The sequence below is a fragment of the Martes martes genome, assembly GCF_963455335.1.
Source record: "Martes martes genome assembly, chromosome: 17".
Taxonomy (NCBI): domain Eukaryota; kingdom Metazoa; phylum Chordata; class Mammalia; order Carnivora; family Mustelidae; genus Martes; species Martes martes.
Window position 1 is genome coordinate 35,850,522 of NC_137905.1, and position 72,089 is coordinate 35,922,610.

The window sequence follows — 72,089 nt, forward strand, 5'->3', positions numbered from 1 at the left end:
AAGAGAGCTATGTTGTCTCCAGGGCTGAGGGAGAAAGGTGAGGAGAAATCCTGCTACCTGTGGTGTTTGTGGGCGGGAAGGTTAAAGGGACAATAATGAGAAAGCTAGCTTCATCTTCAAGGCCTGATGCTTGTCTTGATTTTATTGTTTTGTGTGTTTTCACCTTGTGGAATTCAATAAATATTTGCTCAGTGAAGGAATAAGTTTAAGGTCAGACACCGTACACAAGAGTCAAAGAAATCGTATTTCCTGGAAAAGCTAGTGGAATTAAGTGCAGGTTTCCACAGTTGCCTCCCCTGGCTCCATTTCATTTCAGTCACAAGGGATCTGAGGGACATTAGCCCAAGGTCTTCCTCCTAGCCAGTAAGTGGATACATTTTCCCTATGACAAGATCGTGCAGCCTAACTGTCACAACGAGGCTCTTGTCCTTCTGTGGGACTCAGCCCACATGGTGTTCTGGTAACCTCTTGCCATTACCCGCCCACCTCAGCTCTGATGGGTCATGGTCCTGCTGAAGCATAAAGGGGTGGTTTCTGGAGTTTGGCTGGTTTATAATCTTGGCTGTGCTGGGTTAAATTGGGCAAGTTAGTTTACTTCTTGGTAACTCAGTTTCCTCAAATGTAAAATGAGAATAATAATATTTCCTCTCTCATAGGATTTTTTTGGAAGATTGAATAAAATAATGCAGGTATGTAATATACAACATGATGACTGTAGCTAACAGTGCTGTTTTTTAAACTTTATTTATTTGACAGAGATCACAAGTAGGCAGAGAGGAAGGCAGAGAGAGAGGAAGGGAAGCAGGCTCCTTGCTGAGCAGAGAGCCCAATGCGGGGCTGGATCCCAGGACCCTGAGATCATGACCTGAGCCAAAGGCAGAGGCCTTAACCCACTGAGCCACCCAGGTGCCCCTAACAGTGCTGTTTTATCTGTAGAGAAGTTAAGAGACTAAATCCTCTCATCACAAGGAGAAAAAATTTTTTCCCTTTCTTCTTTCTTTTATTTTTATTATATCTATCTTTGAAGATGGATGTGAGCTGGACCTACTGTGGTAATCATTTTACAATATATGTAAATCAAATTGTCACACTGAATGCCTTAAACTTACAGGGTGATGTAAGTCAATTATTTCTCAGTAAAACTGGAAAAAGGGGCGCCTGGGTGGCTCAGTGGGTTAAAGCCTCTGCCTTTGGCTCAGGTCATGGTCCCAGGGTCCTGGGTCTAGCCCCACATCAGGCTCTCTGCTCAGCAGGGAGCCTGCCTTCTCCTCTCTCTCTGCCTGCCTACTTGTGATCTCTGTCTGTCAAATAAAAAACTGGAAAAAAAGATAGTATAAATAAAGCATGCAGGAGGGTGTCTTGCACACAGTACTCAATACATGTTAGCAGTTATCATTGGAGATTACAGTTGCCTTTGATTAATAATTATGCATAAACCATACTTTTACTAAATTTGATTTGACATTCTTTGAAAATATTGTGTGTGCATAGACAGCAAATGAGAGAGAGGTGGGGGGATGTTGAGAAAGACTGAGTCTTACTTTTAGTGATGAAAAATTCACAGCCCCCTAGGTCAATACACTATTACAACTGAAGATAAGTTTCTGACAGGTGAAGGACTTGATCAAGGTAATACCACTAGTAATGGCGGAAACAAATCTAAATACTATGTTTTTTGATTCCCAGTTCAGTGCCTCTAATGCTAATACCCATTTCCAGGCATGGCTTGGTAGTGTTTCAGAAGTCATCCCAGATTATGTTCCAGTTCAATTTTGTCCTCGTTATTCACAGCAAACAAAAAACCAAGAGCTTGGACGAGAACAGCAGCGGTTCGTCCGGCCAGTAGGTGGCGCAAAGGCGCTGTTACCGGGTGAGAGGCGGCTGGAGAGGGCGGAGCTCGTTCGGAAATGGGGCAACGTACGCTTTCTTTTAATTGGCCTGAGCGCCTCGGCCCACCATCCAGTCAGAAGCGTCTGCGTCACCTTGTTCCCGAGCTAGGCGGCTGCCCGCGGAAATTTGAAATGGCTGACGGATTGCTGGCGGGTGGCGGGCTGGGGTCGCAGGCAATGACACCGCAGCCGGAGCGCACGGGCTGGGCGGTCGAGGAGGAGCCAGCGCCCCTGGAGAAAGGTGAGCACCCGTCTTGTCAGGCCGGAGGAGCCGCCTCCTAGCAGCCGACCGTGTCCGCGGTGGCTTGGGGCAGTCGGGACCCTCCGAGGGCGCCTGGGTCTTATAGGCCTTCCGGAGCGGCTGGCCAGGGTGGCGGCAGTGACTGTGAGAGGCACCGACCCCTTCTCAGAACGTCAAGGTCGGGAGGTACCCTGGGCATCTCCTCTTCTCGCCGCATCGGGCTTCAGCTTCCTTGACACTGAAAGGGGTTGGGCCCTCTCGGGAATTCCCAACTGGGTGGGCTTCCGGGGTTGTGTTTTTTTTTTTTTTTTTTTTTTTGCGCGTTCATCTGTGGAGAGACGTCTCCTCTTTTTCATCTCAATCTCAGAGGAGGTCATGAATCCTTTCCCAAAAGAGAAGATAGTAAACTCTTGGCCTCAGTAGCTGCCCTGAGCACTGACGGTAGCTGACACGCCCAAAGTTAAGGGAGCCAGGGTGGGGCAGAGTCTAAAAATAGAGCCCAAGTGTAATTTTCAGTGCTGTGTACCTCTTTATGGAGATAACGTTATGATTTTCTTTCTTGATATTTTAAGCTGTTCAGACTTTTCCTTTAACATTTTCAGTTGGATTATGTAGTGGAAAGAGTCCTGGCAAAGGGAGAAAACACATGTGATTTAATTCCACTGCTGATCCCTCTTGTGAACCGGCAAAAATCACTTGGCCTCAGTTTTCCTATCTGGAAAACAGAGCCAGTGGTCCTACAGAATGGTGAAGATGAATTGAAATAATGTGTGAAAAGTAGTACTTTCAAAGTGGCTGTAAAGAATTGTGGCAAAGTAAGGTAGTCTTTGCTTTTTTATATTGTGTTAAAATACACATAAAGTTTACCATCTTATACCATCTTAATCATTTTTAACTGTATAGTTCAGTGATGTTTAATATATTCACACTGTTGTGCAGCTATCACCACCATCCATCCGCATAACTCGTCTTCTTGTAAATTGAAACTCTGTACCCATTAGACAATAACTCCCCATCCTCCCCTCTCTCAGCCCCTGGCTACCAGCATTGTACTTTCTGTCTCTATGACTTTGACTACTGTGAGTACCTCATGTCAATGAATTCTAGAGTATTTGTCATACAGACATGTCTTCATGTCCTCAGGGTTCATCCATGGTGTAGCAGGTGTCAGCATTTCCTTCCTTTTTAAGGTTGAAAAATATTCCTTTGTATATAGATATCACCTTTTGCTTATCCATTCAACCATTGATGGACGCTTGGGTTGCTCCCACGTTTTAGCCAGTGCGAATAATGCTGTTATGAACATGGGCGTAGAAATATGTTTTGGAGATCCTGCTTTCAGTTCTTTTGGATATATACTCAGAAGTGGAATTGCTGGGTCTTATGGTAATTCTATTTTTAAATTTTTGAGGGACCACCATACTATTCTCCATAACCCTGTACCATTTTCGTTGCCTACAACAGTGTATAAGAGTCCCTATTTATCCACATCCTCACCAACACTTGTTTCCTTGATAGTTTTTCTTATTGTCTTTTTTAAAAAATTTTATTTATTTATTTGACAGACAGAGATCACAAGTAGGCAGAGAGGCAGGCAGAGAGAGGAGGAAGCAGGCTCCCTGCTGAGCAGAGAGCCCGATGCGGGGCTCCATCCCAGGACCCTGAGATCATGACCCGAGCCGAAGGCAGAGATTTTAATCCACTGAGCCACCCAGGCGCCCCTTCTTATTGTTTTTTGATAAAAGCTATCCTAATGGGTGGGAAGGGAAGGCATTATTTCTTTAATAAACATGTATATATACTATTTGATGGGTAAGTGATTGACAGATAATTTATTGAATTAATGAATTGAAACAGGCATGCTGTCTTCATCTTCACTTTATAGGAGAGGAAGCTGAGGCACAGAGAGATTGCCACACAGCTAGTGAGGTATTGATGTTTTCTGAGGCTCATGTGCTTTGGCATGTGAGCAGTAGACTTGAGTACACTGTGGGTCATTTGTGGGATCAAGTAGTTCTGGTGGCCTGAATAGAGGCAAAGAAGTTGAAGGAAGGAGAAAATATGAGGAGCAGGGGGTAGTGGGGTGGGGTGTGGTGGAGAGAAAGATTGCTGTTAATAACAGTCTCAGATATCCTCCCTGAAACAACCTATGGAAACTATTTTGCCAGCTTAAATGTTACCCTCAGCATTGTTTATTTAGTAGTTGTTGTGTCTATTAAAAACATCATATTATACAGAATTAGATATGCCACTGATCAAATCATGCCTTATGAAACATAGTTACATACTGCCCAAACCTAATGTGATTAGCATTTTCTAATCCTTTCTTTAGACACAGTCACTGAAATTGGTGAGGAGGAACCTTTAGTAAAGTACCTTTAGAGAAGTAAACCTTATGCATTATTAAGCATCTCTCATCCCTGTTTATTGAGGGACCATTGACAGACTGATATTGCAGAAAATAAAGGGCGGCTTCAGCTCATTTGTGAAGGAATATAGGAAACTAGCTCCTAACTTTAATGCAGCTTTATGGAATTGTTTTGGGGAAAAAAATAACTATAAGCTATTTGACCATTGTAAGTTGGTAGCTATAGTAAGAATCATAACTTTATCCTTTGAAGGAGATTTTTAGTGATTGCCAGTGAATCAAAAAACCCTTTTTCTCTGCCTTCCTGAAAAACATCACAAAACAACAAAGACTTAACCTGTGAAAGATTTTAAGTTCTTATTGTTTCAAAGTAGAACTTGGATTTTGAGATATTTTCAAGTTTGGAAAACTGATTTCTTCTGACGATGATAAAGGTAAATAAAGCATCACACCCAAATCCTTATTTGTATTTTGTTTAGAATTTCTAAGCAAGGATATGAAATTAGAAGCAGTCTGTAAGCACTAGAAGTGTCTGGGATAGTTAAGCCTGCTTATTTTTGTTCTTTTAGCTCTGTTCCAAGATGAAGATTCATGCAGTGATTGCAGCAATCATGATAAGCCAGGTTCTAGTTTACCAAGTTTTGTGCCTGAAGGAAAGACTCATTTTCCAGAAATATTCCAGACAAGTCAACTTTTGTTCTATGAGCGATTCAGAGCTTATCAAGATTACATTTTAGGTGAGTAGGTTTTTTTTTTTGGTTGTTGTTGTTTGTTTTTTGTTTTGCTGCTTTTAATCTTTTCAGTTTACAAGTAGATTTCAGTCTCCAGATTGCCAGTTAGTTCTGAGAAAATGGATTTACTAACTTTTCTCTGCTTTATTCAGTCTCAATTCTTATTGTGTTTAATTTGTTTGTAGCTGACTGCAAGGCCTCTGAAGTAAGAGAATTCACAGCTGAGTTCTTGGAGAAGGTCCTTGAACCATCTGGATGGCGGGCAGTCTGGCACACTAATGTGTTTGAGGTGCTGGTTGAGGTAAATTTAATTCTGTTGTTAAGACATTTGTCTCTAGCTAAAAGCACTTTCCTTCAGACTGTTAGAGCCAAAGTGCTTATTTTTAATTAAAGTTTATGAGCTGATTGAAAATAGCATGTTTTTCACATCTAATTGTCATGGTGTATGGAGTGTTCCGCAAATTTTAAAGGCAGCCAAGGAGGAGCTACTCGGGAATTGAGGTGGTTAAAGTTCCAGTGTCCTTTGACAAAGGGGAATGGATTATAAACCTATGAAGTGGAGGAGGTATTTGAGACCATTTAAAAAATAAAGAGGCCTCATTATGAAGTCAACGGAGTTTCAATTAATTTTTTACCTTCTTAGTTGTAGCCCATTAAGTAGCTCAAACCAAACAGGCATTTTAAAACTGGCCTATTTTTTGCCTAACAAATTTGTAGATATGTGGTTAATCTCTTGATAATGTGTCCCATTGTCAAAAGTAAAAACGATCTTATTTTTCAACTGACTGGGCCTTTTACACTAAATTTGCACTCTAATTACAGCTGTGAATTTTTCTCAGTGTTTGTTAACTGGACCACAGAAAACCCTGTTAACCTAAAATGTTAAACCAGGGAGTGAGAATACAAGTTGTTGCTGCAGCTCTTTGAGAAAATAACATCATTTACTGCAGTGATTATGGATGAGGCAGTGGGTTGCAGCTGTTCCTGGTGACTTAAGTTTTGTATTATGTTAATATGTTTGGTGGCAGGAAAGGCCTATTAATTTGGTTATGATAGTGTTGTCATTGGCCGTGTCCTCCATACATGTCCAACCCTCAACCTCCACCCTGATCCACTCTCCCAAAGTTGTCAAAGTCATTTTTTTTAAAATATTTTATTTATTTATTTGACACAGAGAGAGAGATCACAAGTAGGCAGAGAGGCAGGCAGAGAGAGAGGGGGAAGCAGGCTCTCCGCTGAGCAGACAGCCCCATGTGGGACTTGATCCCAGGACCCTGAGATCATGACCTGAGCCGAAGGCAGAGGCTTAACCCACTGAGCCACCCAGCCAACCCCAAAGTCATTGTTTTAAAAGAGAAATGTGTAAAAAAAAAAAAAAGAAAAAGAAAAAGAATGTGTCATTCTTCTGCTTAAAATCACTAATTCATTGCATTTACCAAAGCCATGGTGTTGGCTTTGTGGCTTTTCATTGTCTAGAGAATAAAAAATCCAAGCTCCTTCCAATGCCGTTTCTGTCTTGATCTCTTTGCCCTTTTCTCTGGCTTCATCTCCTGCTGCCCCTCCCCCGCCCATTTCTTTCCTTTGGTTCCAGCAAAAAATGCTGCCTGTCTGCTGCTCCAGCAGCCAAGCTTTTCTCTGCCACAGGGCCTTTTTACCTTCCTGCTCTTCAGATGGCTGCTTTCCTTTAGCCTGTACATCACAGCTAAGAAGTGACTCTGACCATTCCAGCAAAACCAGACCACCATCCCTGTTTGTTATACTTTGTCACATGCTCATCACCATCTTGTTTGTTTGTCTCAATTACAGTGTAAGCTCCATTTGGGTAAGAGCCAGGCCTTTCTTGTTTATTTTCTATATTATGGAGGAAGGTTCCCTCTTCCCATTGCCTGCATAATAAAATCAGGCTATTAGTAGTGTTTTGTATGTATCTTAATTTTGATTTCCATGTAAGTCACATTATTTTAAATTTCAGGTCACAGATGTGGACTTTGCAGCCTTGAAGGCAGTGGTGAGGCTTGCAGACCCATACCTCTGTGAATCTCAAGTGAGCTCTTTTACCTTGGAATGTATGAATGAGCTCCTCGATCTGAAGGAACATCGGTTGCCCCTGCAGGAGCTGTGGGTGGTGTTTGATGATTCTGGAATATTTGACCAGACAGCCCTTGCAATTGAGCATGTCAGGTAGGAAGAGAGGAGAGTTGATAAAAATAACCTTGTCGCCAGAAACTATGGATGAAATACAGTAATTCTAGTCTGTGTTATATACCCAGATTTAAAACTCATACTGTAAATATGGTCATTGCAGTATTTTAAAATATTCAAAGATAGGGGAATCTTTTTTAAATTAAAAAGATTTAAAAAGCATTTAAAATTTTCATTTGAGATAATTTCAGACTTACAGAAAAGTTGAAAAAAAATACAAAGAATTCCTGTATGGCTTTCATTCAGTATCCCCAAATGTTAACAAAAGATAGGAGATTCTTTGTTTGATTTGCATATGTTTAGAAACCCTTAAAAGTTCTGGATGCTAAGGCTTATGGTTGATGCACTTGAATATGAGGAAAGAAGAGAAAGTGAAGGAGGTGGTACACCATGTCTTGTGCACTGATAAGACATATATATATTTTTTTTCCGGGACGCCGGGGTGGCTCAGTTGGTTAAGCCTCTGCCTTCGGCTCAGGTCACGATCCCAGCATCCTGGGATTGAGTCCCGCATCGGGCTCCTTGCTCGGTGGGGAGCCTGCTTCTCCCTCTGCCTCTGCTGCCACTCTGCCTGCCTGTGCTCACACTCTCTCTCTCTCTCTGGCAAATAAAAAAATATATATATTTTTTCTTTTTTTTTAAGATTTTAAAAAAAATTTATTTATTTTACAGACAGAGATCACAAGTAGGCAGAGAGGCTGGCAGAGAGGGAGGAGGAAGCAGGATCCCCACTGAGCAGAGAGCCCGATGTGGGGCTCGATCCCAGGACCCTGAGATCAGGGCCTGAGCTGAAGGCAGAGGCTTTAACCCACAGAGCCACCCAGGCGCCCCTATTTTTCAAGAATGTATCTGGCCAAAGAAGGTTTCTTCTTAGGTCATTTCCAGGATCCTTAGGGGATATGTTCATGCCTTTCAACCTTTTTTGGCATACTTGATTTCCACTTGAACATGTGCTCTTCTTGTCCTTTCAGTGAGGAGGAAAGCTCCTACCTGGATTAAGTGGTATACTTTTTTTTAAAATTTTAATTACAGTATAGGTAATATACAGTGTTATACTAGTTCCAGGTGTACAATATAGTGATTCAGCAGTTCCATACATCACCCTGTGTTCATCAAGGGAGCACTCCTTAGCTCTCATCACCTATTTCACCCATCCCCCCAGTCACCTCCTCTTTGATAACGATCATCAGATAGATCTTTTGTTATGTAGTTCCTGATACCGGTACTTCTTGTGGATCTTCTGTGTTATAAGTATATTCACTAAGGAAGGCTGACTTTTGTCTATTTAAAAATGGACTTCTATTTCTCTAGGAACTGGGAGACTGGATAATATAATGATCATGTTCATAGTGTGGCATAGTGTCTTGTAGTTTTCAGTTTTTGTACCATTAGTGAGTTAACCTGGTTTTGCTGAGCTTAATTTGAATGCTCTACAAAGAAGCAGGTTATCTCAGGCCCTGCTTCCAAGATCTTAAGGAAAATTTCTAATTGTACCCAAGAAATTTTAACCCTATATGTTCAGCATTAGGCCTAGCAATATAAATCTAAAGAACTGGCCTCTGTCCAGAACCAATATAATTAATTCTCTTATGTTTCTCTCACTTGAAAAAAATCTGTCAATTGAAGCATTTGAAAGTAAAGGGATAATTGATGAGTTTAGGAAATTAAGAATCAGGGAGCTAATCTCTAGGGGTACTGAAGTTGGTAGAAGACTAGTATTTAGAATTAGTAATGGTATTATTTGAAGGTGAGCCTGGCACATTTATTCTTCATTTTGAGGGCTCAGATTCTGGTTAATGCCCAGAAAAGTTCAAATTATGCAGGTTCTCATTTGTTTACTCAATGAATATTCACGTGCTGGGTCCTGAGTTTAGGGGTAGATGTGACTGGAGCATGAAGCTGACACAATCACCATCACCAGGAGCTGTCAATCTAGAGGTGGGAGATGAATCCTAATCACACAAAAGTGTATATGTGATTGGAAACTGCAATGAGTGCAGTGAAGAGGTAGAGTGTCCTAAGGCTAGGTTAGGTGGCAATTACATGGTTGTCTCTTGAGGAAATGGCATTTGAACTTGGATCTGAAGTATTGGCTAGGTGAAAGGGGCTGTGGCAGGGGTAGGGAGGGAACAGGTTCAGGAGCTGAGTGAATTTAAGGTGCTGAAAGGCCAGTGTGGCTGGAACAGACAGTAATGGAGGAGGCTTAGGAAACCAGCTTAGAGGTTGTCAAGAGTCAGAAGATGCAGGGCTTTGCCAGCTGGTTAGTCATTTTTGTCTTTAAGAGCACTGGCGAAGCACCAAAAGGTTTTTATTCAAAGGTGAATAGGATCAGCTTTGTATTTTGGAAAACAAATGCAGGGAGATGGACTAGGAAGACCAGGTTAGGGACAAGAGAGTGGACTAGAGTGGGATATGGAGAGGACACATGGAGGCTTCCTGAGAAGGTAGGATGGCTGGGACTTGGTGGTAGGGTAGAGCTGGGGGATGCGGAGATAATGAGTGGATATGGCAGAAGTCAAGGTTTCTGTCTTGAGGGAATAAACACCAGAAGAGGTGCAGATGTGAATGATGTATGAATGTCCAGTACAGTACTGGTGAGTTTACTACTTGAGAGGGTCTTAAAATGTAAGTATAAGATCACCAGGTGGAGAAGGTGGACAGCCTGCCAGCATTTCGCATGGAGGCTTGAAAGAGCTTCTGAAATGGGAGTTTGCATAAAAGAGGTCTGAGGTTAAGAGAGGTGCTCTAGAGCCAGATTGTGAACCCATGGAATACCTCCATGCTCAGGGTTTTGAACTTCATTCTGAGGGTAGGAACCAGCAGTGTTTTTTTATTGAGTAAAGGCATGCCCAGTTTCCTTTTTTTTTTTTTTTCTTTAAGATGACTCTAGAGGGGGCGCCTGGGTGGCTCAGTCTTTTAAGCCTCTGCCTTCGGTCCAAGGCCAGGGTCCTAATATGGACCCCTGCATCAGGCCCTCTGATTGGCTGGGAGTCTGCTCCTCCCTTCCCCTGCTCTCTCTCTCTCTCTCTTCCTCTCAAAAAAAAAAAAAAAAATCTTAAAAAATAAAAACCAAACAATAACAAAAAAAGATGACTCTAGAGGATGAAGAGACTGGCAGTCTAATCTATAAAGATTAAGAGATGGCTTCATTTTCGTTGCTTCTTTTCACAGCAGAACTTCCTGGCAGAGTTCTGTATAGTCTCAGTCTGCACTTCGTGGCATTTCAGTAATGCTTCTGCCCCACAGAACCACTGAAATTGTGCTTGAGGTCATCAAAGTCCTCCTTGTTCTCCTTCCCCATCATCTCTTCTCTGATCTTATCTTGCTTTCCCTCTTGGTCACATTCTAGTTATTTGGTCATTCCCATCTTCTTAACACACTCTCCTCCCATCTTCTTAGTCATCTTGGCTCTTGCTCAAAACTTTAAAATGTTGGAGTTACCCAGGGATCCATCCTAGGCTAGCTACCCTTCCCTGTATTCAATCAGCCTGGGAAGCACATTAGAATCACCTGGGAATTGTTTTTTATAAGAGTATTCCAACTAATACATGAGAAAAGAATGCTAGGATCAGAATATCAATATTTTACAACCTGTAATAAATAAAGTTTCTAGGCAATGATCATGATTGGCTGCTACAACCATTGGTTGAAAATTCATAGGGAACTTTATAGTGGATGGATCAGGCTGACAAAACTGAATCCAATGGTTTCTTAACCTCATCATCAGAAGAGATGACCAGGTGTCATATACTTCCTAATGGAAGTACATTGTGTCTCCTTTTAAGTATCCTTGCCCCCCCCAAAAAAAAATCTTTTCTAAAGCTTATCAAGTCTTTAGATCTTACTATCTGTTTACCAGAAATGAAAGAAACAGAAGAACATGTTAGATGACCCCATGAAGATGCAATCAATAAAATTCAGAGTGTGGAAAACTTAAATAAATTGCAAGGAGGAAAGGAGGGAAGGATAATTTATAGAATAAAAGTGATTTAGTTAAGTGCAGTGGCTGACCCTTGTTTGGATCCTTATTTGAACAAGCCAACGATAAAACAACAGCAACAATAGCAGAAGAGACAAACAGGGAAAATTCAACACTAACTGGATATTTGGATATTAAAGAATTTTAACTTTTTCTTGATATAAAGATTTATTTTAGAGCTACATACTAAAATTTGTGAATGATATTATATGTTTGACATTTGCTTTAAAGTAATCCAGTGTCAGTATGGTGGGGGTGGGGAGCAAAGAAGTGAGTGGGTAAGGTAGAGATGAAATAAGATCGCCTATGCGTTGATCATTGTTGAAGCTGGGTGATGCATACATGGTATTCATGATACTATTTGCTCTTCTATATGTTTGAAATTTTCCATAATAAAAATTTGTTAATTATTTGGATAGGTTTAAAAAAATTAGATTCTTTATCTACCTCCCATCCTCCCCAAATATTCTGATTTATTGGTCTGGAATAGGTTTGGGAACCAATTTTTAAAATCTTCCAAGACGGCTCTAACATGTAGCTGTGTTTGAGAACTGCTGCCTTCTATTATTTTCCTAATGATCTCATCTGTTGCTTTAATACCATCAGTAAGCTGACAACTCCCAGATTTATATCTTTAGCCCTGACCTTTCCCTTGGACTCTGGGTTTGTTATATTCATCTTTACTCTTGACATCATCCACTTGGAGGACAGATAGGCATCTCAATTCAAACATGGAGAAAACAACTCTGTTTTTAACCTAAACCTGTTTCTCTCCAAGTCTTTTCTGTCTTAACAAATGGCACTACCATCCACCCAATTATAGATGGTCAATAAAACTTTTCTCTTTTTTTGATTTTATTTATTTAGAGCATGAGCTGGTGAGGGGAGGGACAGGGAGAGGGAGAAGCAGATGCCCCACTCAGTCGACCTGGGACTCGATCCCAGGACTCCAGGATCATGATCTGAGCTGAAGGCAGACATTCCACCAACTGAGCCACCCAGGCACCCCAATAAATAGTTCTAATTAAAGATCATAATGGAACCAGTATTATAGAAAAATTTCTTTGGCCAATCCATAGAAGTTCTATGACTCATGACTGAAATCTAGCATTTATGCAGCTTTCTCTATTGTAGCTGATATATTTGTTTTGATTTAGTCTTTAGCTTGCACCCCTCCAGAACCCTAACACTGAGCCAGTGATTAAATTTGAATGATTTGAATTTATATTTCAGGTTTTTCTATCAAAACATTTGGAGGAGCTGGGATGAAGAAGAGGAGGATGAGTATGATTATTTTGTCCGATGTGTTGAACCTCGATTGAGATTGTAAGTTAGTGACCTGTATGTGTTGGAAAAATAGCTGCCCTGGTTTAATTTTACCCATCTGGTGTATATATACTTCAGGGGCCCACACACAGAACAGGCCACCATACAAATAGTATAACCCATTAAAAAGTTATTAAATGAAACTTGTGCAAGTGCAGAGAAACCTAAATTTAGTTTATAAAGTGAGTAATAGAGTTCAGGGACACTGAAGTTAAAGAGCTAACTTGTATAAAATAAAACTCAGTTGAGCTGATGTGTTTAAAAAAAACTCCCTGTGTTAAATTCAAAGACAGTTGTTTGAAAAATAGTGAAATTAGTTGAATTATAGAAGACTTCTTTTGTTTTAATTTTTTAAAAGAGAACTTTAAAAAATATTTGGTTTTATTCTAAGTTCCTACAGTAAAACACACTAGGTTAAACTAACAGAATTATTTCAGGGTGTTTTGTCAAGTTCTTGTCCTTGAATCCTATTTGGCAAATGGATGAAAATATGAAACAGTTAATATTGGTGGTGCATAAAAATTTCCTAAATAGTGAAACACATTCTTTTTCTAATTTGTCATATTTTACTAGGGAAAAATGCTTACATTACAAAAAACCCTAGCCTAATGGTGCAACCCAAGTAGTTGTTTTGCACTGATTTTGTTAAATGTGGCATTCACAATTCCACTAGATGGTACTCTAAGACTAAGTAATTTTTCTTGTATTCATAAGTGGTAATTTAAAGGCAGTGCTGCTATAAGAATAAAATTAGAACTGGCACTCAAAAAATTTTTGTAGAAAGTAATTTTTTTTTTCCTGTGTGAAAGATGATTTGGTTACATAAGATAAGGCATAAGTAACCCATTACATTTTTGTGGAACCCAATTAGATTTAGTAAGTTTCTCTTGGTTTATATAGTAAATAAGAAGTAAAAAAAAAAAGCATGTGAAAAGTCTGGTTAATGGTTCTACCTGATTTAGAATTATGTATGATTTCTATTTAGCCTTTCCAATTTTTCCATTGTGCACTGCCTGTTTTCCCATAGTGTATTCAATAAAATGCCAGGATTTCAATAAGCTTGCATATTTTCTAGTTTTGGTATGCTTGGCCTTAGAAGGCAATGATTGGTTTTGATTGAAGTGAAATGTAATGGTAGGTGAATATTGTGTATCTAGCAAATTGATCTTGGAAAGGACTGTATTCTGATTTGACAGCTTTACATGTTCAAACAACAAGAAATGATTTACATACATACCTTGTACATCACAGGCAGATGGGAAAGCATAAGGGAGGAATTGTTTTCAGTTATGGAGAAGAAGCTACGGTGGTGGGGAAACTGAAATGTTATCAAATGTAGGCAGACTCTTTATAAAAGGTCCCTGGGCAAAGATAGGCGTACTATTATCAACAGGCAGGATTTAAAGGGAATCAAACCACATTGTCTTGATTTTGCACTGTGAGGTATATGTTTTTCCTTTTTAATTCAAAACGCTGTGCTTCAAAGCTGTGTCTGAGACACAGGTGTTGGTTCATTGCTTTTAGACACAAAGTATCACTTTAATGAAAAGAAATAAGCTGATTGGCATGGATATTGGAAATGCTAAGAAACTTTTTTAAAAATTTGAATCTTAATCTTCATAACTTAATAGACCTGATCAAGCAGTCAGTGGTTTGGTTCCCAATTTTTTGTTTGCAGAGTAGATTTTTAGAATATCTTTAAATGAGTATGGATTAACCAAAGCAGACAAAATCCATGCTTTTCAAGCTTCACCTAATTCATTTAGTTGAAAAGTGGAAAAAAATGATTTTTTATTCATTTTAAATACTGTTTGAATGTTAACTGTAATTTCATGTAAATTTGTTTAGGATGTAGTTCTGTTTTTTCCCCCCATCTTATTTAGAGCATGACTAAGTTGAAAAAACATCATCTAAGGCAATAGTTTTCAGCCTTGACTGAACATTAGAATTCCCAAGGAACTTTAAAAAAAAACCTCTCTACTTCTAGAGATCAATTTAATTGGTCTGAATGGGGACCTAAGCATTTGTATTTTAAAAGCTCCCCAGTGATTCTAATATGCAGTCAAGGTTGAAAAACTCTGGCCTCAGGCATAGCTAGTCAATAAACTTTTAACTGAGAAATGAAGCAATTATTTAAAACTATAGGTAATGACAAGAATATTGCAGTTTATTTTCAAATTCATTAATTTCACATCTGTTAACGTGATTGTACTACATTCATAAATTATTTTATTGCATCTAGAAATACTTTTTGTTCTATCTATATGTTTGAAAAGGTATATAAACTAATAATAAATTTTAAGTGCCAATAAGGTTGTCCAATACAAGGTTATTTTGTTTTAATCACTCTCTAGTTTAGTATTGGCAGCTTTATATATTTTTTTTCTGCGACTCTCAAAGGCTTACATTTTTGAAACATGCTGTAATAATCTTCCTAAGGGAATATTCAGCATAATTTTGTGTTGTAGTGCTTTAAATGTGAGGAAGGACTAAAGCCAATGCTTGAATCATTTTTAACTTTTGATCCTATAAATATGGTAATCTTCAAAATTATTATGAAACTATTAGGATACTTCCCTCCCCACCCTGCCCCACACTCCCAGATTGTCTGACATCTGCTTATTAAGATTTTGAATCTAATATATGAGAACATAATTTTTTATTAAATAATGATACAAATGGTAAAACATGAACTTTCAGTGTTTCTAAAGCACAAATCTAAGGACAAAACCCAACAACTCCCCAAAGCAAGAAACATTAGTGACTTTAACGAAGTGGTCCTTAAAACTTTAAATAGCTTCCACTTATAATGAGTGCTATTCAGAAAGACTTTACATGTACCTGAGTTATGTACGATAAAACGCTTTTCTTCCTGGTCTTTGAGGACTAAATGGGCTGTTTTAATGATAGGAAAATGTGTCAGAAAGGCAGTGGATTTCAATTTGCTTTTAAACTTTCAGGCATTATGATATCCTTGAAGACCGAGTTCCTTCAGGACTTGTTGTTGATTACCGCAATCTGTTGTCCCAATGTGAGGAGAGTTACAGGACATTTTTAAATCTGAGAAGCAGTTTGTCAAATTGTAACTCTGATTCCGAGCAGGAAAACATCTCCATGGTTGAAGGGTTAAAATTATATTCAGAGATCGAACAGCTGAAACAAAAGCTAAAACTCATTGAGAATCCTTTGTTGAGGTATGTGTGTCTTTGTTATTCCTAGTTAGTTGGCATCTTTTCTAACCAGCTATCTTACTAAGAACTGACAGGTCTGTTGGTTTCTCTAAGATATGTGTTCGGTTATCAGAAGAATTCGAATATCCAAGCAAAGGGCATTCGTCCAAATGGTCAGAAGGTCGTGCATGTGGTCTCCTCTACCATGATGACTGGTCTCCTGCAGTCTCTGCTCAGGGACAGGCTTTGTCAGGAGCCTTGTAACGAGGAAACAGAAATTCAGGTAAAAGGAGTTTTTTGCCTGAGGTGGCTTTTTTTCTTCAAATTCACTCCAGGGTTTTCCTGAATTCTATAAAGCATTTACAGGAGCTTACCAGAACTATTCTTTTGTGAAATGAGTAGTAGCAAGGGCCCTGCCTTTCATCAGCATTAGGAACTTACCAAGCATGTGTTGATCATGAGGAGATCCTTAAGTATGCAGTTTTGGCTCCCTTTATAAAGTGAAGCATGAGGGTACCTAGAGTGATATGTAGGTTGCCATTTTGGGGGTGTACATTCACAATCTGTTTTTGTTTTCTAGTTCCATAGTGATCCGTTGTCTGCTATAAATGCCTGCTATGAAGGTGATACTGTGATTGTTTGTCCTGGCCATTACATGGTACATGGTACATTCTCCATTGCTGATTCCGTTGAGCTGGAAGGTGAGTCTGGAATATCATGCAACCAAACTCTCTTGCATGATATGCTTGAGAAAACAGTAAGTCACTTGGAGCTTGCTGAAGCTCCAAGAATATGATTTAATCCATTTGATTTCAAATGAGTTGCCCTAAAATATTAAGAGTTTTGAAAGTATATGAGGGATTGACTCAATGTTTGAGCAACTTGAGGTATGATTATTTGTATGTGTTGGGAAAATAAGCATATAGAGAAAAAAGACCATTAGGAAGAAGCATATTTTCCAGATTGTAGGTGGTTTATGGAAAGGAAATCTCATTTCTAGAATAAAAATTTTTCCTAGCAATATTTTTTTAAAGTTTAGTGTTTTTATTAACTGCTTACTCTTATTTCTTGTATGTTATGGATATGTTGATGCATGGTTTTTTGTTTTTAAATTTAACATACTTTTGCATAGGTATAGGTCCAACTTGAAAGTGAACCAAAAATCTTTTATCTTATTCTTTTTTTTTTTTTTTAAAGATTTTATTTATTTATTTGACAGACAGAGATCACAAGTAGGCAGGGAGGCAGGCAGAGAGAGAGGAGGAATCAGGCTCTCCATGGAGCAGAGAGCCCGATGCGGGGCTCAATCCCAGGACTCTGGGATCATAACCCGAGCTGAAGGCAGAGGCTTTAACCCACTGAGCCACCCAGGCGCTCCATGATTCTTTATTTTTATTTTAAATCACTTTTAATTTTATTTTTCAAAGATTTATTTATTTGAGAGAGACTGTGAGAGAGAGTGAGCACCATCAGGAGGAGGGGCAGAGGGGGAAGAAGACTCCCTGCCCAGCAGGAACTCCATCCTGGGACTCCATCCTGGGACTCCGGGACAATGACCTGAACTGAAGGCAGATGCCCAACTGAGCCACCCAGGTGCCCTTATTAATTCTTTAAAAGCTTGCTGAGGGACTTTTAAAGGTGGTTTAGTCAGTTGAGCATTTGAATCTTGGTTTTGGCTCAGGTCATGATCTCAGGGTCTTGAAGCTATGGGCTTCACATTCTGCAGGGAGTCTGCTTCTCTCCCTCTCCCTCTGCCCTTCTCCAACTTGTGCTCTTGTGCTCTCTCTCCAGAGGGAAAACAAATTAAAAGCTTGCTGAATGTCAAATTCTACACTTCTGTATCTTGACCAAAGTGTACTTTTGAGAACATTTATGTTGAAAGATTCTATTAAAAATAACTTTTTAGCAGGCATCATTGTATTGTACATTTAGAGTGATTCCTAAATTTAGGTTACTTTACAATTGTTCATCTTGGTCCTGTGTATTTCCATAACGTGTCAAATTTAGATGCACCTGTTCAACTATTTACCAAAAGAGCTTCAAGTTAGCAATAAAGCTTGTAATGCAAAAAATCGTTTATCATTTTGGGACTTGTGCAGCTGTTCACAAACTGCTTAAGCTATGTTCTTTATCTTTATCTTGTCAAAACTTCTTAATGGAAACAAGGCTAGGAGTTTAATTTCCTGCTGTTCACTAGTACATCACCTCACCCCCTTTTTTGTTTTATGTATGTAATTTTTGTTCTTTCTCCTCTACAATATTTGATATATAATAGATGTGTGTGTATAAATAACACATCTGCAGGATAAATCACTGCAATAAAAACACTTTATTTTTTGGCATAGTAAAAATAACATTGATATTATAGATTTTATGGTGGATAAGAGTTCTTCCTAGATTGGTGAGGGTATTAATAATGAAATTGTCGAAGTGTAATAAATAACTATGTAGAATTCTGATAGTTGAGTGTAAAGATTAGTAGATTTACTGACAGAGGGCATTTCTGAGAATTTGGGATTTGAAATCCTATGGTCTCTCTAGTGTGAATTCATGGAGTACTTGTTCATGAGTAAGATTAAAGGTTATCTGATATCTTTTCTGATCTATAGCTAACACTTATCACAGGAGATATATAATTGAGTACCTACTGTGTTCAGGGTGTTACTAGTACTTATAGTAGGGTTTTTCTTTCTTGTTTAGAACATATCTTCACTTAAGTGATGGTTTAATGTTTTAAAACTACTAAGAATAGGGTGCCTGGGTGGCTCAGTCATTAAGCATCTGCCTTCGGCTGGGGTCATGATCCCAGGGTCCTGGGACCCAGCAAAGCATCAGGCTTCCTGCTGAAGCAGGAAGCCTGCTTCTTCCTCTCCCACTCCCCCACTTGTGTTACCATTCTCCCTGTCTCTCTCTCTCTGTCAATTAAATAAATAAATAAAATCTTAAAAACCCTACTAAGAATATGTAGTATGTTTATGCAATAATCTGTGTTTCTCAATATGACAATTCTTTTATTATTTTTTATTTTTTTTGATGATTTAAAAAAACAATGGTTATTATAGAAAATGTTCCAACTACAGACAAAAAGAATCAGGAAAAAAAAATACTCAAAATCCAATCATCCAGTCTACCATTGGCAGCATTCCCAAGTATGGAGTACTCTTGGATTCTTCTCCAGTGTCCCTGAAATCTTGTCTGTGTCTTTTGATGTGGTGACTGCTTTCATTTACTCAAGCAAAGGCTCATCTTAGACAATGAGAGTTATTTCTTACAGCTTTGTTTATGTGCTTTTGTTTTATAAAAGTCAGGCAACTTCTCTAGTTTTCTGATACTTCAGTTTTTTGTAAGCCCATTCAGAGGTCTGGCCTGTATTATTAGTTTGGGATTTGTAGAAATTCAGTGTTTTTTATTGGTCCACAAGGTAGAACTATTTCTTCAATAATTAAAATGGTTTTAAGTTTATTAGATTGGAAGTTAGTCTGTTTAAGAGAATACTAAAATTATTGTGTTCTCTTAGTCACTATACACAATTAAAAAAAGGAAAAAATAAAGGAAAAAAAAGAATAATAAAATTAGAAAAGCTTGAGAAATGCTTAGGTTTTTTTTAACCTAATTTATATTAGAATAATAGAATTTCAGAGTTGGGAAAAAATTTATAAGCGTTAAGTGCTTTAAAGCTTTTTGAACCAGCTGTATTTAGGATTATTTATTTTTATATAGCAGTTTTGTAGGCAAATTTAGTGCTGAGCTGGTCTGATATGGTTGATAGGGTAATCTTCCTGATATGGGGGCAAATTGAGGAATTGTTATTATTAAAAATTACATACCCTAGTTTAAATTAAGCAAGATATGTGGGAAAATAATTAGATTTTATTTAAATGCAATTTGGTTGACTGGTTTCATATTATTTGGAGCCATTTGAAATAGAGAAATCTATTGTAGCAATTTTAGTGTAGACATTTCCCCTCACTCATCTTAAATGCTCTTGTTCTCTTCCTTAGGGTATGGTCTACCAGATGATATTGTGATAGAAAAGAGGGGCAAAGGAGATACTTTTGTGGATTGTACAGGTGTAGATATTAAAATCTCAGGCATAAAATTTATTCAGCATGATGCTGTAGAAGGAATCTTGAGTAAGTATCTGAATATTTACTGTATTATTTTGTTCCAGGTTTTAAAAGAAAACTTTACTTTTCCTAGAAGATGCAGTTTAACAAACCACTTTTGAGTATGTGAAAGGCTGATTAATTATTTATGTATATAACATGATGACTTAGGAAGTTACTCTAAAGTAAAAAATAGTTCAGCCTATTCTTAAAAATTTGTTAGTTTAATATTGATTTCCTTGTGATCTTTTTTTCCCCCCCTTTTAAACATTCCAATATTGTGGTCTGTGTTCTTTGTATTCGATTTAGCCCTAGACTCAGTGCAGGTCTATTCACATTGCACTGGTACTTGTTTTCTAGAATCTTAAATTGGGTCTCCTTTTCTTTTCCCTTCCAAGATACTCATGAAAGTTACTTTCTGATACTTTTTTTGGTAATGAAAAGTGCTTTTTAACTTGATTTTGCATTTCTGAGATCAATTCAATCATTTTTAAGAATGTTGCTTTTAAATTTTAGTCATTATGTTATAAAATATGAGTTCGTAATTCTAGTATCAAAGTTTAAATGGTAGCTAGAGAAATATTTAGACCACCTAATGTCTCCTCTCGACCAATTCTAATATTGGAAAACACACATTACTTAAAGCATTTGATTGCATGTTTTCATCCTAGTCATTCACCGTGGTAAGACCACATTGGAAAATTGTGTGCTGCAGTGTGAAACTACAGGAGTCACAGTGCGAACATCAGCAGAATTTTTAATGAAGAACTCGGATTTATATGGTGCCAAGGTAGGATAATCTCTTATCCTTTGGGGAAATAGTTTAGGTTTAAGTTCTAAATATGTAAACAAAATGTGGGACCAAGATGTAAATGCATACTCCTGTTCTCTTTCTTCAAAGAGGTTCAGACAATTTTAGGTATTAGTCAGCCAGATTCAGTTGTATAAGGAAGAAAAATAAGAAATCTCAGTTGCTCTGTGCTAACTCTGAGAATTTTAGACCCTTCACATTTGTTAACATTATAAATGATTTTATAGCAATTGAAGTTTAGTTGCTTTTGCTTTTTAATTAGACTTTTTATTTTGAGAGAATTGCTGAGATAAAATGTTGTAAGAAGTAATACAGAGAAATCCTGCATTGTATTCTGTTACTACTATCGCTTCTTGGCCTTTTGACTATGATCAGGTATATACTGTTACTAGTTGTAACATCTTGCAAAACTGTAGTACAATAGCACAACAGGATAACGTCCATTCAGTCAAGTGGAGTATTCCCATCACTCTAAGGATCCTGCATATTACCTTTTGGGACTGGCATCCACTTGCTTCTCCTTCAGACTTCTTTAATCATTCTCTTCTCCATTTCTATTATTTCACCATTTCAAGAATGTTATGTAACTGTAAATCATCATGACCTTCTGGGATTGGCTTTTTTCACTCAGTATAATTCTCTGGAACTTGATCCAAGTTGTAGGTACCAAGTGTTTGTTCTTTTTTTATTGCTGAGTAGTATTCCAGCATATGGTTCTTGCAGTTTATTTAACTATTCACCTGTTGAAGGGTATCTGGGTTGTTTCCAGGTTTTGGCTATTGTAAATAAAGCTGCAGTAAACATTCGCACACAGGTTACTATGTGAACACCTTATTTTTCCGGAGTAAATGCCCAGGAGTGCAGTTGTAGGACACATGGTAGCTGGATGTTTACTTTTTTTTTTTTTAAAGATTTTATTTATTTATTTGACAGAAAGATCACAAGCAGGCTGAGAGAGAGAGAGAAGGAAACAGGCTCCCCGCTGAGCAGAGAGCCTGATGCGGGACTCGATCCCAGGACCCTGAGATCATGACCCGAGCCGAAGGCAGAGGCTTATAACCCAGTGAGCCACCCAGGCGCCCTACTTTTTTTTCTTTTTAAAGACATGGCCAGACTTTTCCCGAGTAGTTATATCATTTTACATTCCCATCAGTGATGTTTGAGTGATACAGTTTCTCCATATCCTCACCAGCATTTGGTATTTTTACTGTTTTAATTTCAGCTATTCTGATAGGTGTATGGTTTTTTAAATTTAATTTTATTTATTTTTTAAAGATTTAATTTAGTTGACAGAGAGAATGAATGAGCACAAGTGGGCAGAGCAGCAGGCAGAGGGAGAAGGAGAAGCAGGCTCTCTGCTAAGCAGGGAGCCCAATGTGGGGCTCGATCCCAGCACCTTGGGATTGTGACCTGAGCTGAAGGCAGCTGCTTATAGGTGTATGGTTTTAATTTGCATTTACCTAGTGGTTAGTGATGTGAAACATTTTTTCATATGGTTCATCCTTCTCTTCAGTGAAATGCCCACTTTCTAACTGGATTATTTGTTCTTTTTAACTGTGGAGTTTGAGAGTTCTTTTTTTTAAAAAAGATTTTATTTATTTATTTGACAGACAGAAATCATAAGTAGGCAAAGAGGCAGGCAGAGAGGGGAGGGGGAAGCAGGCTCCCCGATGAGCGGAGAGGCCAACGCGGGGTTTGATCCCCGGACCCTGGAATCACGACCTGAGCCAAAGGCAGAGGCTTTAACCCACTGAGCCACCCAGGTGCCCCGAGAGTTCTTTTTATATTAGATACTAGTACTCTGGTGGGTATTGGGATTGCAGTTTTTTTTTGTTTTTTTTTTTTGAGAGAGAGAGAGAACATGCACACACATCTGTGAATAGGCAGGGTGGGAGGGGCATAGGGAGAGGGAGAGAGAGAATCTCAAGTCCAGCCATGGCACCATGTCCAGCTCAGAACCCTACTTGGGGCTTGATGCCATGACTCTCAGATCATGACCTAAGCCAAAATCAAGGGTTGAATGCTCATCCAACTAAGCCACCCAGGTAGGTACCCTTGCAGATTTTTATGCTAGTCTATAGCTTGTCTTTTCATTTTCTTCACATGGGCTTTTATAGAGCAAAGTTTTAAATTTTGATGAAGTATAAGATATCAGTTTTTCCCTTTATGGGTAGTGCTTTTGGTGTTAAGTGTAAGAACTCTTTGTCCAGCCTTAGATCTCAAAGATTTTCTCATTTTTTTTCCTAAAAATTTTATAGTTTACATTTTACACTTAAGATCATGATCCATTTTTGAGTAAATTTTGGTATAAATGTGAGTTTTAGGTTAAGGTTTATATATTTGCCCATAGATGTCCAATTGTAACCACATCATTTCTTGAAAAGGTTGTCCTTCCTCCAATAAATTGGTTTGCATCTTTGTCAAAAATCATCTGGGAAATTTGTGTGGGCCCATTTTTGTGTTCTCTGTTCTGTTCTGCTGATCTGTGTAGTTGTCCTTCCACCAATACCTGCTATTGTAAAGTCTTAAAATCTGATTGAGTGATTCCTCCCACTTTATTTGTCTTTTCCAAAATTGTTTCAGGTATTCTAGTTTCTTTGGATTTCAATGAAAGTTGTAGAAAAAAAATTTTTTTTAAAAAGATTTTGTTTATTTATTTGACAGACAGAGGTCACAAGTAGGTAGAGAGGCTGACAGAGAGAGAGGAGGAAGCAGGCTCCCCGCTGAGCAGAGAGTCCAATGCAGGGCTCAATCCCAGGACCCTGGAATCATGACCCGAGCCGAAGGCAGAAGCTTTAACCCACTGAGCCACCCAGGCACCCTGAAAGTTTTAGAAAAATATTGTCTCTATCTAAAAAAAAAAATCTAGCTGAGATTGTGATATGAATTCTAGTAAACCTCTATATCAATTTGGGTTGGATGGACATCTTTTTTTATGTTAAAATTTCCAATCTTGTGGACACTCTATGTCTCTCCCATTTATTTACATCTTTGGTTTCTTTCACCAGCATTTCCATAATTTTCAGTATACAAGTCTTGTATGTGTTTTGTTAGATTTATATGTAAATAGTTCATTTTTTTAGGTGATTGTGAGTCATCTCATGTTTTTAATTTCAATTCCATGTGTTCATTTCTATATAGAAATATAATTGACTTATCTTATATCCTGTGACCTTCCTGACTTTTCTTAGTTCTAGGTTTGTTTTTGTAGATTCCTTGGGATTTTCTACGTAGACATCTGCAAATAGAGACAGTTTTATTTCTTCCTTTCTGATATGTATGGTTTTGTTTCCTTTTTTTGCTTTATGGCACTGACTAGAACTTCTAGCACTATGTTGAATAAGAGTGGTCAGGGTGGTGACGCCTGGGTGGCTCAGTTGGTTGGGCGGCTGCCTTCGGCTCAGGTCATGATCCCAGCGTCCTGGGATCGAGTCCCGCATCGGGCTCCTTGCTCAGCGGGGAGCCTGCTTCTCCCTCTGCCTCTGCCTGCCACTCTGTCTGCCTGTGCTCACTCTCTCTGACAAATAAATAAATAAATAAAATCTTAAAAAAAAAAAAAAAGAGTGGTCAGGGTGGATATCCTTACCTTGTTCTTGATATTAGGTAGAATGTATTCAGTATTACACCAGTAAGTACAAGGGTAACAGTAGGCTTTTTGTAGATATTATTATTTTTTTTTTTTTAAGATTTTATTCATTAGAGAGAGAGAGAGACAGACAGAGAGAACACAAGCAATGGGAGAGGCAGAAGGAGAGGGAGAAGCAGACTCCTTGCTGAGCTGGGAGCCAGACATGGGGCTTGATCACAGAACCCTGAGATACTGACCCAAGCCAAAGGCAGACGCTTAACTGACCGAGCCACCCAGGTGCTCTGTAGATATTCTTTATCAAGTTGAAGTTCTCTGTTTCTGTTTTGTAAGAATTTATATAATGAATGTATATTGACATTTGTCAGATGTTTTTTCTGCATCATTTCATATGATTACATGATATTTCTTTTTGGATGAAAGAAAATGGTGGATTACATTGATTTTTCAAATTTTGAGCCAGTTTTGCATCCCTAGGATAAACACAACTTAGTCATAGCAATACATATATTGCTGTATTATATTTGCTAATATTTTGTGAGGAGTTTTTACATCTGTATTCATGAGGGATACTGAAGTTTTCTTTATTTACACTGTCTTCGTCAAGCTTTGGTATCAGGATATTAGCTTCATAAAACAAATTTGGCACTAGCTTGCATTAATTCTTTAAATGTTGGTAGGTTTTTCCAGTGAAACCATCTGGACCTGAAGATTTCTTTATTGAAGTTTTAAAATTATGAATTCAGTTTCCTTAGTAGTTATAGGGCTGTTAAAATGACCTATTTTGTATGAGGCAAATTAACAGATATGTTCATAGGTTACAGAGCCCCTGTGAGTGGGCATCAGGTCAGTGGGTGAAGGGCCTTCCTGTGTGGTGGCAGTGGCGGCAGTGGCTGCTGGTGTAACAGGTGTTATATGTACCACCTCCCACCCAGCCCATTAGGCCTCACACCAGCCTGGGGAGGCAGGTGACAGCTCTTCTGTTAAGTTGTCAAATTAACATATTTCGAGTTATTTGTAGTATTCCTTTAATCTTTTGATTTCTGCAGGGTCAGTGCTGCTATCTCAATTCATTCTTGACATTGGTAGTTTGTTATGGTCCCACAGGTCCCTAAGGCTCTATTCACTTTTCCTTTTCAGTGCATTTTCTCTCTGTTGTTCAGATTGGGTAATTTCTGTTGTTCTATTTTCCCAGTTCACTGATTCTTTGCTCTGTCTTTTCCTTTCTGCCAGTGAACCCATCCATGGAGCTTTTAATTTCAGTTATTTTTGAGTTCTGAAATTTCCATTTGGTCCTTTATATCTTCTGTTTCTTCGCTGAGACTTTCTGTTTCTGTATGTGCCTTTCATTTTTCATTTGTTTTAAATATGTTCATAATTGCTCATTAAGCATTTTTTAGCATGGCTGCTTTAAAATCATTGTCAGCTGATTCTAACATCTCTGGACATCTTGGTTTTGGCATCTGTTGACCACCTTTTTCAGTTTGACATCTTCCTAACTCTTGGTATGGCAAGTGATTCTCAGTTGAAACCTGGACATCTTGTACTGTATTATGAGAACCTGGTCTTCTGTGTTAGCTTTGGACACTACAGGAAGGGGTGGAGTGGAGGTTAGTGCCTTGTGACTGCCAGGTGGAGGAATGTGTAAGTCCAGGTTCTCCATTTAGCCTCCACTGATGCCCAGTTTGAATGCGGGAGCTGATACTGCTGGGAGAGGGTGGAAATTCTGGTTTCTCACATGGTGTCTGCTGACACTGTGCCCCACAGCACTAGCCTTGTTATCACTGGGCAATGGTGGAAGTCCAGACTTTCTACATGGCCTGCTCTGATATCACTCTAGTGGGGAGGGGGCGTGGCACTTTGTTACTGTTGGATGGGAGTGTGTAGTCTCCACTGATGCTGGTAGGGCCTTGTTACTGGCTGGTGGGATGCAAATCCTGGCTTCTTGCTTGGCCTTCTCTGACACCACACCTTTGGGAGAGTTGGGGTGCCACCAGGCACCAGCCTTGAGAAGGTGGAAGTCTATTCTCTCCTCTTGGCATTTGCCAGCATGCATGGGGTTGGGCCACTGTTTTTATCTTTGCTGTTTGGCTGGCGTAGAGCTATAACTGTGAAAATTTTCTGTCTGTCTAGGCTGCCTGGTCCTTTGGGTGGAGAGAGCAAGCTTTTCAGGGGGCTTTTCTAGTCTGTGTCTGGTGTTAATGGATTGCCAACTTCTTCATCCTCAAGTTTTGGGAAGAAAGCCCAATTAGCAGATCTTTTACCTAATAGAGAATTAGACTCGTGTGAAGTGGGCCATGTGGGCATATATGTTCTTGTATCTCCAAAGGGGGAATTAATAATAAATGTTTTCTCATGGCATATATTACTCTTAGAAAAACAACTCAATATACATGCAATAGATGCGTTATAAATGGTTAAAGCAACTCTTCTGATATTGTGTATGAAATTATTCCAAAAAATTATTTCTTAAATAACTATAGAAGAGGTTTGAATAAATGATTTTTACTTCCCAAAGTGCTTAGTATAACTTCAGGAAATAAATTCTTCCTGTTACTATTACTTCTTAATTGGTACCATGTGGTCCCAAGGGACAGTGTGAAAGAGCTGGGCCATGCATGGATCTTTCTGGTTACTTCGTATAAATGAGACTCTTGAATTGGCTGCTGATTTTAATGTGTGTAATAGTGGAGTCCATTAATTGTTTAGCTCATAGAAGTGATTTTTAAGTTACATTGGGATATTTTAAAACTGATGTGTTTTTAAAAATATCGGTTCTTTTTTCTATCCTTATATTACAATATTTTACTAGACTCATGCTGTTCTCCAACTAATTGACTATCTCAGAGAGGATGTTCATGTTAAATAAGTACAAAATTGTTAAATAATTTGTTCTTTTTCTTTGGCAGAATCAGAAAACTGACTTGTCCAGAATGAAAGGGAGTGGGACAGTATCCAGGTGTTGATAATCTTAGCCAGTGTTTTGTGTGTGTTTCTGTGTATGGTTTTTGAAAGTGATAAATGATAGACAACTTACTGGAAATGGAACAAATGGAAATGTTGATTAGAAATATCTAATAAGCTTTCTGTAAAACACTTTATATTTACACCATGTTAAGTTTTAAGAAGTGATTGTCATAAACCTTTTCTTGTAGTCCTGCCTTTAAAAAACTGATTGTGATACCTTAAAATGTAACTTGTAGGGTGCTGGTATAGAAATATATCCTGGAAGTAAGTGCACCTTGAATGACAATGAAATCCATCACTGCAAGGAAGGGATACTCATTAAGGTGAGTGTACCTGCTAAAACACCCTCTTTCTAAAGAGTTGGAATGGTTTCATTTAAGAAATATTGTGTTTCATTAAATTCCCATGTTGAGTTCTACTGTTTTCTGTTTTTGAAAAGCACAAACAGTATATATATCTTAATAATTATCTTGATGTTGATAGTTGGTGATTGAGGGTCTTTTGTGAGAATACTTTGATGTCTATAGATCTGCAGAAATGATAGAGGAATGCTGGGTCACTCAGACCTCACAGACTGTGCTACCACTTATTAATAAGTGTAGCTTTCGCTTTTATTTTTAGAATAGCCCGAAAAAAGTGAGAAGATTTTGAAAATCAGGGTGTGTTGAATATGACAGTTCCTTAAAACATTTGTTTCCAATATCACAGGACTTCTTAGATGAGCATTATGACATTCCCAAAATATCCATGGTGAATAATGTCATACATAATAATGAAGGTTATGGTGTTGTCTTGGTGAAACCTACAATCTTCTCTGACCTGCAGGAAAATGTCCAAGATGAAACTGAAGGTATGCTATACTTAGTGATTTTTTAAAATAAAAACCAGATCTAGTTTATTTTATTTCAGCACTAAACTTTGATTTCGGATCTTAGTCTTCTTCTCCTCCTTAACAAAGATAACTTGCATATGCTTGGACATGGAGATAGAGAAGCTTAGGGGAACTGTTACATTATAGACTCTCAGGGTGAAGAAACTTTCAAGGTCAACTTGTTCACCTGTTCATTCAAAACCTTAGTATGTGGTTTCTTTGGTTGCCCAGTTCCCTTCTTATCATGCTTGGCTTTCTGTACATTTCTAGAATAAAGCTGGGCACATGACAGCAGCAGTAGCTCTCACTGGCATTTGTTAAGGATGGAGGCAGAGAAGTGCGTGTGCCAGCTTGAAGCCTGCATTTCCTGGAGGGGATCATGGAGTTTATCTCTATTTTTTTATTGGCAGAAATAATGCCTCCCTGTCAACTGTTTTTCTTGGCAACAAAGCTGAGCTAATTCAGTAGGAAATTCATGACTTTCAGGCCATGACCCAGATTACTATGAAATCTCAGTCAGAGGGATTAAGCACTGGCATGAGGGGAGGAAAGTAGTCCTTGTCAGCCTTTAGGACCCACTCCAGTTCTCTGCGAGTTCTTTTTCTTCCCACAGTTCTGCGGGTCAGAAGTCCAGGTGGGCTTGGGTGCATTATGTACTTAGGGTCTCACAAGGGTGAAATTGAGGTGAATGGGCTTTTATCTGAGAGCTCTAGGGGGAAGATCTGCTTCTGAGCTCATTCATATTGTTGGCAGAATCCATTTCCTCGAGGTTGTAGGAGTGAGGTCTCCATTTTTTTCTACTGGCCAGGGATTGTTCTCAGCTTCTAAAGAGGCCGCTCTCAGGTGCTTGCCCCATAACCTCTCTGTCTCAGCAAACTTTCTTAAGAGACCCTCCCTCAAGGCAAATTTTGCTCATGCTTCAAATCTCTCTCAGGTTTTGAATTTCTTTATGCTTTCCTCTTCTTCATCTAGTCAGAGAAAACCCTGCTTTTAAAGAGTCCATATGGGGGCGCCTGGTTGGCTCAGTGGGCTAAAGCCTCTGCCTTCAGCTCGGGTCATGATCCCAGGGTCCTTGAGATTGAGCCCCGCATCGGACTCTCTGCTCAGCAGGGAGCTGCTTCCTCCTCTCTCTCTCTCTCTGCTTACCTTTCTGCCTACTTGTGATCTCTATCTTTCAAATAAATAAATAAAATCTTAAAAAAAAAATAAAGAGTCCATATGATTAGGTTAGGGACACCTGAATTACTGTCTTAAAATCAGCTGATTAGTAACCTTAATTACATTTCCAAAACCATTTTGCCATTTAACAATCATGAGAGTAACACCGGGGTTTGGGCATCAGGACCATCTAGAATTCTGCTCCTCAATAAATGCTGATGATGCTGGCATTAGCTGCTAGAGTGGGAGTTCCTTTAGGAAGAGTGGCACTGTCTTATTAGTCTTTGCATTTGGCTCCTAACACCATGCTTTGTGGGTGGTAAATACCCAGACAAGGTCTGTTGAGTGAATGAGAGTCTAGGATATAAAGAGAAAATAATTCAAAATTCGTAGTCCTGTATGAGGGTCAGAAAGCCTTGGTACAAAGGGTAAGACAGCTGTTCATTGAGATACTTATGGCAAAGAGCTTGTAGAATCCAGTTGGATGACAGCAGGAATCCTTGGCAGAAAAAACTTGAAAGCTCTGATAGAATGTAGAAATATATATATATATTTCGTTGGGTTATTTTGTACATTTAACTTTATTTGTTATAATCTGTTTGTTTCTCCAGAAGATAGAGCACTTAAAATTCCGACAAGTGAGGAGGCAGGCACAGCGGAAAGGGTGGATCTAGAAGAGCTGATTCAGTGTGCAACTGGCAAAATGGAGCTTTATGCAAGGTCCAGCCTTTCTGAGCAAGTCGAAGGCAACTGTGAAATTGTAAATGAACTAGTTGCTGCCTCCACACAGAAGGGTCAGATGAAGAAGAAAAGGTTGAGTGAACTGGGGATCACGCAAGCTGATGACAACTTAATGTCACAGGAGATGTTTGTTTCAATTGTGGGGAACCAGTTCAAGTGGAATGGGAAAGGGAGTTTTGGCACATTTCTTTTCTGACCACCATGATGTAAATAGATAGCAAAATACTGGATTTTGTACATGCTGCCCCGAAAATCACTGCTGCTATCGTAGTTCGCTTCGTGTCTATATTTTATATTTGATAAATTTGATTGGGTTTGAGTGAAACGTACATCTATTTCTATCTGCAGGTGTTGCACATGAAACATTCCCTCTGTATAAGGAGGGTCATGAAAACATATAATATAGAAGATACTGAAAGATTTATTATCTAGAAAGTCTTGCTTTCAAACATATCATTCTGTCATATTATTAAGCCTATCAGTAACTTTCTAGTGTAAATACACTTTAACCTAGCACTTCAAAGATGAGGAAGAAAGTCAGGGGATGCAAGATGAGTGCCCAGAAATGCAGTAAGTGTCAAATGTGCAGTGTTCTCACACTTGTCTTTTTCTCCAAATTATAGCAAGTCTGATTTCCATGCTGCATTTGCATAATACTTGTCTTAAAATAAAAGCTTTTATGATTGGGATGTTATCTGCATAATCAGACTTCTTATTGAGAATCTGAGTGGGATGCATTTTGATGTTGAACTGTGTAATCATCAAAACAGTAATAGATAGCATGGCAGGTTTGAAACATATGAGATGTGTTATTCAGAGCCCATGCGTATGTAGAGCTTTTTCACTGTTGCTGAATATGAATGATTAAAAAGAAGGTGTTTTTCTTTCACCATAACAGTATTCTGATCAAATTTCAAATGTCTTACACATAGTGATTACTTTTACAATCTATATCAGCTCTGTGTTCTTGAATTCTGTGTTCTTGAATTTTGTATTATAAAACACAGCTTTTGAAAAATATTTATATTTTTTAAAAAGTATATGGGACATTAATATGATTACTTATTAAAATTAAAATGATGAAATAATAAATTGAATGTTGTTATATTTTTCCAGATGCCTTTTGGTCCATAGTGCTATGTAGCATATGTCGTCCTTTGGAATGCACACAAAATTTTTTTATCTTTTTAGTGTTTCAGAAGGAGTATTAAATATTTTCTTCAGTGTAGTTATTTCTTATATTTATATACATTATTTTTTATTTTTCAGGTGCTACTAAATGTGGAAGAATTTATGTTGGGTATTTTGTTTGATCATTGAAAGGCATTTTTCTTTTACTCTTTTTAAATCCTGTTGCAGAGGTAATGCTAATTATTTCTGCATCAACTTGCTTCAAATACTGATTTAAAAACCACTTACTCAACTTTAAAAAAAAAATCAGATCGGTTTTCCAATCAAATTTCCACTTTATCTTGGAGTTTAGATTTCACATATTGTAACTTGCTGGAGTGTCAAGAGAAAGATAAGTAGCAAGATAAGTAATGTTAATACCTTCTTTATTCCTTTTTATAGCATATATAGTTTTTATAGCATATATAGTTTTTAGATTTCATTTCTATTCTAGTTAAATCTAAACTTACATTATTATTCACGTGGTAAGTTATTAGTGAGTAGGCCTAATACATTCTTATTTAAGTTATGTAGAGTACCTTTTCCTTCAACTGTGAAGAGTTGAACACCTTAGTATAGGAGGTAGAGAGAGAGCTCTGAAAGGATGTGGATTTGACATTTGAGGTGAAAATACTGACATGGAAGGACTGTCTTCAATATTGATTAAATTACCATATGTCCTCTCCTTTTGGTCTGCTCTCAGTGTAACCTTGGATTTATGGCAGGTAGCAAAGTTCTGTACCTTGATCTGAGTATTTGAAATTTTCTAGAAGTATCTCCTTTGGTTTCTGATTCTGTTATTATGCCACAGATATGTCCATGAATGTGTTTTCATTCATTCAGCCAAAGGTCATTTATTCTCCAGTGTGTCCATTCCAATTTTCTAGAACTTCTGCAAATTTTACTTGTAGGAGATTGGAGAAATACCCACTTATCAGACTTGGCTTTTCAAAGGGAGGTTGAGGAAACGTAATAGAACTTTGATGAGCACCTAGAAGTAATCCCACTTATGTTGGTTTGTAATTTGATGTTTTTATTTCTATTACTTTCTAGGAAAAAAATTCCATAGGTTTTATGGAAATTGATGATTAGGCTTTAATGCGAAATTTTTTAAAAAGATTTTATTTATTTATTTGACAGACAGTGATCACAAGTAGGCAGAGAGGCAGGCAGAGAGAGAGGGGGAAGCAGGCTCCCTGTGGAGCAGAAAGCCCGATGTGGGGCTCGATCCCAGGACCCTGAGACCATGACCTGAGCCGAAGGCAGAGGCTTTAACCCACTGAGCCACCCAGGCCCCCAATGTACAAAATTTTAAGTCTTTTTTTAAAAAAAGATTTTATTTATTTATTTGACAGAGAGAGAGGGCAAGAGAGCCAAGAATACCTGGATACCAAAAGGAGTTTTATATAGGGGCACCCGGGTGGCTCAGTGGGTTAAAAGCCTCTGCTTGGCCTCTGCCTTCAGCTCGGGTCATGATTCCAGGGTAGCTGCAGTGGGAGAGGGAGAGGCAGGCTCCCTGCTGAGCAGGGATTTTTTTTTTTTTTTTTAAAGTCTTATAAACAAACAGATGTTTAACCTACTGAGCCACCCAGGTGTCCCTATTTTTAAAGTCTTATATGTGTTAAAGTGAACATTCTCCTCTTTTCCCACTTCTCACTATTAATAGAAAAATATATATCCTTTAAAAACAATAAAAAAGGCATAGTATAGATCCTGGATATCAGCCTTTTGTCTGTACTGTCATTTGCAAATATCTTCTCCCATTCCGTGGGTTGCCTCTTTGTTTTGTTGACTGTTTCCTTTGCTGTGCAGAAGCTTTTGATCTTGATGGAGTCCCAAAAGTTCATTTTCGCTTTTGTTTCCTTTGCCTTTGAGACATATCTTGAAAGAAGTTGCAGTGGCTGATATCGAAGAGGTTACTGCGTATGTTCTCCTCTAGGATTCTGATGGATTCCTGTCTCACGTTGAGGTCTTTTATCCATTTCGAGTTTATCTTTGTGTACGGTGTAAGAGAATGGTCGAGTTTCATTCTTCTACATATAGCTGTCCAATTTTGCTAGCACCATTTATTGAAGAGACTGTCTTTTTCCCACTGTATATTTTTTCCTGCTTTGTCAAAGATTGTTTGACCATAGAGTTGAGGGTCCATATCTGGGCTTTCTACTCTGTTCCACTGGTCTATGTGTCTGTTTTTATGCCAGTACCATGCTGTCTTGGTGATCACAGCTTTGCAGTAAAGCTTGAAATCAGGTAACGTGATGCCCCCAGTTTTGTTTCTCCTTTTCAACAGTTCCTTAGCAATTCGGGGTCTCTTCTGATTCCATACAAATTTTAGGATTATTTGCTCCAGCTCTTTGAAAAATACTGGTGAAATTTTGATCGGAATGGCATTGAAAGTATAGATTGCTCTAGGCAGTATAGGCATTTTAACAATGTTTATTCTTCTGATCCAAGAGCACGAATGGATAAGGAAGATGTGGTCCATATACACTATGGAGTATTATGCCTCCATCAGAAAGGATAAATACCCAACTTTTGTATCAACATGGACGGGATTGGAAGAGATTATGCTGAGTGAAATAAGTCAAGCAGAGAGAGTCAATTATCCTATGGTTTCACTTATTTGTGGAGCATAAGAAATAACATGGAGGACATAGGGAGATGGAGAGGAGAAGGGAATTGAGGGAAATTGGAAGGGGAGATGAACCATGAGAGACTATGGACTCTGAAAAACAATCTGAGGGTTTTGAAGGGGTGGGGGGTTGGGAGGTTGGGGGAGCCAGGGGGTGGGTATTATGGAGGGCAAGTATTGTGTGGAGCACTGGTTGTGGTGCATAAACAATAAATTCTGTTACACTGAAAAGAAATAAAAAAAAGAGGCCTAGTATATAAAGCTCTGAAAAACTTTTGCTATTTTTCTCTTAACATAGAAATCTATGTATGTACAGATCCATCTCATTCTTTTGGTTGATTGTGTTAAACTCCATTGTCAGAATTCTTTCATTTATAAGTGATAGAAACCCAATTCAGACAGGCTGATGAGGGTTGGTTGCTGGAAGTAGTAGGTCTGATTTTGGGCATGGTTGGGTGGTTACATCCTTTAATTCTGCCTTTCCTGGTGTTGGCTTCATCCTCAGGTTGGCTTTTTTCATGTGGTGGAAAAATGGTGCTCTGTAGCCTGTTTTTATGGTCCCAGAAGGGAGAGAGACCTTCTAGAGTATGGATGGTTCTGCCAGTATTGCTTGTCCTTTGACTGGACACTAGAAACCTGATGGATGGTGCCATCTGTTCTCACTGAGTCACATTCTAAGAGGGGTGGAGCTTTGTGATTGACTCATTCTCTAGGTGGTGAAAGAGCAGTTTCTAGAGGAAAAGGGTTCTGTTTCTAGAAGCAGAGGGAAGGGCTGCTTTGGAGGCAAAAACAGATGTTTCACCAGAGACGGATGAGGCATAATTTAATGTAGTCCCCTGTGTTGATGGGCTTTCAGGTTTTCAGTTTTTCTTTATTACAAAAAGACACACCTAGGCAAAGAATGTCATCGAGGAATACTTCAAATGCAAGAAATGAAAAATAAACTTAGTTCTTGTTCCACAAAAAAACCCCACCCCCAAACCAAAAAACAACAAATAGGCACACCTAAAAGGATGCAATGCAACACTTGTGACATCTCTAAGATTTTCTGTGGTTAAATTATTGGATGAAGGGAGGCCTGGGTGGCTCAGTCAGTGAAGCATCTGCCTTCAGCTTGGGTCATGATCCCAGGGTCCTGGGATTAAGTCTTACATCAGGCTCCTTGCTCAGTGGGAAGCCTGCTTCTCTGCTTGTGCTCTCTGACAAATTGTTATGCCCCAATAACGGGTCCGTGATTAAAGGAGCGAGACTGATACCAAGCGAAGGTCAAGCAAAGCTTTATTTCGCGCCAAGCATCAAGAATCTAACCGAACGTTCGGGGCCGCACCTCTTACAAGAGAGGGCGACCCTTGTCTGTTTCACAGTCTAGCTTTTAAGGGCAAAGACCATGCGGTCGGGCCTGGCCACGCACAGGTGGCCAATGAGATTGTAACACACCCAGGAAACTCCACAGTGATGTTAGGTGACCAATTGAATTATAATTTACCCTAGTAGACATTTGAATCAGCCTATTACACCTTGATTAGGATTGGCGCCAAAAGGGTACCCAAAGGGCGGGGGCCCATACTCCTTGGTAGCTAGGGAGACAGTATGCAACCCCCTACTGATCGGATGTCTCCACCTGGCCTGACCCACCTTTGTATCTGGGCATTGTTACCCGGAGCTGGTTTCCGGGACCCGCCTTTAAGTGAATCCCCTGGGGGAAGGGGAGCGAGGACAGTTCAAGGGCTAAACAAGGTTTTGTTTAACCTCAATGAAAGCCTCTTGACAAAATATAAACATAAAATAGGTCCTTACAAAATGAAGAGAATCTTAAAAAAAAAAAACAAAAATTATTGGATGAAGACATTTTGGGTCGTGGGGTGTGGATTTAAATTTTGATAGGTATTGCCAGACTGTTGTCTTAAGAAAACGAGCACTGCCTTGTACTCCTGTCCACAGTATATGGGAGTGACAGTTTGCCATATTCTGATAATATTGTCAATTAAAAAAATATGCTTGGGACACTGGGCTGGCTCAGTTAGTAGAGCATTTAACTCTTGATCTTGGGGCTGTAAGTTCAAGCCCCATTTTGGGTGTAGAGATTACTTAAAAACAAAAATCTTGGGGTGCCTGGGTGGCTCAGTGGGTTAAAGCCTCTGCCTTCAGCTCGGATCATAATTCCAGGGTCCTGGGATCGAGCCCCGCATCGGGCTCTCTGCTCAGTAGGGAGCCTGCTTCCTCCTCCTCTCTCTCTCTCTCTCTGCCTGCCTCTCTGCCTACTTGTGATCTCTATCTGTCAAATAAATAAATAAAATCTTTAAAAAAATCTTAAAAATATTGCTATCTCATGACTGAAAAATCATTTAGACTTGTGTTAATTTGATGACTATTTGATTTAATATTTTATCATTAACTGTATTTTCATAAATCTGTTTTTCAGAAAGTTGCCTGTTATCTTTTGTCTATTGTCCTATTGGATGGCTTGACTTTGTTATTGATTAAAAGGAGTTTTATATAGGTGGCACCTGGGTGGCTCAGTGGGTTAAAGCCTCTGCTTTCAGCTCAGGTCATGATCCCAGGGTCCTGGGATCAAGCCCCGCATTGGGCTCTCTGATTGGTGGGGAGCCTGCTTTCCTTCCTCTCTCTCTGCCTGCCTCTCTGTCTACTTGTGATCTCTGTCTGTCCAAAAAAAAAAAAAAAGATTCTCCTAAAAGGAGTTTTATATAGGGTGTTTTTAATCCTTTATACTGCAAGCATGTATATACATACATGCTTTTATATAGTATACATATTACATATAAGCATACTTATATAAAAGTATATATGCTTATAAATATATGTAGCATACATGTATCTACATAAAATAATCTCTTGAGCTATCTGAGCTTTGTTTATGATATTTTGTTTTACTGAAATTTAAAAATTTTAATTGTAGTCACATCTGCTCTTCGGGGTCTTGTGACTTTTTTTTAAGAGATTTTAATTTATTTATTTGACAGAGAGAGACAGCAAGAGATGGAACACAAGCAGGAAGATTGCGAGAGGGAAAAGTAGGCTTCCCACTGAGCAGGGAGCCCTATGTGGGCTGGATTCCAGGACAGTGGGATCATGACCTGAGCTGAGGTTAGATGCTTAACGACTGAGCCACCCAGGAGTACCTGGGTCTTGTGACTTGTTTACATAAAGCTTACCTATCACCAGATTATAAAAATATTTTATATTTTAGTAGTTTTATAACCTTGTTTAAATTTACATTTCTGTATCTATAATCGTTTTGTGTATGTATGATACAGAACTCTTTTTTGCTAAGTGGTTAGTGAGTTCTCTCCATACTATCTATTGAATGGTTCATCCTTTTCCCATTTACTTGGAATCTTGCTAAGTTCCCCTGTTTGTCTACTTCTGACTCTCTGGCTTCAGTACTACTGACTAATAATCTCCAGCTAAATGTATATTCTATTACCTAGATCCAAATCAATCAAATGTACTCAATCAAATGTGGCTGGAAAAACTGTTTCCTGGTTACCCTCCATATAGCAAGGTGTTTCCTAGTAAGGTGACTTGGGGAAAATGTAGTCTTACTCCCACTCCGTTCTTATTTTTTCAAAACCTTGGCTATTGAGCCTTTTTTTTTTTTTAATCTGCTTTTATCAGTTTTTTGGATACCAAAAAAATCATCAATTTTAAGTGTATAATTCTCTGGGTCTTGACAAATGTATTTGTGTTGTAAAGACCTATTTAGCAAGAGGCTTTCATTAAAGTTAAACTGTTGCTGCTCCCTTTCCCCCAGGGAATTTACTTAAAAACAAGTCCCGGAAACCAGCTCCTGGTAACAAAGCCCAGATACAAGGGTGGGTCAGGCCAGGTGGAGACATCGATCAGTGGGGGGGATGTATACTGTCTCCCTAGCTACCAAGGAGTATGGGCCCCGCCCTTTGGGAGCCTTTTTGGCGCCAATCCTAATCAAGGTATAATAGGCTGATTCAAATGTCTACTAGGGTAAATTGTAATTCAATTGGTTACCTAGCATCACTGTGGAGTTTCCTGTGTGTGTTACAATCTCATTGGTCACCTGTGTGTGGCCAGGCCCAACCTCATGGCCTTTGCCCTTAAAAGCTAGTCTGTGAAACAGAGAAGGGTCGCCCTCTCTTGTAAGAGGTGCGTCCCTGAACATTCAGTTAGATTCATTTTTTTTTTTTAAAGATTTTATTTATTTATTTGACAGAGAGGCAGGCAAAGAGAGAGGAGGGGAAGCAGGTTCCCCGCTGAGCAGAGAGCCCGATGCGGGACTCGATCCCAGGACCCTGCGATCATGACCTGAGCCGAAGGGAGAGGCTTTAACCCACTGAGCCACCCAGGCGCCCCGTTCAGTTAGATTCTTGATGCTTGGTGTGAAATAAAGCTTTGCTTGACCTTTGCTTTATATCAGTCTCGCTCCTTTAATCACGGACCCATTACTGGGGCATAACAGTGTAATCACTACCAAACCACAATGTTGAATGTTTCTATTATTTCTAAAATTTCCCTCATTTTCCTTTGCAGTCAATCCCCTGCCCCAATGCTTGCACCTTAGAAGTTACTGACCTACTTTCTGTCCCCATTGTTGCCTTTTCTAGAGTCACATAATAAAAAGAATGACTCATATGTAATCTTTTGTGTCCATCTTCTCAAGCTTAGCATAATGTGCTTTAAATACATCTGTATTGTTTAATGTGTCACTAGTTTGTTTCTTTTTACTGTTGAGTAGTTTTCCATTGTGTGGATATTGTCTGTATATTCACCAGTTGATGGGCCACATTGAGTGTTTGTAGTGTTTGGTTATTATGGGTGAGTTGCTAAGACTATCTGAGTAAGAGTTTTTGTCTGAACATAGGTTCACGGTATGGGGGTAAACACCTACAAGTGGGATTGCTAGCCTGTATAGTAAGTGCACATTTTACTTTGTTAGAAAATCCTGAATTGGTTTCTAAAGTGGCTATCTCATTTGCTTCTCTACCATCAGTATATGAGAGTTCTAGTTGCTTTACACCCTTTCCGATATTTGATATTTGACATAACCTTTAAAATTTCAAGTATTCTAAAAAAACAAAACAAACCAAAACAAAAAACAAACAAAAAAATTTAAGTATTCTAATGAGTATGCTGTGATAGCTCATTGTGTTTTCAATTTGCATTTCCCTTATGATTAATGATGTTCAGCATCTTTTTAATGTGCTATTGGCCACTTCTTTATCTTTGGTGAAGTGTGTGTTCAAATCTTTTGCCTATTCCTTCCCCCACCCCAATCAGGTTATTTGTCTTATTGAGTAGTAAGTTTTGTTTGTTTTTAATTCTGGATACAAGTTTTTAATCAAATATATGTTTTGCAAATATTTTCTTTCTATCTTGGCTTGGATTTTCATTTTCTTAACAGTAAAACTTGAGTAGCAGAAATTTAAATTTTGATCAAGTCCAGTTTATCCATATTTTCTTTTATGGCTCGTGTTTTTGTCATAAGCACACTATGATGGCACACACATGAATTGTGTCTTTCCACTACATCAGTTTTATTCAATCATAAAGCAAAGTTAGCTCACAATTATAAAGCAGGTTCAGGATTCCAATCTCTATGATAATTCCCCATGTGATTAAACTTGGCTTCTTACATGGCACACCAAGCAGTACAGAAGACAAGCCACACAACAAACAAGAAAACAGAAGGGTGCAGGAAGTGAACGAATCAAATGCAAAGTTGGTCTGCGAGCCTGCTGCTGAGATGAGGCCTTGGTCTGGTCTGGGTCAGCTCTTGGCACTTACTGCTTCTGATGTTCAAGCAGGGAAGGCTTCGGTTCTGTTCAGAGACCCATCTGGCAGTTGCCTTTTTAAGTGGTCAGACATAGTGGGGTCAGGTCTGAAGAGTCTGAGTTTGCTGCCCAAACCCTTCCCTTTTTAAAGGGATTTAACTGGTTTTGGGTCTTTGCAGAAGTCCTCTGGTTCTGTTCATTACCAGTTCTGGGGTGTCAGCTGACATTGGTCCCAGAGATATCTCCTAGCTGCACTACCTTAACTGCTTGTGTCATTGCTTGACATGGGCTCCTGCTTGACATGAGAGACTCTCTCTTCAGTTTTTCATGTCTTTTAGAAAAACATTTATATTATATAAGATATATATATATATGTGTATATATATATATATATTAAACACACACACACACACACACACACACATATATATATATAAGCTTGGGCCCAAGTATACCCGACACAGCGGAGTAGGGACGTGGACCCAAGCTTAAGCTTGTCAAATAAGCCCTCGTGTGATTGCATCGGTGCTTGGCTCCTTGGTGGTCTCTCAGACGTGAAAACTCAGGCACAACATTTGGAGGTCCCACCGAGATCTGGGAGACTCCCAGGACCCCAACCCGGAGGGTCTTATGCCGGCTGGTGAGTGCACTCATTTTTTTATCTGTTTGCACGCATACTTTCAGGGAGCTCCAATCTGCATTTTTACCTGTAGGAATTCCAATCTGTATCCGTATCTGGAGTCGACATTGGCTCAAGCGGACACGTGGCGGGCCGTCGACCGGGGTGTTTTGGGAGACGTCCCTCTGCCCCTGTCTGGAGGCTCGGCTGCTGTTGTAGCCAGGCCCGGAGGACAAGGTCCTCATCTGGAGGCTCAGCTGCTGTTGTGGTTGAGCCCGTATCTGGAGGCTCAGCTGCTGGTACGTTCAGGCCCAAAAGACAAGGTCCTCATCTGTGAAGAGAGCTGGCTGCTGGTTCGGCCGGATTCTCCCTTAACTTCCTTTGTTTTTTGTGGCTGCGCTGGATCATTTGTCCTTGTGAGTGTGTTCTTGTTAGTTGTTGTAAGTGTTTTTGTCTTGTTGTGGACTGAGGACATGATGGGATAGATGCAGACAACTCCTCTGTCACTGATGATTGACCACTTCTCGGACATCAGGGAAAGAGCTCATAACCTGAGCACTGATGTATGAAAGGGAAAGTTTCGGACTTTCTGCATGTCTGAATGGCCATCCCTTAATGTTGGATGGCCCCAGGAAGGAACTTTTCAACTACCTATTATCTTACAGGTTAAGGCCATCATTTTCAGAGAAAAACCACATGGTCACCTGACCAAATACCTTACATTTTGGTCTGGCAAGATATGATAAAAAATCCTCCCTCCTGGATTAAACCTTTTACCTAACACCCCCGTCTGTAGGGGGCCGGGAAACCCCCACCAGCGGCAGACTCTGGGTGAGGGCTGCTGGGTCTGCGGTTGTCTTTGTCTTGTCTTTTTGTTGTCTGTTGTGTTGTTTATTGTGTTTGAAGAAATGGGGCAAGCAGAGAGTAAGGGAACTCTGACTTCCGTCTCTCCATTCCTCCTAATAGATGTGGGGCTTCTCTCACTCATTTCGTGTGTTTAGGGCTATAACTGGAGCCAAATGGGCTTAGTCTAACTCGAGACAGAAACTTAAGGAATATTCCCAAGCAGCAGCCGAAACAACTTTATTTCGGGGACATTCCTTGCCCTCTCTGGCCTGACGTGGACTGCCTAGCCCCTCTCTCCCTTGCTGGTGGGAAAGCATAGCGTCTGCTCCTCTGTTGGAGTTGATAAGCTCTAAAACCAGGAATCCTTTCTCTGCCTCCTGGCAGCACTTTGTTTCTTCTGTCTGACCCTTCTGTTTCTGCACCAACGTGCGTGGGGCCTGCATAACTGGCCTCTAGACCATCCTTGGTGCTTCCTGTACCACGGCTCCTTCTCTCATTGTTAAGGAGCAAGAGCACCCCCTGGACCTAACAACCCCCACTCCAGATCCTCCCACCCGTGTCTCAGGTAAACATTCAAAGTGGAGTGGGCCCAGGTGGAATGTAAATCAGTATTTGAACTAAGTTAAGTTTGTCAGGTTAATTAGGATGGACATGTCTTTTGAGTTATCAGTAGTAAATGTGAGAGCCCAGAGTTTTTACTTAAAGTCAAATAAGCTCGTGTTATTTGTTAAAATCTGTTAAAATCTGTTAGCAAAGAGATGACTAAACTGATGGTTGATTGTCTGTCTCGAAGTTTTTTTTTTTTTTTTTTAAGATTTTATTTATTCCTTCAACAGAGATCACAAGTAGGCAGAGAGGCAGGCAGAGAAAGAGAGGAGGAAGCAGGCTCCCTGCCGAGCAGAGAGCCCGATGCGGGCTCGATCCCAGGACCCTGAGATCATGGCCCGAGCCAAAGGCAGAGGCTTAACCCACTGAGCCACCCAGGTGCCCCATCTCTCTCGAAGTTTTAATGGGTAATTGTTAAAGTAGCTTTCAAAGTCTTTGCTAACCTGAAACTTTAAACCAAATGGGATAAAATGCTAGAGCGCTGGTTGCTGGAACTAGGTTTGTGCTTTTGAAATCTGTTAGTAAACATGTTTTGTGCTTAACTGATTGATAAATTCACCATCTAAAGAATTCTGTCTTAATTTCACAGTTGGTTAATACTTAGCCATCACTAGAGGTTAAGGTATTTCTAAGACTACAAAATTCTGTTAAGTGTAATTAAGACTGATGGAAATGAGAAAAGCAACTCCGTATGTAAAAATTAGGGGATATGTAAAAAGAGAGAAAACAGCCCTGAGGCCACTGTCGGGCGCCAGACCCGTTCATAAAGAATGGAATGGGAGACTGATCATCTCCCATTAGCCAGGGATACCCAAAGGGAGGGTGTCCAAGCTGTTTGAATCTGAAGAGTGCCTGACTGTGTGAATGTGTCTGTATGGCTCCACCGCTTCGGCTACGGAGTCTGAGTGGGCTGCACCCTGAGTCTCGTGGGGCGTCATATGGCATAACGGTCATCTACTCCATGGAGTAGCCTGGTCGGCGGTTTATACGGACAGACCTTAGCTAAGACGCTCCTAAGTTCCCACGAGGGACGCGAGCAGGACAGCATCTGAAAGATCCCCCTCTCTTTGTCTGTGACATCATGCATGATGGGAGGGAAACACAGAAAACTCTCAAGACTGCACACTTAAGGAAAAAAAAAAAGGAAAGACACTGGTATAGAAAAGCTGGTTTTCTCTCTGTTTAAAAGGGCAAAGTTTTCTTCGGTTAATTGAAATGTAAATGGTTTTCTCCTTGCCTGCCCAGAGTTGTAAATGAGATCTCTTTGGCTAATAAGGATTCCTTGATATGCTAAGTTACCCAGGGAGTACTGCTAAACCAATGATAAACCTTGGGTTAGATTTGGGTAAATGCTGTAGCTACTCGAGAGGTTCAATACATTTACTAGAGTTTAATGTTTTGATAAGGGTCATCACTTGATATTTAACCATATCTATTCTGAGTTTTTGTCACTTGCAATTGTTTTAATTCTCTTGTAAGATGAATTCCGTCCTAAAGGAAATTCATATGGGAAGACTTTCAGGACAAATACAGGTCTTTGATATGTTAAAATCCTGGGAACTGAAACGGGTAAAAATTTACAGAAGTAAGGGCTACATTCGGACTAAAACCAGAATTAGTAACATGGGACTGGATGAACTAAAAGGTTGTAATGTTGTGTCTCTTAATGTTTTAAACATTACTGGTTCTGTAATGTTTGCTCCTCTAGATTAGGGAAACTTTTTCCTAAGTTATCTGTAACTTATAGAGATGTAAAAGTGCTCATTTGTAAACGAATCAAGGCATTCAACTTTTCTCTCTATCTGAACCCTCTGAAAATCAAAAGGCCTCAATAAGTATTTTTTCTTCCATGACAATGATACATTTGCATAAGTTCAATAAGAATCTGTTCTCCTTGTAACAGGACACAATTGGAAACACTGGTTATTTTACCAAGGCTTTGACTGGGATGTCATATTTGAAAAGACTCAGATATGACCAGACAGTTTAAAGGAACTAAGGTTGACTTTATGAAACCTGGAGCGGTAAAGCCCTTTGGAACTGTTGGCCTGATACCTTGCTTACAGAGTTCCCAGCAGCCTTACCAGGTGAGTAAAGAATGTCACTCCTTGGTAGGTGCAGAGCCTCAGGAAGAGAAATTTGCCCAAGTCAACAGGTATTACAGGCATGTCTGATGTGGCTTGGCTTCTGGCCCAGGGAGGCTACTAAAAGTTCAACCTAGAGATTCCTTATAAGAAGTTCCAGCAAAGCAGATTCTAAAAGATCTAGAAGATCACACTCACTGTTCTTGCTGAGCTTATGTAAATAATAGGCCAAGTTTGTTAAAACTGGACTTGTTTTTCCAAATAAATTGGTCCTGATTTGGCTATCTCTGGAAATGAGGGTTATTTTAGAGAGAAAAATTATGTTTTAATAACCCACCTTTATGGGTGTTAAATCCTAAAGTTGATTGTTTTTAAATGCTTGTTTACCTAAGCTAGACAACTTGAGGTAAACTTCAGAGAAGTTATATGATAGCTCGTTTAGAGGATCTTGCCTTTGCCATTCAGTCAGCCCCAGATATAAGGAACATTTTGGGAATTACAAACAGCCTAACTGAGTGCCTCAGCATTGGCCATCCCAGATGTTACCAAGCCCTTCCACTTGTATGTGGATGAAGAGGTAGGGGTGGCCAAAGGAGTTTTGACTCAGACTCTGAGGCCTTGGCAAAAGCCAGTAGCCTATCTTAGCAAGAAACTAGATCCAGTAGCAGCTGGGTTCCCCCTTGCCTCCTCATAATTGCTGCCATGGCCCTCCTGGTCAAGGATGCAAGTAAATTGACTTTGGGTCAAAATCTCATCTTGACCACTACACACACTATCGAGGGCCTTCTCCGGACTCCACCAGACCGGTGGATGACAAACGCCGGAGTGACAGGGTATCAGGCCCTCCTCCTTAATGATGACTGATCAGTCTGTACTCTAGTCACTGCAGGCATTACAGTCTGTCTAGCCTACGCAGGGATCCTAACTGCCCACACTGAGATGGAGACGGATGCACTGCCGCCAAGTGGAAAACTTGGAGTCTCGCTGGAAGGGACCCTACATCGTGATCCTGACCACTCTCACCGCTCTCAAGGTCGACAGGATTACTCCCTGGGTCCACTACACCCACGTCCGGCCAGCTGACCCACACGCTGTTCTCAAGGACTTTGTTCCAGAATGGAAAAGTCAGCCCGACAAGGACAATCCCCTAAAGCTAAGACTGCACCATTCTCACTTACCCCACTAATGTTGCTTACAGTTCAGCTCATGGTACTCACACAGCAATACCAATCACTGGACTTTGTTGCTGAAACAACCTGGACCCATGACTGGGTCCTACCTTAGGTTCCTCTGAGAGGGGGAAATGTGGAGGCCAAGAAAAACAAGGTTGTGCCCACCTCGAGTCTAGCCCTGACATAAGTACTGCCATCTTGGCAAAGCAAAAGCTGGCACCTTGCACCCCCTCTTCACCCATTCCCCTCCCCTTGGCAGTATGTGTGACATTCCTCAGCCACCCCGGCTGCCCTAAAGGAAAAACAAATAGTTAACTGCAGAGATCACAATCCTGCAAGACAGGAGTCTCCCTTGGTTTACAAATGTCCTAGTGATTTACAACAAAGAAGCCATCTTTTCAATAGCCCAATTTCCAGAGACAAATAACTCAGTTCCTTAAGCCCTAATGTCGCCCTCCCCACCATAAAACTGAAGGAGGCTGAGGCAGAGGGAAATGTAAATAAAGTTAAATTTCTAAACCAAAATCTCACTAACAAGGACACTTGATGGGAGAAATGTGAAACTTTATCTCTAAACCTCCAAGATAGTGTCAGCAATCATTCCCAAGCATATGACCCACTGATATACATCTGGAGGGTCTCATGAGAAGATTTTTATTATTGGTAATAAAAACATTTCCCCCAGACAACAGCTAGCCCCTCAAGGTCCTGGAGACCTCGCTTCCAAAATTCCTTAGAGACTTATATCATCCATAACCCCCTTTGTCCTCACCCACCGCCGAGTCCACCCCCACTCTGCCTTTAAAAACTCTGACTGTAATCTGGCTCAGAGTCCAAGTCCCTACTCCGCGGTGTTGGGTATACTTGGGCCCAAGCTTAAGCTTGTCAAATAAACCCTCATGTGATTGCATCAGTGCTTGGCTCCTTGGTGGTCTCTCAGACGCGAAAACTCAGGCACAACACTGAGCAGAGGAGTGCAATGCGGAACTCCATCCCAGGACCCTGGGCTCATGACTTGAGTCTAAGGCAGATGCTTAACGACTGAGTGACCCGGGCACCCCAGTTTTTTATGTCTTCTCTGAAAAATCTATTTTCTTTTTTCCTGCCTTCTTTTGGATTGATTTTTTTTTTAAATGGATCCTTTTTATCTTTACCATTGGCTTATTAGCTATACTTTTTTTTTTTTTTTTAAGTTGTGCCCTAGGGCAATAGTTAGCAACCACAGACAAGTTTGGGCTCCTACCTCAGTCCCAGAAGAACATTTGCCAGTGTCTGGAGACATTTTTATTGTCACAGCTGGGAGGGGTGCTAATGGCATTTATTAGGTAAGGCCAGGGATGCTACTAAACATCTTACATTGCACAAGACTGTCCTCACATCGTGGGATGGCATTTTGGCCTAATGTCAAATGTGCCAAGGCTGAGAAGTCCTGCTTCAGGACTGGGCTCAGCAACTTTCTCTGTAAAGAAACAGATAGTAAATACTTTAGGCTCTGTATGACATATATGGTCTTGCATCTCTTTTCTACCCTCTACTCCCCCTGAATTGTGAAAACCATTCTTAGTTCTGAACTGTACAAAAATAGGTAGCAGCCTGGATTTGGCCTGTGGCTTCAGTTTGCTGACCCCTGCCCTAGTTTTTAAAATATACATGTACTACCTTCAAATAATATTTTTTAAAAAATTATTTATTTTTATTTTTTCCTTTTTAAGAAAGTTTAAATTCAATTAATTAATATATAGTGTATCATTATTTTCAGAGGTAGAGTTCCGTGATTCATCAGTCTTATATAATACCCAGTGCATGTTATATCATTTGCCCACCTTAATGTCCATCACCCATCTCCCACAGCTCCCTTCAAATAATATTTTGTCACCTTATATGTAAGGTCCATTCCCCCTTCCATCTTTTGTGTTACTGCTGTCAAATATTTTATGTATGTTATAAGTTCCTCAATATTTTGCTGTTATTTTTGCTTTAAACTATTATTCTTCAAAAAGATATTTAAAATATCTCTTATATTTGTTAAGTTATATACCATTTCTGGTATTTTTTGTTTTGTGCAGATCCAAATTTTCATTTGGTATCATATTATACTTCGATACTTATCATTTCTTTCAGTACAGGTCTTCTGACAGTGAATTCTTCTAGCATTTGTGAAAATGTCATTATTTTCTCTTCAGTTTTGAAAGATAAATTTTGCAGCTTAGAGAATTTTAAATTGATAGTTTATTTCAGTATTTGAAGATGTTGTTCCATTGCCATTTGGCTTACATAGTTTCTGACAAGTAGATTACTGTCCTGTATTTTTTCTCCTGGCTGTTTTAGTTTTTATCACTGGTTGTCAGCAATTCATTATCCTGTATTTTGTGTGTACTTCTTTATGTTTACTCTGCGTGGAGTTCATTGTACTTCATTGTGTGAGGGGTTTTTTGTTGTTGTTGTTGTTGTTTTTGTTGTTCTTTGGTTTCTGTCTCTCATTTCTTTCCTTGACTCTTAATACATGCATGCTACTCTGTTTTATTTTGTCCCATGGGTCACCCATGCTTTATTTATTTTTCAGTCCTTTTTTGGTGTTTCATTTTGGGTGGTTTTTATTGCTGTGTCTTCACGTTTACTAATTTTCTGCAATTAAAAAAGATTTATTTATTTATTTGAGTGGGGAGGAGGGGCAGAGGGAGAGGGGGAGGGAGAATCTCATGCAGACTCCTTGCTGAGTGCTGAGCCCCATGTGGGGCTTCATCTACCTTGAAATCATGACCTGAGCTGATATCAACATTCAGTCACTTAACAGACTGAGCCACCCAAGCACCCTGGGTATTAGATCTTTTATCCCGAGATGGTATTTTAGGAGGACATTTTTTTAAGATTTTATTTATTTATTTGAGAGGGAGAGAGCACATGGACAAGTTGGGGGAGGGGCAAAGGGAGAAGGGGAAACAGACTCCCCACTGAGTGTTGAACCCCACATGGGGCTTGATCCCAGGGCCCTGAGATCATGATCCAAATCAAAAGCAAATGCTTAACTGACTGAGCCACCCAGGTGCCCCTCGGGGACTCTTTTTAATATATTCCCTTTCTCTTTTCATCACAATCATATTCTACTTTCTTGAATATGTAGAGCATATTTATAAGCTATTTTAATATCCTTATTTATTAGCTTTATCATCTCTACTGCTTCTGGGTCTGTTTCTATTGATTGATTTTTCTCTTGGTTATGGATCATATTTTCTGGTTTCTTTGCTGTCTCATTATTTCTAATTGGGTGCTGGACATTATGAATTTTATGCTATTGCTGTGATTTTATTCCTCTAAGTAGTGTTGGATATTTTTCTGGAATGTCATTATTTACAATCAGTTGGAATCTTTTAAACTGATTTAGAATCAGTTGGAATCTTTTAAACTGATTTAGAATCAGTTTAGAATCTTTTTAGTGCTTGTTTTTAAGGTTTGTTTTGACAGGACCAGAGCAACTTTTATTCTAGTTGCTCCATCCCCCATCCCTTTTAGAATTCTATCTGGTGCTCCATATATTGTAAGATCTTTTCACTCTTTCACTCTGGCTGGTAGGACTCAATTTTTTTTTTTTTTCCACTTATTCCTTTCTGGTGGTCTTTCCCCAGCTTTGGGTAGTTCTCACATGTATACAGATTGGTACTCAACCAATACTCAAGGGGACCTACTGCAGGTTTCCAGAGCTCTCTGTGCCTCTCCCTCTTCCAGTATTCCACTCTGGAATTTTGGTTGTCTCCTACCCTCTGATTTCTGTTTCCTTACCTTCATGAATCAACTGGGGTCTGTTTCCCTTCCCTGTATTGAGGCCTGGAAACTGCCTCTAGGCACAAAAGTAGAGTAATTATAGAACTTCCCTTTTTTTCCCTTCTCAGGTATCACACACAGTCCTATGTTGTTTGGCGTCTGGAAAATCATTGTCTCATTTATTTTGTCCAGTTTTCTAGTTATCTAAGGCAGGAGGGTAAATCTGATATTTGTTATTCAATCTTGACTAAAGTTGGAAGTCTTTTTGAATTTTCCTGGTTGGAACCATTGCCAGAAGAAGTGAGGGACTCTATTAATAACTAGTTGTTAACCAGCTCAAATTTCTCAGTTTCTATAGCTTATTTCTGTTGAAATATTTATTAGACCAATTAGTATTTGACCAAAATAACATTTTTGGAATGTTTAATAAATGGGGAATGTGGGTAGGGTGGTATCACAGGGCATTAAGTCTTTCAGTTGAGCACATACATGTTCCAGAATCTCAGCCAACCTTAATTTGGTGGGCTTCCTGCCAAAATTAAGAGTTTTCTGCATTCAGACTTATTTATGTGGATGAGGTCATGGATGGTTGGTAAACAAACTCTTACCTTACTAAGAAGCCTGTGTGAGCTCACCAGGTGTACATACTTCTGGAGTTTAGCTTTTACTACTTTCAGGCCAAGTGGGCTGACAGCTTTCTTACTGAAATATTAGAAATAATCACGTGTAGCTCTTTAAAGGACATTTTGAATAAAAGGACCAATTTAACAAGCAATTAAAAACTAATTATATCCTATGCATTATTTTCATGGGAAGCATAATACTTTGCAGTTACTTGAGAATGTTCCTGCGAAATCAAGTATCCTTAATTTATAGTTGGCCCTTGAGCTAGAGGCAGCTCTCTAAATGATAGCTGGTGATATTTTCCAGCAAGGCTTTTAGGAACTCACATACTGTTTTATTTTAGATCTCTAAAAAACTTTCTGAAGGTGTTAGGCATACTAATAGTGATGTGGCTTTTGGTACATTAATAAAGTGCTCCAGCACTTAGCTTTTCTTCAGTGCTTACAAGATACCAAATGAGCTGCAAGGAAGATGAGCAGACAGTTTAACACTTTCTAAAGTAATATTAAGCTTTATAGCACTAGAAATCTATTTAATTCCCTGTCATTGCTTCTAAAATGCATTCCAAATCTGTTGTGGTAAAATGCTCAGAGTCATTGGAGAATTTTTTTGACTCGGTGTTTATATCTAAAATTTGCTAGTGAGACAAATCCTCTCTGGTGCTGGAGGAAATTAACATTTTGGCCTTTCAACATAGTATTGATATTAGGTTAGAGTTTATGGTTCCCTAGGGTCTTTCAATCTTATGGGTTTAGAAAGGCTAACAGATTTCATACTCTCTGTTTTTGGAAAGTCACATTGTCTTGGTCACAGAGTTTTCCTCTAAATCCAATTTTCTGTTCTTTTAAATAACCATTTTGTTAAGCCAAGTCTCTGTAATTCCATATTACATAGATGTTGTCCCTTAATTTCAAAAGCAGAATCAATGTCTGTAATTCTTTTTTTAATCAGTGTAAAGCGTGTATGTCCAGACTGTAATTGACGATTCAGCAACTGACAGGGGAGGGTTTTCCTGGCTCTGTGGAATGTAATGACTAATTTGCTGATGGTGTTATTCTATGGTGGGGGAAGGGTGGAATTCTGCTCTGTAGGACACTATACAGAAAAGTTTTTCTGGAGGGGAGGCTGATAAGAACTGGTAACGTCAGACATGTGCTTACACTATGAAATTAACTGCATAATGTCCTATGGAAAGAACTGAGAATATTAAAGCAAATATTGACAATAGTAAAGCTAAATCATTTTCCCCAAGATAGAAGTGTTGATTTACAGGTAGTTTTCTGTAGTACGTGTTAGGGCACCTAGTCACTTGAGGAAAGAGATTGTTCTCTTTTCACATGCAACTTTTGAAGATTTAAGGTTATAGAAATAGCAGGAATATAGGAGGCTCTCAGAAGATACTATTTTAGAGATTGTGGAAATGTCTGAATATCTCATGTCTATCCAGCACTTTTGCTTAAGAGTCTCTAAGGCTAATTTCCTTAGAACATGAAGGCAGAATTATTTCAGATTCATCACTCATGGGTTGGCTATGAATTCATGTGAGTCTGAATCTCCCATTATTGCTCTAGACATTTTTAGAGACCACACAAGTAGGGACATTGTTTCAGCCCCTTTTATGTTCTGTTTCCATACCAGCTTAATAAAATGACACGAGGCTAGAGCATTAGATGATGTTTCTCAGCACTTGGTTTGGAATGACCTTGTGTGCTTAAAAAAAAAACCCAACCTTAAGTGCCCACATCCCCCCCAGAATTCTGAATCAACTGGTCTAGAGTCTGTTCAGGGATAGATAATTTTTAAAAACACCCCAGGAGATTCTGATGTGCTGGGAAGATTAATCACTGCTATGAGGGAAGGTAGGCATTGGGAATAGCACCTTAATACTGTGTAGAGGATAAACGTGGTGGGGTGTGTGCTGCATTATTTCTTAACACCGTGTTTTGTGTTCTGTAGAAGTGATGGGTCTGGTTAATATTCAAGCCTGGAAACAGATATGCTAATCCTCAATCTAACTCCTCCACAGCTGTTGCTTTGTTGCGTGGTGGTCATGTTTGCAGAGAGTCCAAAACCCAATATCTAGAATTGTGTGAAAATTCCTTTTTCCTGACTCCTATCACCTGACAGTGAGCACATGAATGACCCATGTGAATGTGTTCTCATTTGAGGAGTGGGAATAATACAGCTTTGTTGATGTGTTTTTCCATAATAATGTCACTATCCACCCAGTGACTTACGGGGAGAGTGCTCTGTATAAGGCATTCTCCTGGTTATTGTCAGAACTTGAAGAATGTGTAAGACCTAGCTCCTGCTTTCAAGGAGCTTTTGTCAGTGGAGAAACACCCAGAAAAAAGTCACATTAAGTGTGGGAATGATCAATTAAAGGCAGGAGGAGGAGAGGGCACTGAAGACTGGGTGGTAGGATGACCAGCTCAGCCAGATTTGCTGGGGACTTTTTCTGGTTTTTGCACTGAAGTTTTCATGTCCTGAGAAATTCTTCTGTCCTCAGAAGACCAGGAAAGCTGGTCACCTTGCTGTCGCTAAGGCTTGGCAGTGACTGGAATGTGTCTTGAAGGGGCATTTTAGGTGTTGGTAAAAGGAAAGCGCCTCACTACTATATCTCAACATCCCTCTATTTCCCCTCCTGTGACCCAGCCATTTTTATCCCAGCTGTAGACCCACAAGAAATTATTTCATAGCAACATTGTTCATACTAGCCCCAAACAGCAAACAACCCAAGTATCTACCAACAGGAGAACGGGCGTACACTTGCGGTATATTCATAGACCAGACCATTACATAACAATGACGTGGGTGAATTTCTCAGGTATAATATGTAAAAGAAGCCAGGCATAAAAAAAATCAGGGTCTATGTGATTCCATGTATAGGAAGTTAAAAAATAGGATCTATATGATTCTATTTATAGAAAGTTAATATATATGATAGAACAGTGATTGACTACCTTTGTGGGGCTCTTTAGAAGTGGGCTTGAGGAAGACTTCAAGGTTAGAGAGGTTCTGGGTAGTGGACCTGGGTAATGCGCATATATATATATGAATTCATTGAGGCATTGCTTTAAGATTTGTGCACTTTATTGAGTATATTTCTCAAAAACAATTAAGGCTGTTATTTATTGAGCACTACCCATGTGCCCTGCCCTGTGTTAAGCATTTTAATCCCCACAGCAATTCTGCCAGTGTAGCTATTGACCAGGTTATAGAACAGGCCCAGAAAAGGTGAGGAAATTTCTCTTGACCTCTATGAAAGTATTTCTCAAAGGATGTTTCAAGGAATACTATTTTTGTAGGTGTTACCTGCGAAAAGGGCTTGGGGGAAATAAGTTTAGAGAACCTGGGCTTGAAAGGTTCCAGTGTACCTCTCTGGCTCGTGGTTAACATGCTGGCGTGCACAGTCAGTTCCCAAGGGTGGACGTGAGGGACGGGGGCAGTGAACAACATTTCCCAAGCTTACTTGGTCACAGGTTTTCCTTGGTGGCAGGGAGAAGAATTAGTGGACTTTTGGAAACACTTCCCTCTGCCATTTAAGCAGAGGTCCTTCCTGGCAGACCTCTGTTCGCTACAGTTCTGGAGCTTCACTATGGTCTCTGGGTGAGCCCAAAAGGCCCAAGCTGGAAAGTGTAGCTGTAACAAGGGTGTAGTCTATAGTGACTGCACTGGAGAGCCTCAAATATCGAGTAAATCTCTTTCTAAATATGTTTCACTTTTAATCTCAAAAATCATGCAGGCCTATTATATCTTAAGTTACTACATCTGATTTTTTCTGTTTTTGAGGCTTGACTTTTTTCATTAACCCATTTGCAAAAATCACCAGTTTCCTTAAGAAATGGGCCCCTGAACTTGCTCCAGAGCTCCCATCTCACTGGGCAGGGTGGATGGGAAAGGAACCAGGAAGATTTGGGGGCAAATCTTACTTCACTGTCTCTGACGAACGGCATCGTTTTGGGGGCCAGGACGTGGGGTCAGGATGAAGGTCACTTGTACAAGATTCCTTTGGCCTTTCTCAAGGTGATTTTCATTAGCCAACTTACCTTCAGAACAGCTTGGTGAAAATGTTGGCCCTCAGGGAAGATTATGAAGAACGGAGGTCACGGTTTTTAATGGGAAACAATTTAGTTTAGTGGGAGGAACGGAGGATTTGGGTCAGAGGATCTGGACCTCCAATCCTGGATTTTCTGCTGCCTGACCATGTTCTTGGGCAAATCTTTTCACATCCCCCGTGCAGTTTTTTCTCCCTGTGGTAAGGGAATATGGGAATAATTCACCAAAATAAAGGGAGGTAATATCTGTGTGGGGGCTCTCCAACCCAAAAGCAACATGCAATTTGGTGTTAGTTTCTCGATTGATTCTAAGCCTTTTCTTTCACCTCATCTTTTTTTGGGCAGCTAAGTGCCCTTTAGTTAGTTACTAATGATGATGATACTCAGTCCTCAATAAATGTTGGCTAAATAAATATGTTTCAGGAACTGGCCTAAGAACTGTCATGTTGGCTGGTGGGGTGGTTGTTAGCTTCTTTGTCTGAGAACCTGCGCCAGTGAGCCTCCCGTGATCTTAGGCTACCTCCCTTGGTTCACACAACCAGAAATTAAGCACAGAGTGGCTGACTCTAGAGCTTGAACTCTTAGCCCCCTTTATTGGCTTGAACTTGGGTCAGATCTGACTATAAGAAGGTGGCTTGGGGGGCGCCTGGGTGGCTCAGTGGGTTAAGCCTCTGCCTTTGGCTCGGGTCGTGATCTCAGGGTCCTGGGATCGAGCCCCACATTGGGCTCTCTGCTCAGCGGGGAGCCTGCTGTCTCTCTCTGCCTGCCTCTCTGCCTACTTGTGATCTCTCTGTCAAATAAATAAATAAAATCTTAAAAAAAAAAAGATGGCTTGGGGTCTGGAAAGGAAATAATGCAATGGCTTTATACAACCACCTGGGGACATAGCGGACAAGCCAACTGAGACTTCCTCTTTACATACCACAGTCTGTGTCAACTCATGTCACCAGCTTATCCTTAAGAAAGTCACCCATGAGAGACTGTGGGCTCTGAGAAACAATCTGAGGGTTTTGAAGGGGCAGGGGGTGTTAGGTTGGGTGGGCCTGTCGGTGGGTATTATGGAGGGCATGTATTGCATGTAGCACTGGGTGTGGTGCATAAGCAATGAATTCTGGTACACTGAAAAGAAATTTAAAAAAAATAATAAAAAAAAAGGAGAAAGCCACTTATGAGCATAAATTTGAGTTTTCTGCTAGGGGTGAAAATTTAAAAGGCATTAGGGGTTGGAAATGCTGCTTTGCCACTTTTCATCTTTAGGATGTGAACCCAAGTTTCTAAGGATTTTTTTTTAAGATTTTATTTATTTATTTGACAGACAGAGATCATAAGTAGGCAGAGAAGCAGGCAGAGAGAGAGGAGGAAGCAGGCTCCCCGTGGAGCAGAGAGCCCCATGCAGGGCTTGATCCCAGGACCTTGGGACCATGACCTGAGCCAAAGGCCCCCCAGGCGCCCCTCTAAGGATCTTTTTTGAAACCTCTGGGAACCCCCATAATCCCTGGTGAGGTGAAGCAAGACTTTGGGCTCAGCATGGAGATTCAGAAAGACAGGAATGGAATGATGAATTGGGAACTGGCTGAGTCTAGCTGACAGGTGCTAAGGTCTCTTTTTGCACAAGAAACAGTGCAAGTGACATTCCAGGGGTCCTGGAGCTCACTTTGCTAGTTAGGACCTTCCTTGCATGGGGGTGACACTGCCCAGCTCCCATATATTGAAAAATTCCTTCCTGGAGGGAAGCGCTTTCCTAATTTAGCTTTTGTAATAAAAAAACAGGCTCTCCACTGGGTCTACAGATATTGGGAGAGTGAACGAACAGACCCAATTTATTTTTTTTTAAAAGGTTGCAGAGATGAAACTGATGGAATGAACAACCTGATTGTCTCAATCCAATTTCCATGTTCTTTGTCTTTTATTAAAAAGAGAGAGAGAGAAAGAAAGAGAGATATGGTTAGATATTTAAAAACAAAACTAAAAACTTACTAAGTCCAAAAGCAAAATGCAGGATAAATGAACAGTGGCCTCCAGCCTGGAATGATCCCATCTGGAAGGAGGGAAATGAGCTAGAGAGGAACTCAATATCTGAACAATGAGCTGGACACACCCCTCAGCCTGCTGCCTGCCTTGGTCCTGTGCCCCTTTGCTGTCCAAGGTCTCCAGTGCCTGGGGGAGTGTGTATGTAGGATATCACTGAAGGGAGAGATGAATGAGCTGAGAATGTATGAGTTCAGCATTTCTCAATTTGATCTTCATAATATTTGTGTATCTTGATGTTTGCAGGTATTCTTTGTAACAACAAATATGTAAGTTAATTTATTTAACTCAATATTTCTCAAAGTTACACGTGCCTTTAACATTTTAAAGACTAGGAGAAGTCCCTCAGAAAAGTGTCTTGTCAGACTCCCAGAGGAGGATGTGTGCAGCTTTTCCTAAAATTTCTGGTCACTAACTCTTTTTCAGACATTTCCTAGCATGCCAGTGTTAACTAAGAATTGCAGAAAGCATGGTACTGCTAGTTAACACTTAATGAGAACTTACTAGGTACCTGGTACTGTGCTGATCTGCTTTCCTCTCTTTTCTTGCTAATGCTTCTAGATAATGTGAGGATTGTTTCCTTTACAAACTGGGATAACAGTCGTACCTACCTGAAGGATTGTTAAAAAATCTCAAGGGGCACCTGGGTGGCTCAGTTGGTTAAGTGACTGCCTTTGCCTCAAGTCATGATCCTGGAGTCCCAGGATGGAGTCCCACATCAGGCTCCTTGCTCAGCGGGGAGTCTGCTTCTCCCTCTGAACCTCTCCCTTCTCGTGCTCTGTCTCTCATTTTCTCTCTCTCTCGAATAAATAAATAAAATCTTAAAAATATTTAAAAATCTCCCTAAGATCACACAGTTGATTAAACAAGTAGTGGGTGTCAAGATCTGAACCCCAAATGTGTTGCCTGGCATTCAGGCTGTATTTCCTGTCCTGCCTCACCTCCCCAGCTGTCAGGCTCTAACCCTTCATTAACTGAGGTCATTTAAACATGAGTCTGTTCCCAGCAGCTTGGCAGAACAGCTGACATTCTGCAGGTGGTTATGTTTACCTGGGCTCTTAGGGCCCAGGGCCCTACAGTTCAGTGGCCATACTCATGTTTTCACTGAGCCCTGTTCTACCCTAGCCCTGATAGAGTTGCTGTGGGTATGCAAGAAGAGAAATGTGGCTCTAAACTCAAACATCTTTAGTTAAGCAGGGAGCCTTTCCCCTTTTCTGGCTCGCAGAGGACATCCAAGATGGGTGGAAGTTTGCCAGCCTGGTTACAGAGTTGCCTGGAGGAGCTCTTGTTGCCCAGACCCTCCCAAGGTCAGAGACCCCTTCATAAGGGCTGTGTGGGTTTAGCCAGGGAGAAAATAGCAATACCTCTGAAGTGTGCTGAACTTGGCTCTAATTGAGCTCTTCCTGTTGATTAGAATCTATTTGCATTCATTTTCCAGAAGAAGGGTTTCTCTGCCTTCTCAGATGGCACAGCTTTGGAGCAGGGCAGCATGTGCCATTGATGATGCTATTTGGGCAAAATTAGCCAAGGTGCATTAGGCAAAAGAACAAAGGATCAGAGATCTTGGGAGGTTCATACATCACGTTCTGTGAGCTAGCTGCCTCCTGTCCTCTTCTCTTGGAGGCGATGGTCTTGGTGCAGTTCGAAGAACCAGCTGGATGGAGGGGGTAGGAAGAGAGACTATTTTGGGAGATGAAAGGCTGTTTGGCCGTGGTACAGCTGCTCCCATCAGAGCACTAGGAAAGCGTTTGAAAACATTAACTCAATAAGCCTCCCACTTTCGTTGACTAGGAAGCTGCTCTTTCAGGCCCCATTTGGCAGCCCAGATGCAAGGTGTGATCACCCCTTACCACCCTGGGCCACGACCACGTGGGTGGGGGTGCCAGCCAGGGTGCGGACTCTGAAGACTTTTTGAAATCTCTAATTTCAAAGGGATGTATTTTCAAATTCTCCAAGAAAATTTTTGAGTTCAGGTTCATTGTTTGCTTGTTTACTTGGCAATCACTAATAAGTTGCTTGAACATTGCACTGAACTTTAAGTATGACCCCACATCCCTCCCGTAAGTGTCTCTCTACATCTGATCTCCCCATCACCTCTGCATGGATTTGAGAAGAAAGGTGGGAAGGAGAAGGCAGTCTCAGCTCCATAACATCCTCTGCTTTCTTGAATGAGTAGTTTTCATGCGAAGCCATGAAATAGCCTGCCTCACAATCAGTGTAGCTGTCTTTGGATGGGTGGTTAAGGTCACCTGGGAAAGCACCCTGATTTTGCTAAGAGAAACTATTCCTCCTCTTCTCAATGGATGTAGTTTTGGGGGGATGGTCACTGTTGGTTTCTTGTTCTTTCCTGGCCAAGAGGTGATGTAAGCTTAAGCTATTACATACAACTTGGGTATGTATATTTTTTTGCCACTGTTCAAACATTACTATTATTATTATTCTTTTAAAGATAAAGCTATAGTGGGGCACCTGAGTGGCTCAGTCTGTTAGGCGTTCGACTCTTGATTTCAGCTCAGGTCATGATCTTAGGGTTGTGAGACTGAGCCCCCCATGGGGCTCTGTGCTGTCTGTGGAGCCTGTTTAATATTTCCTCTCTCCCTCTGCCTACCCACCTCCCCCCAGACTTTAAAATGTGTCCAACTTGTAAGACCCAAAGTGGTCCTAGATTGACATTGGAAAAAAAAATTAAATTGTACCAAGGTAAGATGAAGATGCAAAATAATGAATGTTTTACTATGTATAAAGGCACATCATATTTTATGCAGGAAGAAATCATAACACTCCCACAGTAGAGGGCTTAGCACTATAAAACAGCCCTACATCAGCCTGTGGGAATATCCTGAGGGTTCAGGCCAGAAGGCAGCAATGCTTCTCCATCTGTTTCCGAGTTAGGGGAGCTTGAGGACCATGTTATTCCTGGTCTTGCCAAGTTGTCTCAGCCCAACCACTTAATCTTCCTCTATAAAATTAGAATATCACTGGCTTCTTCCCTGTGATCTTGGGAAGACCTTCCCAGAGATGCATCTGTGGATTGCTAGAGATACCCAAATTTCCAAGAATTTGGTTCCTGAGCAGGATGACTAAAGAATGAAAATAGTGGAGTTTGCTCATTCCAAGGGCCATGCTGAACCCAGGTTTCTGCTCCTGGATCTCCAGGACTGCTCCGTTTCTGTCTTTTCAGACAGCTTTGTGTTAGTAAACAAACATAAAGGAGTCTCCTGGAAATACATGTGGTAGGAGGATCAAAGACTCAGACTCCATGTCTGCTGCTTGTAGTCATTGGCTCTCTTCCTCCTTGTGCCTTCTTTCTCACTGGTTACATCTGTCTATACGACTTCTAATAGCATCTCTATGCAGAACACTCCAAGATGTGCCTTTAGCTCTGACCTCTCTCCTAGCTCCGAGTCCCTACTGCTGATGGAGATGCCTATGGATCAAACAACCACATGAAGGGAAAACCAGATACCTAAACACAAAAAGGAGAATAGTTTTGCCAGGATGCAGTGTTACTAGTAAGATAGAACCAAATTTCCCCTCCCCTGAGAACCTACCTTCCAGCCATCCTAGCCTTCTTTATTTTATTTTATTTTATTTTAATTTTTTAAATTTATTTTTATTTTTTTATTTTTTATTATTTATTTATTTATTTATTTTTTCATCCTAGCCTTCTAACTCCCAACCCCCTCTGTTTGAAATCGCATCTATTCTGTCCCCAATTCTAGTACAGGCCTCCCTCATCTCACCTGTTGCATCCCTCCTTTAACTGCTCGCCACGGAGCTCAGCAAAGCTGTGCAAATTTAAAAGTCTTCCCAGGCCAGGCAAGGCATGTGGAGATGGAGTAATGGGGGCTGTTGGGTGTCTTAGGACAGGACTTGCCTTCTTTAAGCAGTCGTGTGTTATTTTCACCTTTCGGGCTGGCCACCACCCACTCTCTACAGGTTTTCTTATCATACCTTGCATCTTGCTCTGAAGTCTTTGGATATCATATAAGGAGCTTATTATCTGGGATAAAGCTTCCCAAAGCCTCCTTCCATAAGGAAGATTGGAGCAGCAGTTGGAGTGTTGGGGACTTGGTTGGGTCTAATGGAAGTGCTATGGAAAAGGTGAGTTTGGGTCAACTTAACTGTTCTCCCAATGGGCCCCCCATGCTCTGCCCCAACATGTAGACTTCTGATCCCAGCTAGAAGTTCACCCTTTAAGAAGTCTTCTCTTTTTCCTATTAAATAAGCCTCCTAAGCTTCCATTTCCTTCTTTGTAAAAAGGATTTGAAACTTCTCAGAGCTTTTGTGAGGATTAAAAGAAAGTTAGTATGGGCACACAGACTTTATTTCCATCAAACACTGTACAGGGTAAGGCTTTGCTGTTGAAAGTAATGGTTAGGTGGCCATGAGGTCTAACCTCCCACTTATGTATGCTGTCAAAAAGACATCTATGCTGACCATTAATGTTTGGATACCTCGGGAGGTGGGGAGCTCATTATCTGCAAAGCATTCTGCTCCATTGTTGGATGCCTCAAGTTAAAAAGTAGGAATGGCCTCTTTGTGACAGATGTCATGGGTTTTTATACCATCTTGTCCAGGGAATGGAACTGCCTCCTGTGTGTTGTGTATAACTATCATATCAGATTCTCCAGCTTGAAGGGAGGTTTGTGTTTGCTCCTTAGTGCCCTGGAAGCTTCTCCTGGATGGCGAGGGAGTCTAGAGACATTCTCCATGCACTTGACGCAGGAAGCTTTGCAGTGGGGAGGAATTTAGGGGAGAGCAGGGGCCTCCTCAGGCTGATTGGTAAGCATTTGAGGGAGAGACAACAGAGTCTCTTTGGGACAACAGCTAGGATCTAGAGGGAGCACAGGTGTTCACTTTAGCATGTTCACTATCATATTTTTATATAATAGTTAAAATTTGGAAAATTTGTAAACAGCTTAAATGTCTATCAAAAGTAGCTAAATAAACTATGATTTGTCTATATATTGGAATATTAAGCAGCGAATAAAAACAATGGTATAGGGGCACCTGAGTGGCTCAATCCCTTAAGCATCCAACTCTTGATCTCAGCTCAGGTCTTGATCTCAGGGTCGTGAGTTCAAGCCCTGTGTTGGGCTCCATGCTGGGCATAAAGCCTACATTAAAAACAAACAAACAAAAAACCAAAAAGATGTAGAACACTGCGTAAATAACTTTAACTTAGGAACACATTAGGCTCCTGTATGCTGTTAAGAAATATAATTGTTGGCCAATCAAAATGACACTACACATTTGGTCCTTTGTGTCACCTGTCAGTTGTGGGCAAAATTGACCTGCTTTCTCTCTCACCTGTGTTCATGAACCTGCAGCTCCCAGAGCAGTGTCTGACACATAGTATGTACTCAATAAATCTTGGATAGATGAATATCTGTGAACATCCTTTAAATTTCAAGGTTTTTTTTTTTTTTGTTTTTGTTTTATAGATTTTATTTGTTTATTTGACAGACAGAGATCACAGGTAGGCAGAGAGGCAGCCAGAGAGAGAGGAAGGGAAGCAGGCTCCCTGCTGAGCAGAGAGCCCGATGCGGGGCTCTATCCCAGGACCCTGGGATCATGACATGAGCCAAAGGCAGAGGCTTTAACCCACTGAGCCACCCAGGCGCCCCTAAATTTCACGTTTTTAAGAGGAAGTTTAGTATAATGTAAACTACTTCCATTTCTAACAATTTTTCATAATGTTGCTTACAATTAGTTCTGAAGACTGCTAATTGGATGTGTTGGATGCTTTCACTGAACTGCTGGTTGTTCTGAAGGTCTAAATCCACTAACTCTCTGGCTGAAAGGGCTTATCTTGAGATCTCCAAACCTACTTGGGAAACTCAAACAGTAACGTTCAAGCACAGCCAGCAGTGTTAGTGGGCCAAAGCTGACCCAACCATTGAGGGTCTCTCTGCATTGGGGTACAATAAACAACAGGCTCTTCATGTCTACCTAGTAATTCTCCCACTGCTGGCACTGACTGGCTAAAGCCCCTGAGTGTGTGTCGTTAGGGGGAAGAAACAACCCAGTCTGTCAATGACCAAAAGGTTAATGGAAAAACAATCCACTAGTTTGCTGTTTCCAAACCACCAGGGAGCTACTTCTCTCTTAAAGGCTCTTAAAAACAATAACAACAAACATCCTTTTCTTTGACTCTCAGCTTGGGAACAGAAGAGGAAACCCAGGAACAATTTTTCATTTGACACAACAGTTTCTTTTGTTTTGTTTCAGTTTCTCTGCATCACTTCTGTGCTCCATTCTTCTTCTTTGAAGAAATAAAAAAGCAATGTCTACCAGAGTGGAAACCTGGCTAAAGTAAAATCTGCCTGGTGGGACTCAGTTCCAGTTCCCACAAGGGCTAGCTCCTCTTCTGTATCAGAGACAGTGGGAGGCAGGGGAGCTGGTGCCAGATGGAGGGACCCACATCCTCTCAACTCCGAGCACACCAGATTTGGGGCCTAGGTGCTGTCTCTTCCAGGTTTTTAGAGGACAGTGGAAATTTTGATTCTTATGTAAGATCTATTTTTTTTTCTCTCTTGGTTGTTAATTAGACATTTTAAGATACTCTATAGACAAAAAAATACATTTGTGGGCCACCAGTTTTCAATCTCTGAATGTCTTACCTTAAGTTTGAGGTTGACTTTAGGCCTTTCTACTCCTAGTAAGTCACCTGAACAGAAGGACAAATTGCTATCCTAGCACCCTTTGGGCTTGAATCCATTTTCATTCCTATATCCCGAATCTCTTAACACACTAGGGGGTAGGAGGTGTGTGTAGGGAGTGGGTTCTTAAGACTAACTCATTATCTTAGCTGGATCACTCCTGTTCTTGAAAGTCACATTAATTACACCCCTGAAAACAATTTTCCCCTCTAGTCAACTGGATAATAGAATTCCAGGCCCTATTCCTAGAAGATGTACTTAGAAAACTATTAGTAGATTATCATGATGTGGATTCCTTTACCTCACATTGCCTCAGATTCCAACAAAGATGGGACAGCCAGCATAGATCTGAAACTAGGCTGGCAGAGCAGGAAATCAATGACTTCCCCTCTGAGCCTGGCACAGAGGAGTAATGTGCTGGTCTAAGAGCCCCTACAGATCCTGGCTGTTGTCCCAAAGAGACTCTGTTGTCTCTCCCTCAAATGCTTACCAGTCAGCCTGAGGAGGCCCCTGCTCTCCCCTGAATTCCTCCCCACTGCAAAGCTTCCTGTGTCAAGTGCATGGAGAATGTCTCTAGACTCCCTCGCCATCCAGGAGAAGCTTCCAGGGCACTAAGGAGCAAACACAAACCTCCCTTCAAGCTGGAGAATCTGATATGATAGTTATACACAACACACAGGAGGCAGTTCCATTCCCTGGACAAGATGGTATAAAAACCCATGACATCTGTCACAAAGAGGCCATTCCTACTTTTTAACTTGAGGCATCCAACAATGGAGCAGAATGCTTTGCAGATAATGAGCTCCCCACCTCCCGAGGTATCCAAACATTAATGGTCAGCATAGACGTCTTTTTGACAGCATACACAAGTGTGTACTTGTTTCTCAACCTTGGGACGCTTGCCACTTTGGCTTGGACAGTCTCTTGAGGGGAGTGTCCTATGCATGGTAGGATGTTTAGCAAGATTCTTGGTCTCTTCCCACTTAGATGCCAGCCAGTAGCTTCTCTTCAGTTGTGATAACCAAAAATGTCTCTAGACATTGCCAAATGTTCCCTAGGAGGAAAAACTGCCTTCAGTTGAGAGCCACAGCCTTAGAATAAATTCCAATAACTAGAAATTGTGTATCAAAGGGGATGCACAACTCCAAGATTTTGCTTATGTGCTCCAAATTAAAGGCTGTGGGAGATTATATGCTGGTGTTGATGACAGTGTAGGGGAGCAGGTATCCTCATACACTGGTGGGAGTATAATTTTTTTCAATTTGAGGTGAAGTTCATGTAATATACAATTACCATTTTAAAGTGTACAGTTCTATGAGATTTAGTGCATTCACAATGCTGTGTAACTACCAGTTCTTTCTAGTTTCAAACTTTTTCATTACCCTGAGAAAAATACTTACCCATAAAATAGTCACTCTCTGTTTTCCTTTCCCCCATCTACTTTCTGTCTCTGTGGATTTGCCTATTCTGGAATCATGCAACATGTAATCTTTTATGTTTGGCTTCTTTCACTTAGCGTAGTATTTTTGAGCTTCTTCCAAGATGTAGCATGTATCAGTAATTTATTTCTTTCTGTGGCTGGATAATATTCTATTGTATATGTGCATCATAATTTGTTTATCCATTCATCCGCTGATGGCCATTTGGTTTGTTTCCATTTTTTGGCAATTACGAATTATCCTGCTATGAGGCCCATAAATTTAAAAATTTCAACCTCTCAGATTGACAGAGGTTAAAAGCAATATTGAGATATTTTAGAGGCCTTTGTTATAAGTGGCCAGTAAATATGTTCAAGGATATTCAGATTCCTTGATGTGGACAATGGCAGCCATTTTGATGTTTGTCGTCTTTCAGTGAATGTGAAAATATGTACTGGGTCCTTTTTGTCTAGTCTTGTGTGAAGTGTTGGATGGTGGGATTTTCAAAAGAAGCGTAGAGTTGTTTATTGCTTTACCCCTCCTCTGCCTCTGCCCCTGCCCCTAAGGAGTTTCTTCTCTGGGGCTGCATGGGGGACAAAAATTCTGAGTTTGATTTGTTATTGGGCTATTGCTTACGTACCTCTTGGCTTTAAGCATCTGTCACGAGGCAGATGAGTGTCCCATGAATTATCATAGTGATTTCACAGAATTAATTTCCTCGGAGTTGCCAGGCAGAATAGCCTGTGGACATCACATTTGTAGAATTCTGGACAGCTGTTTTCCAATATTTACCTTCCATACATCAGTGGCATTTGCAAGCTGCTTTAAAAAAATATTTTATTTTTTTAAGAAAGAATTTTAGTTTTACGTGTTTGGAGGAAAAAACCCTTTCTTAGAGTTAAGTGTTACATTAAGGATTTAAGGAAGCAGGATAAAAACCCTTGTAGTGTTTAATTCACTCTTTGCCAGTTCACTATCATATGGTTCAGCATATGATAATTATAATTTAAAGAGAGTCAGATACTGAATTTAATACATGAATACTTCCTGTATTGGTTTCCTAGGACTGCCATAACAAAGTACCATAGAACAGGTGGCTTAAATAACAAATATTTATTTTTTCACATCTCTGGAGGCTGGAAGTCCAAGATCAAAATATTGCCAAGATTGATTTCTTCTGAGATCTCTCTCTTTGACTTGCAGATGATTGTCTTCTCTCTTCACATGGTCTTTCCTCTGTGTCTGTCTGTGCCCTAATCACCTCTTCTCATAAGGACACTAGTCATATTGGATTAGGCCCTCCCATGTGACCTCATTTTACTTTAATTATCTCATTTTAGAGACCCTATTTTCAAGTACAGTCACATTCTCAGGTATGGGGGTTAGGACTTCAATGGAAGAATTTTGGAAGATACAATTCAGCCCATACCCTTCCTAATGTGGGAACTTACTGGAAACCATATAGAACTTATAAAATGTTGATACTACAACATCTTCAAAAGTAATACACGTCTATCATTTTCAAACCATTTAGTTAACCTTTAACTACCTCAAAGTGTTGCTAAATTGGGCTTGCTTTATTAGCTAGATCTCTTATTTGCGTTTGCTGCATTGTTTATATTTAATTTGAAGAGAAAATAGATTCACCAAGTAGGTTACCCACTCCTACCATGTGTATCCTTTTTTCTTTTTATTGAGATATAATTCACCTATCATAAAATTCACTCTCTCAAAGTGTACAGTTCAGTGGTTTTAGTATATTCTCAAAGTTGTGTATCCATCATGACTATTTAATCCCAAGATGTTCATCATCCCCAAACAAAACCTGTACCCATTAATAAGTCACCATTGGTATCCCTCCACCTGAGAGCAGTCACTCTCCATCCTACCTTCCCCATCCCTGCTAATAATTAACCTACTTTCTGCATCCTGGATTTGCCTGTTCTGGACTTTTCCTATAAATGGAACCATACAATATGTAGTCTTTTGCATCTGCTTCCTTTCACTGAGCATAATGTTTTCAAGGTTCACCCACATTGTAGCAGTATCGGTACTTCAGTGTTCTTTTTTTTTTTTTTTTAATGGCTAAATAATATCCCATTGCATGGATATGCCACATTTAATTTGTCTGTTTGTTGGTTGATGGACACTTGATTTGTTTCCACTATTTGGCTATAAGGAATAATGTTGGTATGAACATTCTTGTGTAGTTTTTCTTTTCGAAGTAGGCTCCATGCTCAGAGTAGAGTCCAATGCAGGGCTTGAACTCATGACCCTGGGATCAAGACTTGACTTGAGATTAAGAGTCTACGCTTAACCAACTGAGCCACCATCATGTTTAAGTTTCTATATAAACATTTACATAAACATTTATTTTCAATTCTCTTAGGTATATACCTTATCTTTGTGTTCAGAGATAAGGAACTGCCAAACTGTTTTCCAAAACAGTTCCACCATTTTACATTCCCAGCAGCAGTGTGTGAGGGTTCCAATTTCTCCACATCCTTGCCAACATCTGCTACTGTCCATATTTTTTATTATTATAGCCACTTTAGGGAGCCCATCTTTACTTTTAATTTGCTTTGCAAAACTTTGCTCATGGTGCTGGAGGCAAGCACCTGAGTCCTGGATGCATTGTTTTGTTCCCTTAGGGGACTTCACTTGCTGTTGTCCATTTCCCACTTCATCTTTGTGAGTTTTCATTCTGCATCAAATAATTCAGCAAATAATTCAGCTCTGGTGTTTGGAGCCCAGTGAGAATCCAGTTGCAGGGGGTCTCTGCTCACATTCCTCCTGGGCCTGATGAATTAATGCTTCCCCTGTGCATTCCTGTCCTGTGTTGTTACCTGCCTTATATAGCATGAATGCATTAAATGAAAATGTTCAACTCTTTTTTTATTTAAAAAAAATTTTTTTTTCTGAATCAGTAAGGAATTTACCCCCTTCTACTGTCTTGCCCCTCTCCCAATTATGTAGTTTAACATTGATTTTTTTCCGTCCTCCTTCTAGGCATACACAGTACTTGTAGACACTTTTTAATGACAAATCAATTCCAACACCTTGATGGTACAGACTTGGGAGAGCAGTTGAGTTTAAAGCTCTGTTCTGTCTTTTTGTTTAAAAAGTTGAGTCATCCGTGATTGATGGAGGACATTACTGAGAGAAGTTAGCACCATTTTGATTTATTTTGTTTACTTCGGAAACAGTTTTCTCACTTGTCAAAATAATTATGAGAAACGAATTGTGGAACCGTTGCGGAGGAAGGGCAGAGAAAGCCAAGGTTCAGGGTCCCCTCCTAAGCTGAGGAAGGCCCAGAGGGACAGGCCCACGCCTTCTGCCGCACCAGGATGAGAGCTCTGACTGGGCAGGGCTGGGGGCCCTGACTCCTCCCCCGGCTGCATAGTGTCAGGAGGTGCTGGGGCCGCGGAGAAAAAGCTTTCCTGTAATTATTTTGTAGTGTTTTAATTCCAACTGCCTCACCTCCGGTTCTTTGGATACCAGTTTCCTCATAGCTCAATGTACTTTTCCTTCCTAGCATGTAAATATCAAACGCTGTAATAAAATACACGTTAGTCAGTATCAATGACCTCCTCCTCTAGATAGCATGCGCTATTTTTTTCTTGATCATGGCTGAATCCCCAGTGGCCTTCTCTGTGCCTTACTGAGATGATCAATAAATATTGGTTGAAAGATAGAAGGAAACAATGTCATGAAGATAAAACAGAGAGCACAATGCAGCATCTAATGTGATGGAAGAGGAGGTGGGGTGTAGGGTGGTCTGTGAAGAAGTGAAGGATGAGCAGGAGTTAGTGATCCAGGTGAAGAGGTTCTGGGATGGGAATTCTAGGAACAATGGAAATGCATGAAATCACAAAAGCACACGTGAAATATTCAGGACCTAAGAAGCTGGAGTCCCAGGGAGTTCCAGAGTTTGGTGGGCCTGTCTTTTTCTGACATCATTTTCTGCAGGATAACCTATAAGCTCATGAGACAAAAGAGAATTCTGGAATTTGGGTGCTAGAGAGAATCTGCAAGCCCAAAGCCAGGGAACTGGTGGACAGCTTCAGAGGGCCGAGGCCTGGATCCTCAATCCTGTGGCAGTAACTACAAGTGATCCTGGTGAACCAGACTGCAGTGGGCAGCTTCCCTTAATTGTCCCAGTGAAGCCCCAGGGTGGAAGCCTCTGTTCCTGACTAACATGAAATTCCTTCCCTATAATTCCAGGATTTTGCCTTTGTTCTTTCTCAACCAGAAACAAGGCAAGTCTGTTTCTATGGCTGATTCACCTTGGGGTTGGACTTTTTATGTCACTATCCTGTTGCTTCCTTGGCTCAGCCCCCTTTCCTGCTGGGTTAAATGCAGGTAGCTGATTTTGCTTCCCTGGGGAGGACACCCCTAAGACCATTCTGGCTCTCCTGGTGTCTGAGGGCTGCTGGCTGTCACCTCCTGTTGCCATCTGCAACACTTGGCTTCACATTTGCCTGTCCTCTATGCCTTTCCCAATTTGTCATTATTATTTTAGTGATAATAGAGAGACCACTGGGAGTAGAGGCAGCAGGCAGCAGCTTTTACAGTTGATTAAATGCCTAAAGAACTAAGAGAGATGTGGGCTGGCTTGCCCCTTGTTCACCTAGAACCTGTCACATGTCCTCTGGCCTTTGGTTTCCTCTCTGCTTGGTGGTTCTTGGTAGCCACAACCCATCTTACTTGCAATGCAGACACTTGTTCTAATTAGAGAACTTAGCTTACCATTTCCCTTAGAGTAAACATTTTGAAAACAGATCTTTGAAAGTATATAGTTTCTTGGGCTTCTGTTGGCTTGCAAAGCCTATTAGTACTTCTTGTCACCAGTAGAAAAGCCTTTAAAAGCACCCACGCAAGTGAAGGTGAGGTGTAGGCAGAGAGTGTGTGATGCTCTGGGCAAGACATGCCAAGGTTTTGGTAAATGAAAGTTAACCTTCACTTTGAATATCCCACGAGAGAAATAATAGTATGCATTTAAATTTGCTTCCTGGAAAATGACTGCTCTGATGGATAGGATTTCCATTCAGTGGCTCATCTGGGCATAACTATGGGGTTTGCTCATGGTAAAGATGGAGGCCATCTCCCTGCAGAATGTTTTCACCTTGCTCCATGAAAGGGCTGATATGCTGGGTGCTTTCTGACTTCCTACAAGGTGGGCTACTTGGATTCTCTGTTGCAGCATGAGGTTGAGAGTCCTGTGACAGAAACGAGGTGCTCTGAAATCTAACTGCTCTCCTTATGCATAACTTGCTTTTTTGTAAAGTCTCTTCATTTATTCAAAATTGTCATATTCCCCCAGTGCATCTGAATAATTGAAGTTTGACTGTAATTGCCATAATTCACAATTTTACAGCAATTTAGAAGAAAAACAATTGAGAATTTTGTGCTTCTTATCCCATGGAAAGGTCCAGATGACAAAGCTAAGAATGCAATAAATTTTAATTATGATGTAAGACAGACACTTCGTGTCTGGGGAGGTCGAGGCATGGCCAGGCAGGTTGCAACAGTTAATGTGGGCAAGGAGGACACCCGGGCATTTGTTTCACAACAAGAGGAATCAGAATGAGACCTTTTAGAAGCATTAACATGCAGGCAGCACTGAGTAGAACTTTCTAACCAGCTTTTGATGTCCATAGATGAGAGGAAAGTCCTCATGGGCAAGAATGAAACTTCTGAAAGAATGGGAGATGAAAGAGAATTATAGAAAGGGCCCCCACATCCTTTGGGCAGGGAAGTCTTGTTTTACACAGGTGCAGCTGTGCACTGCAGATGTCGTGCCCGAAGCCATGGAACACCGTATTTCTGGTGCCCACATTGGTGGAGTGACAGGAGCATGGCCCAAGTCGCAGGACTGGCTTGGGAAGTGCAGAGGCAGCAGGAAAAATGAGCGCATAACTGCAAGGAAGGATGAAAGGCACGTGGCTATTAGGGAAATAGGCAACCCAGCGCCCCCAGTTCTGTGCTGGGAAGAAGGGCTGGGGTGGTTTCAGAGCCACCCTCGGGGAGGGAGTCAGGCATAGATGGGACCACATAAGCTGGCCTGCTGAGTGCAGGGCCCCAGGGCTGCAAGATGCCATGGCAGATGCGAGTGTTGTGGGGGACCTGGGCTGCTGACGCCGGTGCAGGGTGGTGCGTCAGGGATGCTGAGGGCCCAGGTGCCTCAGTAGACAGGGGGAATGCCCACCTTTTGGAACCAGGTCCTGAGGATAGAGACGAAGAAACCACAGGCCATGCTTCTCAAGTAGCTCAGAGCCAGGGAAAAGGGGCATATACAATATAAGATTGGAGCTTAAATAAAAAGACATTTGCTGATAGGGATAGGCTTCATGGAAGTTTAAGATTTAACCCACTGGGACAAAGCCCAGTCCCCATCTATGTATTCAGGGCAAGTGTGGGTGTCTGTCTTTTCTGGACCCAACAACACACCCATGGTTGACCTTGTCATTCACAACTGAATCATAGTTGCCCTTGATTCCAAAGATGGAAGTTTAACTTAGTCAAAGTTTCCTTACCTTCAGGTTTTTCTTTTTTAAGCCCGATGAGTTCAGATCCTTTTGTCCTTCCTATTAAGCGTGGCCTAAGCGAGGGAGTATAAACCTTTATGTGTTACGGACCCTTTTAAGATGTTACCTGATCCATGCAATTATGTGTTTATGTGCATGTTTGCAGGGAGGTTGAGTCTCTGATGAAAGCTATGCAGTGAATGTGGGGTGGGGGTGGGGGTAGGCTCAAGGGCCAGTGAGATGGGGCAGGGGGAGAGGGAAGCACATGGGAAATATGCAGGTAAATACTGAATCTTGTAAAGCTTATTTTTCGGTTTGGAAGTGTACCGGTGGCAGAAGGGGGAAAGCCTAGCCTTGAACAAAAATAATTTCCTTCTCCTTTCCCAGGCCTAGTCTCAGGAAGGGGTGGAGGGGAAACTCACAGAAGAGAGGCGGAAGGACTACAGGGGCTGGGAGTGGGATGGGGGAGGAAGCAGCCCACACACCAATGACAGGGGTGTGGAAGGGAGCAGACCCAGCAGACCCCAAGAGTGTCCTCTTCCCACTCATGGCCCAAAGACAGTCCACTGTCTGTTGGGTCAGGGGGCTCTGGATAAATAGACTGAGGGTGAGGGCCTTGGACACCTTGGGTGTTGGGGTTGGGCCTTGACGGAGAGGGGAGCAGAACAGAATGGCCGGTTCTTCGGGCCAGCAGTGTCCAGCAGTGGTGGGCTGCTTCATGGTCACATTTGCCTGTACTCTGAGAGGCTTCCCTGCTCCTTCCCAAGGACTTCACTGTGGTTATAGACTCAAGTTAACCCCCCGGTAACCTCTCAACCTGAATAAATGAGAGCAAGCTGGACACAACTGTGTGGGCCACCTGCTGGGTACCAGGTGAGCCAATTACTGCCCACTTTGGAGTGGGAAGTACACTTAGAAGAGAGGGTTACTCTGGGCAACTATTTTGTCATCTTTTTAAAATTAATCTTAAGAAAATCATTCAAATAACATGTGATATTTAAAAAATTAGAAAACAAACACTGCAGAGAAAATGAAAATCTCTTATAGTCTGACTCCTCTAGGGATAATCATTCTGAACATTTTTGGGTTTAACTGACTGGACTTATTTGTGTTTCTAGGACCAGTTAAAAATCAATTACAGCAGAGCAGACTTGTTTCCTGCTGTTCTCCCTGACAGCACATTCTGGGTTTCTTGTCAGTCATGCAGCCTCCTTGTGGGATGGTGTACAGGGCCCCATCAGATGTGTGTGTCAGAATTCCCTGCTGCTGGGCAGTTTAGGTTGTGGTTAGTTTCTTACTTTTACAAATAGTGCTTCAATGAACCTTGCTGCAAGCTGAATTCCATTTCTAGGAGCATTTAAAGCAAAAAATTAAGGAAAGATGCAGAGAAAAGGTGTATTTTTTAAGGCTTTGCATACAAGTCACCAAATTACCTGGACATCTTTTTGGCAAGCTCCTACCCCAGCAGATATATGTGAGTCAGAATGTGACTGATGACCTCAAAGGAAGATACCCGGGGGGTTTTGTCTTGCAGGAAACTATTGCTCGTATGTTTTTCAAGAGATTGCAGCTTCGCTCTCCTTTATCTGGCAGAGCAGAAACAAGACACAACAATAGCAATAAAAACAACTTGAAATTGTGTCTTTAACCTAGCCAATTTTTCCTCTTGCCTGCTGGGGTTGAAGATCTGGTTTATCAAGTATTAAAATCTTTACTAGAGGTTTTACTTAGATTTTGGCAATGACCTCAAGGGTTACAACTAGCTTTCCTGAGCTTGAAATTGTTATTTCCACAGGAGGATGGGGGTGGAGGCTGTTGGAGCAGGCAGGTAAGAGGAGCCTCCTCAGAGAGCTTTGCCTGAAGCCAGACTACACGTATGAGCCACCTGACCTCTGCCCCAGTCTCCTAGGGCATCATCCACTGAAACCGTAAACTCATATTAGACAGACGGTCTAGTCTCAACACTACAA

General features: G+C 40.5%; 1 protein-coding gene across 1 annotated transcript; it reads left to right on the forward strand.

Moving 5' to 3' along the window:
- The first annotated feature begins 1,994 nt into the window (after positions 1-1,994).
- SHCBP1 (SHC binding and spindle associated 1) lies at positions 1,995-31,228 on the forward strand. Its single transcript, XM_080829407.1, has 13 exons — positions 1,995-2,130; positions 5,068-5,235; positions 5,415-5,530; positions 7,202-7,410; positions 12,644-12,736; positions 15,697-15,930; positions 16,021-16,189; positions 16,487-16,607; positions 19,908-20,039; positions 20,684-20,802; positions 27,613-27,699; positions 28,085-28,226; positions 30,017-31,228. The coding sequence occupies exons 1-13, from the start codon at positions 2,022-2,024 to the stop codon at positions 30,340-30,342; spliced, it is 2,025 nt and encodes a 674-aa protein (XP_080685533.1). The 5' UTR covers positions 1,995-2,021; the 3' UTR covers positions 30,343-31,228.
- The last annotated feature ends 40,861 nt before the right edge of the window (positions 31,229-72,089 follow it).

Excerpts from the sequence above, each read along its gene's own strand:
- SHCBP1 (XM_080829407.1), top strand. The coding sequence starts at position 2,022 with ATGGCTGACGGATTGCTGGCGGGTGGCGGGCTGGGGTCGCAGGCAATG. Across the intron at positions 7,411-12,643 it reads CTTGCAATTGAGCATGTCAG|GTTTTTCTATCAAAACATTT; the intron begins GTAGGAAGAGAG and ends TTTATATTTCAG. Across the intron at positions 27,700-28,084 it reads AGGAAGGGATACTCATTAAG|GACTTCTTAGATGAGCATTA; the intron begins GTGAGTGTACCT and ends CCAATATCACAG.